Source organism: Primulina eburnea, chromosome 8 (genome assembly GCF_022965805.1).
Source record: "Primulina eburnea isolate SZY01 chromosome 8, ASM2296580v1, whole genome shotgun sequence".
NCBI classification, from domain to species: domain Eukaryota; kingdom Viridiplantae; phylum Streptophyta; class Magnoliopsida; order Lamiales; family Gesneriaceae; genus Primulina; species Primulina eburnea.
Window position 1 is genome coordinate 7,159,437 of NC_133108.1, and position 70,978 is coordinate 7,230,414.

The 70,978-nt window shown below is 35.0% G+C and overlaps 8 protein-coding genes and 1 non-coding gene across 18 annotated transcripts; 3 read left to right on the top strand and 6 right to left on the bottom strand.

Moving 5' to 3' along the window:
• Positions 1 to 3,337: 3,337 nt before the first annotated feature.
• Positions 3,338 to 5,770, bottom strand: LOC140838778 (sphingolipid delta(4)-desaturase DES1-like). The gene is made up of 2 exons (XM_073205322.1): positions 5,466 to 5,770; positions 3,338 to 4,372 (listed from the first exon to the last, which is right to left on the bottom strand). Exons 1-2 carry the CDS (start codon positions 5,631 to 5,633, stop codon positions 3,536 to 3,538), a joined length of 1,005 nt encoding a protein of 334 aa, XP_073061423.1. The 5' UTR covers positions 5,634 to 5,770; the 3' UTR covers positions 3,338 to 3,535.
• A 5,267-nt stretch (positions 5,771 to 11,037) lies between these two features.
• Positions 11,038 to 11,720, top strand: LOC140838779 (uncharacterized). The gene has a single exon (XM_073205323.1). It carries the CDS (start codon positions 11,075 to 11,077, stop codon positions 11,528 to 11,530), a length of 456 nt encoding a protein of 151 aa, XP_073061424.1. The 5' UTR covers positions 11,038 to 11,074; the 3' UTR covers positions 11,531 to 11,720.
• A 3,607-nt stretch (positions 11,721 to 15,327) lies between these two features.
• Positions 15,328 to 21,721, bottom strand: LOC140838780 (uncharacterized). Of its 2 annotated transcripts, XM_073205325.1 has the most exons (16): positions 21,460 to 21,720; positions 20,251 to 20,346; positions 20,067 to 20,174; positions 19,844 to 19,879; positions 19,587 to 19,697; positions 19,374 to 19,457; positions 19,159 to 19,277; positions 18,366 to 18,467; positions 17,985 to 18,101; positions 17,853 to 17,918; positions 17,172 to 17,238; positions 16,734 to 16,787; positions 16,485 to 16,574; positions 16,292 to 16,318; positions 16,133 to 16,162; positions 15,328 to 15,538 (listed from the first exon to the last, which is right to left on the bottom strand). In XM_073205325.1, exons 2-16 carry the CDS (start codon positions 20,308 to 20,310, stop codon positions 15,410 to 15,412), a joined length of 1,200 nt encoding a protein of 399 aa, XP_073061426.1. In that variant the 5' UTR covers positions 20,311 to 20,346; positions 21,460 to 21,720; the 3' UTR covers positions 15,328 to 15,409. The 2 variants fall into 2 exon arrangements, with proteins under 2 accessions (XP_073061426.1, XP_073061427.1); XM_073205326.1 differs by lacking the exon at positions 19,844 to 19,879 and having other exon boundaries at positions 21,460 to 21,721.
• Positions 21,722 to 26,012: 4,291 nt separating this feature from the next.
• LOC140838781 (katanin p80 WD40 repeat-containing subunit B1 homolog KTN80.1-like) lies at positions 26,013 to 34,654 on the bottom strand. Of its 7 annotated transcripts, none has more exons than XM_073205329.1 (19): positions 34,520 to 34,654; positions 34,165 to 34,290; positions 33,459 to 33,589; positions 32,528 to 32,645; positions 32,104 to 32,330; positions 31,913 to 32,015; positions 31,760 to 31,830; positions 31,149 to 31,223; positions 30,923 to 31,066; positions 30,642 to 30,810; positions 30,032 to 30,547; positions 29,439 to 29,504; positions 29,223 to 29,356; positions 28,488 to 28,613; positions 27,805 to 27,879; positions 27,605 to 27,717; positions 26,818 to 26,934; positions 26,662 to 26,730; positions 26,013 to 26,414 (listed from the first exon to the last, which is right to left on the bottom strand). In XM_073205329.1, the coding sequence occupies exons 2-19, from the start codon at positions 34,187 to 34,189 to the stop codon at positions 26,354 to 26,356; spliced, it is 2,340 nt and encodes a 779-aa protein (XP_073061430.1). In that variant the 5' UTR covers positions 34,190 to 34,290; positions 34,520 to 34,654; the 3' UTR covers positions 26,013 to 26,353. The 7 variants fall into 7 exon arrangements, with proteins under 7 accessions (XP_073061430.1, XP_073061429.1, XP_073061428.1 ...); XM_073205328.1 differs by having other exon boundaries at positions 34,471 to 34,618; XM_073205327.1 differs by having other exon boundaries at positions 34,425 to 34,617.
• Positions 34,655 to 44,445: 9,791 nt separating this feature from the next.
• LOC140838944 (uncharacterized) lies at positions 44,446 to 44,937 on the bottom strand. Its single transcript, XM_073205572.1, has one exon. It carries the CDS (start codon positions 44,935 to 44,937, stop codon positions 44,446 to 44,448), a length of 492 nt encoding a protein of 163 aa, XP_073061673.1.
• A 4,062-nt stretch (positions 44,938 to 48,999) lies between these two features.
• Positions 49,000 to 50,235, top strand: LOC140838945 (uncharacterized). Its single transcript, XM_073205573.1, has 3 exons — positions 49,000 to 49,159; positions 49,251 to 49,440; positions 49,500 to 50,235. Exons 1-3 carry the CDS (start codon positions 49,000 to 49,002, stop codon positions 50,233 to 50,235), a joined length of 1,086 nt encoding a protein of 361 aa, XP_073061674.1.
• A 185-nt stretch (positions 50,236 to 50,420) lies between these two features.
• LOC140838946 (uncharacterized) lies at positions 50,421 to 50,816 on the top strand. Its single transcript, XM_073205575.1, has one exon. It carries the CDS (start codon positions 50,421 to 50,423, stop codon positions 50,814 to 50,816), a length of 396 nt encoding a protein of 131 aa, XP_073061676.1.
• A 971-nt stretch (positions 50,817 to 51,787) lies between these two features.
• LOC140838783 (protein STRUBBELIG-RECEPTOR FAMILY 3-like) lies at positions 51,788 to 57,576 on the bottom strand. Of its 3 annotated transcripts, none has more exons than XM_073205335.1 (17): positions 57,434 to 57,576; positions 57,012 to 57,174; positions 56,625 to 56,757; positions 56,471 to 56,542; positions 56,225 to 56,290; positions 56,049 to 56,120; positions 55,876 to 55,947; positions 55,722 to 55,793; positions 55,183 to 55,248; positions 55,013 to 55,078; positions 54,533 to 54,912; positions 54,151 to 54,446; positions 53,322 to 53,593; positions 52,956 to 53,094; positions 52,695 to 52,816; positions 52,428 to 52,584; positions 51,788 to 52,149 (listed from the first exon to the last, which is right to left on the bottom strand). In XM_073205335.1, the coding sequence occupies exons 2-17, from the start codon at positions 57,109 to 57,111 to the stop codon at positions 52,075 to 52,077; spliced, it is 2,160 nt and encodes a 719-aa protein (XP_073061436.1). In that variant the 5' UTR covers positions 57,112 to 57,174; positions 57,434 to 57,576; the 3' UTR covers positions 51,788 to 52,074. The 3 variants fall into 3 exon arrangements, with proteins under 3 accessions (XP_073061436.1, XP_073061437.1, XP_073061438.1); XM_073205336.1 differs by having other exon boundaries at positions 57,337 to 57,501; XM_073205337.1 differs by having other exon boundaries at positions 51,789 to 52,149; positions 54,151 to 54,443; positions 57,434 to 57,575.
• An 8,111-nt stretch (positions 57,577 to 65,687) lies between these two features.
• On the bottom strand, positions 65,688 to 65,794 carry LOC140840338 (small nucleolar RNA R71). Its single transcript, XR_012119924.1, has one exon. It is a non-coding gene; the product is annotated as a small nucleolar RNA R71 (small nucleolar RNA).
• Positions 65,795 to 70,978: the final 5,184 nt, after the last annotated feature.

The window sequence follows — 70,978 nt, forward strand, 5'->3', positions numbered from 1 at the left end:
GGCTTTACTGGTTCACCCATCGGTTTCTTGTTGCTGTCCAGAATTCCCAAGATACCATCGTCCATGCCTAGCACAGCTTGACTTACAGAAACATGATTGTCGCTAGCTGGGCTTTCTTGATCTTCCTCCCCCACATTTGATTGTTCATGGTGCTGGTTCAGATCAGATTTTGGTTCATGTGTAGGCATTCCTTTCCTGCCTCCACTATGAGTCGACGCCCTTAGCCATATTCCGTAACCAAGATTAGTTTTACTTGCTGTATCATCGACACAATCTCTAACAGTATGACCAATTCTTCCACAGGCATAGCAGAAATCAGGCAAACGTTCATACACCAATAAGACAATGATATCTTCTTCTTCACCTCCTGTACTAATACGGATAAATTTTGATAATGGTTGATTCACATTTAATCTTACCCGAATTCGAGCAAACCGTCGCAGATAATTTCCATCATCACCAGCATCTAATTCTTCAACCCCACCAATCTGATTACCAACTTTATTCAGGAGCTCCTTTTGCATCAGGGCCAGTGGCAGATTGTGGCATTGCACCCAAATAGTGGTTTCATCGAACAACATGGATGTTGGATTTTGCCATCCTTGCGGTTTTCTGAAAATCACCAAGCTTCTGAAAAAGTTCCATGGGCCATCCTCGAGGGCTCGCTTCTGATCCCGAGTCGATGAGAATTCACACACAAATTTGTTGTCACCCATAGCCTCAATAGATATCCGACGTGTTGCTTGGATAATACGGGGCATCTGTTGTCGAAATGCTTCTCGGTTTATGGCTTTGGGTGACAGTACTTTTGCCACCAAGATGTTCTCAATCCGAGTGGCACCAAGTTGTGCTTCCGCTGCATTGAGGGTTATCGTGTCGTTTGCTCGTGGGTTAGAAAGTTTCATTTCCTCGACCAAGCGAGATATTTCATCTGGATCCATGTTAAGATGACTGATACCAACACACAAATCAATGAAATTGATTGAGCGAAGCAATCCCGCAGCATGCAGGCGGCCGACCCTCACGAGAGTTTACAAACCCTAGGAGGGAATTTTTGTATTATATTTGTTTTAAATTCTTAGTTTTATTTAACCATCAAATCTTTGATATTTTTAGATATTTTAAAAGAATATTCAACTTTTTACTAACAATTTATTCAAAACATACAAATTAATTTATTATTTAATTTTATTAATTAAACGTATAAACCGAATCCTAATACAAGAAAACTCTAAAATTAAATTGTTCGATTTCGGATTAAACATTTGAAAAACCGAACCGAAATTTGTCAAAACCAAACTAATTGGCAGCACATTTGTGTACTGCTGGATTCTGTTACCACAAAAATTACAATTAAATTTATGGAAGTGTGTTCTTTGCCTTGACGCTAACATTGAATCTGTTAACCATCTGTTCTTTGGCTGCAAATTCTCTGCCACAATATGGAATGCTATTCGATCATGGCTTAGTATGGACAAATTGATGAGGTCTCCCACATCTGTGCTTGCGGCTTTTAGGGGGCCTTACCGTGGGACTTCGGGCTTAAATAAGATGCGGAGTGTGGCATTGGCTGCGACAGTATACCATTTATGGAGCGCAAGAAACAAAGTGATTTTCGAGCAAGAGGACCCGAGCATTGACGGGATAATTTTGAAGATCAAGATTCATGTCCTACGGAGCTTACCGAACTATATCGCCTTGTTGCAATTTTGAATTATGGTTTAGTTTGTAATTTGGTTGATGTTCTGCGTTTTAGCGTTTAGCAATTCTTGTTTTTATGATGTAATATCTGTTCTTCCTCCTGGGTATACCCAGTGTATTTGTATCGAACCACTATTTACCTTATTTTAATGTTTTCATTAAAAAAAAAAACAATGGAGTGTGATCTGTTTCATGCAAACATGTGATTATGTTATAGACGATTGAGCAGAATTTTGCTGATGAATCAGGTCAATAAATTATCAGACAATTTTTTTAAAAAAAAAAATCAGGCAATTTAATTTTGCATTCATATTTTCCTCGTTAAAATATAATGATATGACATTATGATAAAAAAAAAAATTAGAGTTGTCAAATTAACCGCCCCGCCAAGCTTCCGCCTGCAACCAAAAGAGGCAGGTCGGCCTGCGGGTTAAGCGGATCAACCCGCCAAAAACTAAAATGAATAATCATACAAAAAGCATTATAAATAATGACAAAAACGTATGTGAGACGGTTTTATGGGTCGTATTTGGTGAGACGGATCTCTTATTTGGGTTATCCATGAAAAAATATTACCTTTTATACTAAGGGTGTGTTTGGTTGAGTGGATTAAATAAGGATAGATTAATAGTCCAATATTTATCGTTAAAATTTTAAGTTGTTTTAATAATCATTTTGACCCGGTTTAAGATCCAATTTTATTAATCAAATAATTATCCATAAAATTTGATCTTAAACCGGGTCAAAATGATTATTAAAACAACTTAAAATTTTAACGATAAATATTGGACTATTAATCTATCCTTAGTTAATCCACTCAACCAAACACACCCTTAAGAGTATTAGTTTTTATTGTAAATATCGGTAGGGTCGACCCGTCTCACATGTAAAGATTCATGAGATCGTCTCACAAGACACATACTCATAAATAATATTTTTTTTTATCAAAATTTCAACTAATAATCATATATAAACCATTATAAATAATATAAATATTTCAAAATTTATTAAGCATGCATAAATAATTATAAATATTTCCAATTTGATCAAACATACATAAATTATTAAAAATATTTCAAAACACATCAAACATATCTAAATCATTAGAAATAATTCTAATTTAAAAAAAAATTGGCGACCGCCTGGTCCGACCGGCGACCCGAACGAGACGACAAAAAAGATGTGTGCAGTTGAAATGGCATTGTTAAGCTTAGCAATGTATTTTACGCATATCTTGGATGAAATGGCCAACCACTTGATGTTATGGGAGTCATATTCTCGATGTAGACAAATTATTCTGACCAAGTGAGCGGCAGTGCCGACGGTGGTGGAGATTAAGGTGGTTACAATTACGGCCATGGCAGTGATGGCGGTGGCTTTGATGGGGTGGAGGATGCTGGAGTATTGGAAACAGCAATTTTTGAGTTTACTCTGCACTTAACTGGCTATACATCAGCAACAGAAACAGCAAAGACAAAACATGAAGCCACATTATTGGCAACGTTAGGGGATACAGCGAAGGATGTAGAACATGGTTGTTCCACGAATAATCAAGATTGCAATTATGGGCAGTAATAAGGAATCGACATCTGTTCTGAACAAAAAGCTCTACGCTTGAAAGATTGCAATGACTCGCTTCACGAACAATGGCGGTAAGACCATGTTTGAACCATAAATTAACGATATTAATCTTCCAAATCAACTGGCATCAAGAGAAGTGGTTCATTAAAATGGTACAAACAACAAAATTCAAACAGTAAATAAACTATATCTCACATCAAACCTGCAAAAATGAGGTCAAGCGGAAACAAAGAAAAACTTGTATTTACGGAAACTACTCAGATTTCTTCATCGAACTGGTTGATAGTTTTCTCTTCATTCGGCTGAAAGGCCCGACTGTCCTATCCATTATATACATGGCAATGATCTGGCTCCAAGATTTATATGACTCCAGATTTTCGTAGAACTCTGGTGCAATCTCCTTCACCTTGTGAAGTTTGCTTCCCGGTATTCTTGGGAAATCATGGTGCTCATTGTGGTAACCAACACTCCATGTCATCAGATTCAAAGGGCCATAGTAAGAATACGTTTCTTGATCTGTTGGCTTAAAAATGTAGTGTTCTGAGATAAAATGGCCGGCCATTGGGTGCATTCCGCCCCCAACAAAGGTAGAAAGAATCAAATAACCAAGAGACTTCCAGCCCCAGAAATAAACAAAACCGGCATCAAGGCTGAGTTGAATTATAAAATTAATGAATTCCCACATTCCTGGAGGTTTTGGTTTGAGAAAGAGGGGGCGAAGAGCATAAAAGAATAGCTGTAAAACAACCCATATTGATTTTGAAAGGACATTGGTTACAAGATTGGCCTCAGTAAGGCTTGGAATGTCCATATCAATACCGTCTACTCCTTGGAACCGATGGTGCTCAAGATGATACTTTTGGAAGGTGACAGACATGGGAACGCCAATGGGAAGGTTAGCGAAAATACCAAGCCACCTGTTGTAAACTGGGGTTGAGAAGGCTAAGTTGTGACTAAGCTCGTGAATGGCCAAGAACAGGTTGTGGTTGAGAAACGAGCCGAAAAAATATGCCAGCACAAGTATCTTCAGCCAACCTGCGTCACGGAGGAAGATTCCGGTCCATAGCTGAAGTGAAACAGCTGCGGCAATCTGTAATATAGGACAATGGAAAACATAAGCAGCGGTTTGTTACTTTGATGCTTAGCAGTTTTCAAAATTCAAATTTGCTTAGTGGAATCACTATGAATTGAGTACAAATTAAAAAGGGCTTTAAACAAATGACCAGCAGCTCCAACTGCTGCACGATGAAAAAAATACCTATCCAATGTTTTTCAATTAATTTCACCTTCTTAATTACAACCTCACCTAAAATATTAGTTAACAAGGCTACTATATAGAATTAACAGAGCAATAATCTATTATCAAGAAATCACGGAAAAAGAATGCAAAGGCATTGGAGACGGCAACTTCTGTTTCTGCGAACAGAAAATGCAATATTTTATCCACCATAAGCAACATAGCCATCATTTGGCGAATCCACAAATCCATTAGAACTCTATGAATGGTTTTATCTCTCCAAGTCCATTAATCATATGCGAGATTGGAAAAGCTGGTGTTTCATAAAAGAAACATAGAACATTTACCAAATACAACAAGCTGCATCAGTGCAATTTAGCTTAAATTTGATTAAGTCAAAGAATTCAAACCCTTTACAAAAGAAAATATTTAGCCAAACGTAGTTTTCACAATCTAACCATTCAAGTGGAGCAATAATAAAAGAAGCTATTCCCTTCACACAAAAATAAATAAATAAAAGAAGTTATACTATACTGTATTTTTCCTAACGGGCGATTTTTTACAATTGGGAGGAAAGGGATGAATGGATGCAATGTGAGCACACAAGGAGATCCAATCAAATCCATAGCGCAGATCAGTGAAGTTCAATGCACCAAAGGAACACATGCTAAATGAATGGCCTAAAATACGCATAGCAAACTATATCCAGGATGCCATTCAACTGAACACAAACCAAACAACTCAACAAGAAGACAGAGAAACCTAATATTCCTTAAACAAAAGATAGCCCAATCGCAATGGACCGAACAAAATCAATAGAAACAACACTAAATTTACAAAAAGTTTAAATCTTGGACCCCACATCTCATCAGGAAAACCCAATCTCAACTCCGTTAATCCCAACTTCTGCAACCCACATTACAGAAACAAAGACACATAAAAGTACCTTGAGGAAAGCAAAGGGGTCGGGGCCAAAAAGTTGTTTGATCTGCGGGTACTTAGAGAGGATCTGCCTTCTGCGAGAGGCATGAGGCTCATCTGTATAAGACCAGAAAAATTCAGTGGCCATCACACCCTCTTCTTGTTCTACCCTCTCTTTCCCTGCGAACCCCATTTGTATCCTCTTCCTCGCCTGTCTCCGCTTCTTCTAGTTTTCTTTGTTCTGGGACGAGTGGGAGGGAGGGTGGCTACTTTTTCAATTGAATTCCTTTCATGTGTGTCCCTGCAAGAATTACGGGCTGCCCACCGACTTCGTCCAAAAAACAAGGGACCATTCAGGAATTTGAAAGCGATGCGTGTGAATTGTGAATGGAGACCACATGGACCACATGTCTTTTTTATTGGAAGAAAACGTTTGTCCATCAAATTTCTGTTTCCAAAACATAAAATTCCATTTTTAAAATTTTAATAAACGAAAACATTAAATTACCAAAATTATCCAACTCACAAAAATATAAAGATGATCAGTTTAGAAATATCAGAGAAAATTCATATAAGTCTTTATCCAAAACGTTATCATTCGATTGAATTTCAAATAATTTAATTATTTTATGACCTCACCGAAATAATATTAGCTTAAAATATCCAAATAAAAGAAGCGATAACCTCCTCGGGTAGAAATTGGGTATCGATGTCACGCCCCGAGATCCGAATTAGTCGACACCAACTTTGTTTCAAAATCACACAATTTGTAAACAACCAGACTCATAGTAATCAAAATAACAAGTTTATTTCATAATTAACTAATCATCTTTACAATGCGATTAAAACGAAAAACGGAAGCATAAAACATGATAATATAACTAAATGACAGCATAACAAGATCGGTCTTGGATTGAATTGGCTTCATCACAATCCCAAAAATATTCTTGTTCTTCTTCCTCAATTTGTTCTTTGTTCTTATCTGAGTGGAAGAAGTAAGGGATGAGTATTTGGAGAAATAATAAGTAAATAGGGGCCGATCGAACATAGTTGATAACAAATGAGTACATTATTCGAAGACAGATAACATGTTCAAATCATATCAATGCAAACAAATGACATTGATAATCATCTTATTTTACATGGGTAACTGATCAGTTCCCTAAGTTATATCCTCCAAGAGGCGAGGCCATAGTATCGGTTATTATATCCCACCGCATCAGGGTTATATCAATTCAAAGCAAACATCGGAATTTCCTGACAATTTCAATTATGAATCACAACAGTGTCTTCAAAAATATTTTTTTCAAACATGTTTTCATATCATTTAACAAATCGAAGGAATAACATATGTCGATCGAATTTCAAATATACATACTTATTTTTGTACAAACATAGACACACTTATGAAGAACAATCATGTTATTTTACATATAGAAAATAATACACTTATGAAATGCAAGTGCACATAAAAGTATAAAAAACCCACTTACTTGAGAAATTGTTCCGTAAATCTTGAAATGAACAATTTTGAGTTTGACACCAAAAACTAGTCACCTTGAAAAAAAATGTTTGCATCTAATTGAATCGTTGGATCGATATGAAATTTGTATATGTTGCTCACAATACATGTATTCTGCACGGTGGAGATCAGATTCAGATGTCTAAAACGAGGAGCAAAATTTTCTGAATTTGGGCAGAATTTGGCACTCGAAAATTGATAGCAACTTGGAGTGGTTTGTGGTGTGATTTCTCTAGCATTTGGCTATTTATAGGATTGGTAAATCACCCCACCACATGTCATGACCCATGACTGTTCATCCACTAAGCCACAACTCCATGAACCCATGTCCCTTAAGCCATGATATCATGATTATTCATCCGCAAAAATCACATTTTATGCCACTAAGCCATATTGATTTTCAGGATCTTCACAATCGACTAGTCATTGTTCTGATCGCCTGATTCATCTAAACGATTTTTTATATTTTTTTTAGTTCTATAGCTTGTTAACTTTAAGTTTTCTTCTAGTAATTTCTTTTTTTGTTTTTGTCATTTTTTTACTTCAAGTCCCTAAACCATCGAATATTGAGTATTTGTAATCAATATATTCTCGTGTGACTTAAGTAGCGAGAATAAAAAGCTATTATCATATCCATGAAATTAGATTAATTAAACAACATAATTACTTTTTAACTTTGAATAAAAAAAATATAATTAGATTAATTATTCGAAAATGAGAAAAAATGGTTTCTTATAATGAAATAATTTGAAATCCTGATTAAAAATAGGAGTTAAAAAGTCACGTTTTACAGATGGAATGGTAATAAATTCATTTGATCTTTGGGTGGGCGGAACTGAAATTGAATTATTTAATTTTCAAATTCTTTTTATGGTGTAGATAGCTTGGATAATGGTATGATTCTCTCTTTGATACCTAGCCTTAGCTGATTTTTTGTTCCAAGTGCTTGCTTGAGAGGGCCATATTTTGAGAGCTCAGAAAATAAAGACAAAATTTATCCTAAATAATTTCTTATCGGAAAACTTATAAAATATCTTTTTCGTCCAAACACCCCCATCAAATCATCGTATATGTTAGTACTTTAATGCATGCGTTGCATGTTTGTATAATTTAATTTTTTTAGAGAAAAAAAATAAATGGTAACATTGAAAAAATATAACATTATCTTGAACAAATAGTCATCAAAATGCAGTAGATACATCAATTTTATTATTTAACAAAGACGAGTGAAATTTTCGTAAATAAAAAAAACTAAACTGCACAAGAGAAAACATCTAATGTTTAAAAAAAGAAGAGGTCATATAAAATGACTAGTTTGTCTAATAATGTTAGTTTTATTTTATCTCAAATTTCACCAATTAATTGAAAAACAATTAATTAAAAGATATAAGATATAATAAGATAGTAAGACATTAAAAAAAATTGATGTCGAAACTAATATAATATTTCTCTCAAGTTTGACTTTGAAACGAAGAAACATCCCCAAATCTACGCCGCAATGATAGGTTTGGGTTCATACATTACGGGATGGTAACATGTTTTATCATTTCAGTTTCTCGAATTTTTTTGGTAGAAAATAACAATTACATATGGTTGAAATTGTTATATAAATATATGAAATTTGAGTATAAATTTTGATTGAGTATATTATTTATGAATATGTGAGACACGGAAATTAAAACAAGTAAATATGTACATGTAGTTGAAATTATGGTACAACTTTTACAAATTTAAATTAAAAATTGTATCAATTTAGTATGTAATTATAATTTTTAGGTACAAAATGTTACGTTTTTGTGACCGATATATTTACATGTCGTTGAAATTATTTTAGTTATCAAATGACTTAAATCGAGCATGCATTTATAAAAAAATATATTTTATAACAAATGTTGGTATAAAAAATTGAAATCAAAGCACATATTTACCAATCAACTCAAATTTTCGGGTCTCTAGGTTTGATGAGCTAAAATGAAAATACTTGTAGAAAGAGAGTTGAAATCAGGTGATAACTCAGGAATGAGCTCATCAAAATCCGATCCAAATTCTCGGCTCATCCCTAACACGACAGACACATATATTCTCCTATAAATATCAGGTTTGAACATTTGATTCGGGCATTTATTTTTCAACAGCACCCTTAGCTGTTCCCCTTATATCCTCAGTCTCTGACTTGAACGTCGGAGGGGTTATGCCGGATCAACCTCATAGCCCCCTTATATCCTCAGTCTCTGACTTGAACGTCGGAGGGGCTATACCGAGTCAACCTCATAGCCTCCTTCTAACGATCTTATTCGTGATTTCAAGATCAGGACAATTTTGAAACCTACGTCTGGACTAATGACATTTGCTGAAATCGGACCCTAAATTTCTCGTTAGTATCACCAAATTTTTTGATATTCGATGATCGTATCCCGATTATCCCTTGTTCAACATGTGTTCGGTTTTACAGAAAATAATATTGAAAAGAAAGGACATTGGAGTCCGAGCTTTAGCTCTAATTTTCTCCTTATTTCGAGTCCTCTCACGTTCTAGAATACGATTTTTTTTCTTTTTTTTTAAAAAAAAAGGGACATTGGCTAGCTTCCATGTATTGGAAACGGGGTCGGTCGGCCATTAAAACCTCATAAAATAAGCGCGTTGCAAATGATTCATTTGACTTCTGTTTACGAAATAAATGCTCGGGGATAAGTTGTTACATTATTACTCAAAATATATATGATGGGATATGCATGCAGTCCATCCTTTTCGTCGTCGTGTATATATATTATTAAATTAAATGGTCGGTCCCCTGCTTTTAATGGTCTATATAAGTATTATGTTTAGCTTTTTTAAAATAATAATAATAATAATAATTTATATAATACAAAGTTCACGAAGAATGGTCTGTTTTTTTAAAATCAATGTGAGAAAATTGAAATATGGTCCCCAAATAAATATCTCCATGTTAAGGTTACCTATAAATGTACGCGTCCAAAAAGGATATAGCTAGCTACATTTTTTTATATACTATCTACTTATCGTATTCATGTCCATGTTCAACAATGAGTTGATATCCATCTATTGGATGAATAATTTGAATGTGATTCATCACATATAATATATGAGTATCATCTCATTTGTAAGCACAAAAGTTGACACGGTGTATAATTAAGAAGCATATTAAAGAGTATCCGCGGAAAGATATCCATCTATTGGATGAATAAGAAGCATATTAAAGAGTTGATATCCATCTATTGGATGAATAATTTGAATGTGATTCATCACATCTAATATATGAGTATCATCTCATTTGTAAACCCGCTGGTCTAACTAATTATCTACTATTTCCAAGTGTAATTTCTATGCTATGTATGGTCATGCCTAAGGACATATAGGTTGAAATAGATTCCTCTTTTTTAATCAATCAAAACCACTTCCCAAATTTTTGGATGTGGATAATAATATCTAGACAGGTGAATCATATATATATATATATATATATATATATATATATATATATATATATATATATATATATATATATGTCACAATGAAGTGTCACATGGGTGCATCTTTCATCTTTTCAGTCATATCGATTTAAAAAACAACATATATTAAGAAAATCTCCATAATAAAATGTTACGAGAAATTAGATTTTTATCCCTAAAAAAGAAGCTCGGTGAACACAAAAATGTGCGCAGTTAGTGGACGATATAACAAAATTATATATCACACACACAAACACACCATACCAAACATCACAAGTGCTATTTGATGCCCAACTCAAACTTTATCCAGCTACTTAGAATGCCAGCTCAAAATTTTTAAAGTAAAACCATCTGATGCAACTTCAGCATAAATTTTTCTACTTTATTTATGGACATGTATAAAATATGATCAGATTTCGAAATTTCTTCTAATCGTTCTTAATGTTTATATAATTTAAATATTTCACCAAAATCTTCAAGAGGATTGCTAAATTAAAATATTTTAAAATTTGATCAGATTGAGTCGAATTGAAAACAGACCAGCAGTGTGACTTTGGCGTGAGAATGCAATAATTAGTGCATTCCCTAACCTACCGAATCACCACAACTGCCATCTACTTCTTGATTCCGACATACTAATAAATGCATTTTCACCGTCATTTCTTGTTCATATACTATGTTTATCTTCCTCTTTTCATAACAAACTCAAATATGAAGATCGCATTTTTCTTGCTCGTTTCAGCCACCATCTCCCTCGCCATCCGCCCCGCCGCCAAGACAGGCGGCGACAACGACGACAACGGGATGGGGGGCTTCTTCGGCCCGGGAGGCGGGTTCAACATACCTGGGTTCCCGCCCGGGTTTTCCGGCGGAGGCTACGGTGGCGGGTTCGGAGGACCCAAGGGAGGGTACGCAAAAGGTGGCGTGATAAGGCCGACTGTTGTGTGTAAAGACAAAGGGCCGTGTTACAAGAAGAAGTTGACGTGCCCGACAAAGTGTTTCACCTCGTACAGCCACGCCGGGAAGGGGTACGGCGGCGGAGGAGGTGGAGGTGGCTGCACTATTGATTGCAAGGATAACTGTGTAGCTTATTGCTGATCAGCTGATCAATGGATCGAGTGTTTTGTGTATCGTTTCTACGTATAATAAATACACATATAGTATGTGAAGTGTACGTGATTCCACGGTAACACTGTTGCTTTGTCCTTTGCTTCTCTGAATGAACTTTATGTAGCATGCAGCATTCAGATTAACATTTCTATATGCTAATGGATTGATTTGAAGATTATTGTGCGGCTTGTTTTGCTTCTTGTTTTCCCATTTTTTAGGACAAGACGAGGATCCAAGTTAGCAGCAGTGAGCAAAAAGGTGTACTTTGAAGGTTTAAGGTGAAGACATTGATTATGTTACAGTTGTGCATCATAAAAGTTGGCCTAACTTGCGACAATGATCATGTGATCATCCAAATTAATGCACGTACGTACGATTTCGTTTATTAAAATGTTGATGTAGAATTATTGCATTATCGTCTTTGTAAAAAATGATGTGATCTAGGAGATATGCCACTCTAAGTGATGTTGGAACTCAAATACATAAAGGGGTCATGGTTGTAGGTAGTGGCTTTGTCAGGATATGGCTCTACTCGAACTAAAATTTTAAACTCTAAAATCTTTTAATATTTTAAATTGATCTATCATGATACGAGTGTCAATTAATGTGGCTTGGTTCTAGGTAACCGATGAAGTCATTCTATACGATATCTCATCAATAGATGTTAGAGAGTTGGAAAAAATTTAAAGGGCTCTTAAAGCAAATCATGTTGATCTGGAAATGTCAAAACCACACAAATCTACATGAATATCAATTATTATGGATTCAGGCATATTTCCACTTATTGATCTAGATTTCTTGATGATTTAACATGTATTCTCAAGATTCGGATGATCATTTTCATGATTATACTTGCTGCACGTATACGAGAACCAACCGTCAACATAACAACCACGCATCGGCAGAATCTCTCGGTGTAAACTTTTGGATCTCTGTGTTAGAAAATATAATGCGGGAGAAAAAAATGGTCAGATCTGAATAACCCAGAGGCTAACAACCGACTCGAGGCATAATAGTCCGTGTCCAGTGAGCCATGTTAACCTAAACAAAACAGCGTTGTGGTTTGAGGTTTATTGACTCTTATATTAAAAATAAATATTATTTTAATAATATTTAATGTTTTATTCAATAATGACATTTACTTTATTTCTATACACATACAAGCTACGTATATAAAATCCTTGAATATGCAAAATGTATAATGAGGTATGCCTCTCAACATAAGATCATGAAACTCATTAGGAAGTGTACCGTATATTCTAAACAGGTTTTTAGTCAGGGCTGTGCGTAGGCCTGCCCACGAGGACCGCTACCCGAACGGTTCGGGCAATGTGAAAAGAGGCGCACGGGCAAGGTTGCCTGAGATCCCGACAGGGACTCTTTTTGGGAGTCTCAGGGCGTTTTCTTATTTTCGAACTTTTTTGATCTAAATCGGTATTTTATGAATTAATCAAATTAGCAATCGAAAATAAATTTTAATTAAATTATGGAATTTTCTCACGAAATAAATAATTAGAATTTGATTTTAATTATTTATGGTAAAAAGTATTTTACATGAAATTTAATTAATTAATGGAAGTTAAATAAAAGTGTTTATTTAACTTATTAATTATGGTGGTTAGTGATAATTTACAAGATACATGATTTGTTGATAATATGTTTTATTATGGATTTAATATAATATTTGATATTATATGATAAATGACCAATTTCATAGGTGTATGTTAGAAGGATATTTTACATGTTAAGTTTAATTATTCGATAATTATTTAAAGTGAGTCTGATTTATGGCATGTTCTCACCTCTAAATTTGTATTCTAATGTGCCATTGAAATTTAATTTAACGTTAGAGTTAGTGGAAGTTCAAGATTTGAAAATGGTGAACTCAGTTCCTCAAGGGTTTTGAAGATGACACATAAAATATTGGAAACTTATATAATATTGCATTACATCCATGCATTCACCTAAGTTTTGGACAGACATCCATAAATGGCTCATATGGATCAATTAACTTTCGGTTACCGATAATCTTCTATTATTTATAAAACATGTGATATAGCATAAATAATCAATATGATCGTTATTATTAATATCATAACAAAATTCACATGAATCCGATAAGCATACAAACAAATCTGACACAAGATTTTAAAAATAATGATGAAATAAATTTTCAAAATTAAAATATCTCATTTTGGATACGATTCAAAATTCAAATCATGCTCATTAAAAATAAAATTAAAAGAAAGTTTAACATTTTCTTGTCTTACATCAACGGTAGTTGCATGATGATCGCTACCCGCGCTCAGACTTTGTCCTAGATTATTGGGAAGGTCTGGACATCGAAAAGCTGTTATTTTCACCGACATACTCGATGTGAATTACGTGAAACTCCCATAAATTTGACATAGATAATTGAGGATATCAGGCGATCGCCCACTATAATTCAATCAAATCCCAGTCCATTGCAATGGAAATACGTGAATGGTATTCTTAAGTACATGAGAATAATTAATAATTTGTTTTTGGTTTACGGGAAAAAAAATTTAAAATTGTAAGGTTATAATGATTCTAGATTCCAGTAAAATGTATCAAATAAACATACGCTATAAACTTTGATTGCCCGCCTTCTTTACCTCTAGCCCCTCCATCCTCTATTTATATAAGTATCTACTCTAATTGGTACAAAAGCATTCAGATTCCATAAAAATGCCAAAACACTTAAACCAACAGCTTAAAGCCAGTGGGTTTACTTCATTGGACTCCAAACAAAATTTATTTTCAAAACAATAAAATCATCGAAAAACCCAAACCCCTCGATTCTTTTACTGGAATTTATTCTTCACTTGAACTAGCATGATCAACTCCGTTTCGACGCAATTAAAGGAACAAAATGTGTTGAACTCACAGCAAAGGGATTACCTTTGTCTTCATCAAACGGGTTGGGATCATAGCGGCAGGCCATGTTCTTGGTCAATTATACATCTATATTATCTAGTTTCATCCAAATATTTATCATCATCTATTGGAATTTATAAGTTGGAATTTGAATGTAAATGATTCGAAATTCGAACTTACAAAGTGCAGATGAAATAAACATTAGTGATTCTTGTTTTATTGTTTTCCCTTGGGATGATTAACCGAATCCAATATATATGACTTAGCCATGTCACAAGGGATCAGTTTCCATGTTAACGAGATGCTACAAATCCAATATATATGACTTAGCCATGTCATAAGAGTATTAACGTCGCTACAAATTCAAATGCTATCATTGCGCCAAAGATTGTGATGTTCGATCTTATATTTTTAAAAAAAAAAAATTGTGGAAATAATGATTATTTGATTTACCACGATATAATATACTCAGATATATTAAAATCAACCAAAGTTATCATAATCCTTAAATTATGGAATAGAAAAAACAAATTAATCAAACTTGGGAAGCCACATGATGGTTTGGGCAAAAACTTGTTGTCCAAACCCGTGAGACGGACATCTTATTTAGGTCATTCATTGAAAAATATGACTTTTTATACTAAGAGTATTACTTTTTATTGTGAAAATCAATAAGATTGATCCGTCTCACAGATAAAGATTCGTGAGATGATCGTCTCACAAGATATCTACTCGATGGTTTACCTTGTAAGAAAAAACAATCTTAAAAAGGAAAATGCAATTTATCGAGTAAAAAAATAAGAGAACCGTGCTGGAGCTGAACGTGTTGTCATGGAACAATAAATCCAATTTATTGAGTAAAAAATGTTTTTTTTCATTTGCCAAGCGGCCTCGTAAAAAGGAAAAATTATGTATATGGGTTTAAAAGGCACCCCAAGAGAAGTTGCAACTCTAGGTTAAAACATTTGGTCATTCGTTGCGCCTATGATTAGGTCTCGGCGACGAAGGAAATGGGTCGACCCAGTTCTCATCTTCTCTAATAGCTTCTTCCCATCGCTCCTTAAATTTTTGAAGTTCTATCGTTGATTGCCTCCGAATCTGTTCAATTCAATTCAATGTTTAACTTTAATGATAATAAAGCTAAAATGATCGTTAGCTAACATGATTTGACATTATCTTTGACAAATTATGTACCCAATTTATACAAGTAAGCTGCTTGAATCATCATGTCATGTCTATACATTTATTATGGCACCGAAGAAGATTGGTAAAAATTTGTGTGAGACAGTCTTACGGATTGTATTTTGTAAAACAGATCTTTTATTTGGGTAATCCATGAAAAAATATTAATTTTTTTGTTAAGAATATTACTTTTTATTGTGAATAATTCGATAGAGTTGACCAGTCTCACAGATAAAGATTTATGAGACCGTCTCAACCTACTCAAGAAAATTTTGGGTGGATAGATTTCCAATACACTTTTTTTATGTAAATAGATATAATATAATATTTCATATTAATTAAAATGAATTTCAAAATTCCTCGATAAGAGTGTCATTTAAAATTTATTATACTTTGTGTAGCTAAAATATGAATTTAATATTTGATTTATTATCACATAGTTAACCATAAAACTATAATCGAATACCTTTGAAATCCATTTCCCATAATTAAAATTCTCAAATGCCTCACCTCTAATCTCATGTCGATCCCGTGCCGCCTCTAGACAAAGGAGAAAAATAAGGCAGGACATAAAGTTCAGCATCAGTGAAATTTGTGTTGGTGAAGTACACTGACAAAGGAAATGAGAAGATAAATTACAATACATGGTGTAAGAGGTGGAAGCCATACCTTTGAGATCTCCTCAGGATTTGAAACCTGAATGGATATCAAGAAATGCAAAAGTCAATCGCCATGGCTATAATGAAAAGTATCAAGGATTCATAGGCGCCAAGTGCTTCAGTATATGAGATAAAACAAGATTAGGTACCAGACCATGTACGAGCTTATGAAATGGATAACTGAGAAAAATGAAGTTAATCACCTTTGTTGCAGGTTGACCACCCAATGTTTGTATGCTTTGATGAACTATGTATTCACTATCAACTATTCCCACATTTCTTGTACGATCTCCCTAACAGTTCACAATTAATACAAAGAAAGTAATTAAACTCTAACAAGGAGCAAAACTGTTGAGGGTGAAAAAACAAAATTGTAGTTGTTTGTTTCGCTAGTAGAAAATAGCGCGTACGAAAAAACCAACCAAACACGTTCCCTACAAAAGTAGTTTTACCTGTGCACAATAGCCGAGTCTCATGTCCATTCCCCATCCATGAACAAGATCATTCTGACAAAACAAAATAATCCATAAGAAATGGTACACAAGAATAGAGGTATTGAAGATTAGGATGAGAAATATAAACTAGAGTGACCATAATTTCGATCAAACACTATACACCTAAGGTCTTAAAGCTCATCAGCAGCTCAGCGCAAGTTTAATGGCAGGAAAACAATTGCCAAGGCCACCATGCCACTGTCAGAAGGTTTTCATCGCAGCAAATAATAAACAGTCTATATAGAGGATGTATCCAAAAGATCTCTCCTCGTGTTTTTTTCTTGTGGCCCTCAGTTTTGAAAACATTACAATAGATTTTGCATGTTCAAGTCCACAAGTTTTACATTTGAAACTCAGCATGAAAGGAAATGTTTCTTATAAAAACTGCAATATTACCTGTATCAAATGCCAGGCACAGTGCCAAGCCAATCTTGAAAACACAGGAGCCATTCCTTCCACAAACCTGAAATTGAGCGATGTGCTTCACTAAAAATGGGGAAAACAACAAAACTACATAATTACATGAGATGGTATGGACACGTACAAAGGCGACCAATAGCGGCTGTAGTTAGGAGATGTGAGATCATGATTTGCTCCCATATAATAGACGAAGAGGGAGACCAAGAAATATTTGAATAATAACAATTAAGCATGATATGCATTATTTAAATATAGATAGGAATATAATAAAAGACATAGCATAACGACATATGAGGATCCATATTGCTGACTCCACTGAGTGGGATAAAGGTTTATGTGTCGTTGTCACGAACTATTTATATTTACCTTTAAAGCATGTCAAAATGTTGCAGAAAAATTTTAAAACAAATGCAACCTCAAGTCCATCAAGTATTCGTATGACAAAACAAATAATTGTAAAGAACAAGGTAAACAAAAACAAAACTAGAAAGAGTGATGTAGAAACTGGCTACAAGTAAATATTTAGTATGCAGTCAGAGCAAGATGGCTCAAAGGTCAAAAATAAAATTGAGATATGACACAATGAAACAAGTTTCTTGGAAAAAAAAAAACTTAACAGAATAAAGAAGGCAGTAAGACAAAATGATGGTAACTTACCCAGTGCATGGTGGACCCTCGCTTTCTTCTGAACAGTTGATACTACCTCTTACATCATAGACTCTTCTGCTCAAATCAGAATGAATATACTCATATGAAACTAAGAATTCGAAAGGTACACAAGTGACTCACCTGTGAAATTGATTCATTCTGTTTCTTACTGTGATCCTGTGATGTATACCAGTAGAATTTGGGTCCAAAGCTGGCTGGGATATCTCAAGACCTTCTGATTTTACTATTTCCAGATATCTAACAAAAAAGAAATAATAATCAACCAAAAAAAGATTCCACTAGGACAGAAAAAAACAATAGCTAGTATTACAAAGAGGTAACCAGAAGTTTCAGAATAATAAATTGAGACAGGATACTTTTGTTGAGTAAGAAGGAAAGGTTTATCAAAATTGAGATGATGAAGTGCTCCACCGAGATTCATTGGCGTTAAAAACAAATTTCTTGGGATAGAGTAAAAAGTCGATGAGTAGAAAATGAAGGTCATAATGCCTGCAAGTTTACCTTCCAGGGTGGAAATTGTCCACCCCTAAATCTTCATCCCAGAGGAATAAGTAATCATAGACAGAAACAATAGCAGGATGTAGAAAACGTTTTGCAAACCACCTGAAATTGGTAAAGAGACAGTTGATGACATGCCACATCATGTAAGTAGAGAAAAATAATTCCGTTTCTTTATCTGTATAAAAATTTGAGATGAAATCTGCATACGTTAAAATAAAAAAAAAAGCATAAAATCCCTCATCTGCAGCAACCAGAGGGAGACATAACACATTGTACTCTAGTACACGTAAGTGTATCAAATACGCCAGAAAGAGTCGGCTGCAAAACTATACCTGTGCAATTTTAAAAAAAAACATAGAACAAAAAATGCATGGTCCTACATGTAGTAGGACGTGTTTTAAATGAGGTGAGGAATGATTTTTTTAAAAAAAAATTACAGATCTATTTGTGCAAATCATCCAGGCAGAAACATATAGCCTGGTATTTTAGTACTAAGTTACTGTGAGCTGAGCAACAGCTGCTAGTCACAACAAAAAGAGATGTGCACCTGGAGAAATCTTCACTTAGACGTAACCACTTTCTCTGGGAACAAAGATAAACTAAATAGAATTTGCCAACTTTTGGTATGTAATAGAAGTCCTTAACAATTGATAGATGGTTTAGTCACATTTCACATACTTAAAAGACAAAAAAAGTTAAATTTGCACGATAAAGAGACAAGAAAATAGGCAATTAAGTACACACACACACACACACAGACACACACATATATATATATATATATATATATTACCATTTTGTTTGGTTATGGGCAACGATATGTGTGGCTTCACTGCTCCACTTCAGGTCCCACCATCCATCCAAGTTACCATCATAGTGGAACAAAATAATTGTAAAATTTTCTGAAAGAAACTGAGTTCAAAAAATCAAGTAATGAATGAGGACATCTACTTTAGTAATATAGCATTAAAATAATTATTGCTTCTAAATAGTGGTAGACTGTTGCACCTTTTGAACAATGGTATCAACATTCTCCTTCTGTTTAATCCCAACAGGTATTGCCAGCAAATATTTAGAGCTCCGGCTATTGACCTGAACATTCAGAAGAATCCGTACGTGGAGTTGATAATTGATTCAGATCCGACATATACAATTCATCAAACTGCATTGGGAAAATCACAGTGAAAATAATAAAATCGTCCATCAAAACTTGGTCATTACCTTTGACCTCGAGCTGCTTGTCGTCCACAGTGGCTTTAATTCCAGGTCTGACCTGTCTTCAATGATACCTCGAGGCAAACTATTCAAACCTGAAATGGCTGAACCTGCGTCCTGGAATGATACATCAATGGTATTGGCAGTTGCAATGAGTCGAAGGCCTTTCAATATAATCAACTATCCATGACATTATGGAAACTTAATTTGATTGAAATGAGTAAGTGGTTTTACAAAAAGAGAAACCTCAGTAAGATAATCACCTGTGATGCGTAAAAACTATGCAATTTTGACTCCATCTAACAAAAGTGAGAAGAAGGTAATTAGGTTGTCGTCATATGTCAAGTCAACTCCGTTGAACAAACAAACTTAGGATATCCTAAAAACTTTCATCTATAGCAAACGTCCTATCGATAGCATTTCACATATCAATTCACATTCATAGCAAAACAACCAATTTTTTAATAAGATTATCAGTTAACATACCTCTGTCTGTTGATACTGATAATTAGTGGTCCTATATATGATGAACAGTGTTAATATGCACACAACTACCATCAATGGCATCTGTGTCATCTTTGCTCCATATGATCCCTGCAATACCATTTACAAATAATCACGAGAGATGTTACTCCTACTTAAATAATTAGAAGAGTTTTAGGCAACATACCCGGTCAAATAAAAAATGCTGTTTCTTCAACAGCCATCTCGATGATTTGGATGCCTTCATAGGCAACTATGGATTTTGATTCTTTCTCATCACAATCTGCAATTAAAGCATGTATATTAAGTGGCATCAACAATTAACATATGACTGACATTTAAATAACACGTGCTCAAATATGATTATGCATGATTGATTTTTACAGCTATATATTTTGGCAAAAAATTTAAATAACAATTCTAAAAGAGAAAGAAAAAGAGGCCGTTACAAACTTTAAAACACAGTCAGGAAGAACTCATTAAAGAGTTAAAAGTGAGTCCAAACCCAGCATCTGGTCACCTCCCCTATCCTATGACCCAAACAGAGCACTTTTCTTAATTGACATTAAGAGTGAATGAGAGTTGAATAGCGACGTCCAGGCCTTGTTAGGTGCTCAGTATGCCGTTGCCTTGTATGCATAATAGTCCATGTGGACTAAAGGAGGTAAAAATATATCCAATATGTTCCAACGAGTCCATGTAGAAGTTTCAAGCCAATGAATTGACAAGCGACTTTGTCATTCCAACCCTTCCAGAGAGTAAGGATGAAAAATGAAAGCGTTAAAAATGCATGCTGATTTCTTGTCTTTGATATCCAGTTGTCATTTCGGCCAAGATACAAGTTTTCAGATCAATCAAAAATCTGAATTGTGTAATAATACCAAACAGCCCGCCCAGAACCAGAATTTTCAATTTCTTTGACACATTCTCAAAAACGACAGGCTTGACAACATCGCCATAGAAACAGACAAGTAGAATTAAAATAAGAAAAATTTAGCCATTAAGCTCCCAGTCAGAAATGGCCATTACTTTTCCTCAGTGACTTTTGATATAATAAACAACTAAAATTTTATCAGCACAAGGAAATGGAGATGAATAAAAAATATTAAGCACTTGCGTCACCACGAAAAACAAAAAAGATTTTTGCTTCCCAAAACAAAAAAAAAAAAAACAAAAACATTTCCCAATCTTGAAATCAAACAACGAAAAACAAACAAGAAATTCTCATTGACGCTTCGAATGAGAATAAAAGACTTCATCCACCGAGAACAAAGAACAAGAAACACTTCAAAACACTAGTTACCCCGAAACACCAAAACGGAAAGGTGAAATATCAGAACTGAGAAAGAAAAACGGCAATCAAACCATCAAGCACGTCGCAAAACAAAACACATACATTGAAACACCGATTGGATCAAAACCGAGGCAAACGCGATCAAAATTCCAGCAGAAATCAAGCTCCAGGGATCTCTCACAGCGGTTTCAAATCTCCGTGCTATACAAAACTAGGGAAAAAAAACCCACATACATGTGCGTATACGTGTGTGACTCCGTGCGAAAAAAGTGTGAGGAATAGAGAGAAAAGAGAGATTGTAGGAAGCGAAAGCGTCTCCAGCGGACGACGAGTGTTTGCATAAAATGGTAAAGAGGTGCATTTGTCATCTTCTACGCACACTTCAATTATTTTTAGCCGAAATAATAAGTAATTAAGAAAAAGCATGCAATTAATTACTGCTGAAAAATGTGTTTAGATACATTAATTGATGAGTGGGTCTCATGACCCTACTATATTCACGATAAAAAATAATATTCTTAGCATAAACAGTAATATTTTTTCATTGATGATTCAAATTAAGATATATGTCTCACAAATACAACCCATGAGACCGTCTCACACAAATTTTTATCTTAATGGATTGATTCTTATAAAAGTTAATAATTGGAAAACCATAAATCAGATCTTGCATTATCTTTATCTTATTTCCTAAATATATAAATAAAAGATTTATTTTTTCAAAAGTAAAACTATGTTATCTTTTCTAAAATAATGTGGAAAATTTGCAAATTGAACTTCATATTTCAATCACTTTAAAATATTATAATTTATTTTTTTACTTTTATGAATCAAACATGTCTATATTTTTAATTTTTTCCAAATAAAAACCTTCTTGTAAAAGTTTAGTTATAACAATTTCCTGCAAATGGAAACTTTTGGCCAAAATTTAAATTTTTTATTCAATATTTTAAGTTACGAAGGTTACTTGGATTGGACGATTTCAAATATATGGATGGATTTCAATATATTTAAAATTATTTTTGTTATTTAGATCATTAAGATTATAAAATTCAAATTCACTTTTTATATATGTTTATATAATATTTTATGTTAATAAGGATGGATTTCAAATTCACTCAATAACAATGTCATACTAATATGTAAATCAATAAGATGTATATTTAAGATTTAATTTATTATTTTATTATAAACAATAAAACTAATCGAAATGTACATGAATTCAAATATATATCTCCAATTACACTCTAAAAATTTGTGTACAAAACATATGGTATTTAGTATACATAAAATGTGTATGTCACGAGTGTGTGTGTATATATATTCATGGGTGTCGTAAGATATTCGTGGAAGCATTTTGTGAAACGTCACATTGGTTGTCCTCTGACACAGTCATACTGTTGTGTTAAATGTTTCGACAATGTTCTCAAAAGTCGATAAAAGCGAATGATATATATACACACACTCATGTGTCGAACAAAAAACAAGGCTCCGTGGAAAATTAATTACACCAAAGCAAAACCATTAGTCTACTATAAACTATTAATGGCGTCTCAGGACTTTTTGGTAGCATTCTAGCATTAATGTAGCTATATTAATTTTGAATAGATTGAATGACTTAGCCACCTTCACCAAAATGATCACTTTCAAATCAATTATCAATCTACTAATAAAATAAAAAGCTTACTAAAAATCAACAAAAAAATTTATAGTCATTATTTGTTCAGCTCTAACGATCGAAGCAGATTGATTGGTTTAAGGGTAACGTGCCTATCTGCTCTCTCAAGTCTAATACACCTCGACCTTATGCCCAACCTGAGAACGGACAGCTAATGTGTTCCACTTATTGAACTGGTCAGTTCGTGACCCCTGGATGACGAAAAAGTCCTTGAGGTGATCTCGTGGTTCCTTCGGTGTGAATGTATTTAGCTATGACAACCTAGAGCAGAGAAATCGAATATTACTCTTTTACTTATAATTGAAATGTTAATTCTTCTCATGAAGAAATCTAATATTTTGAAGCTCGTGAATAACCATGAATGATACCAGTTCTTATGTGAGATGACATGCTTTGAAAGCTCTCCTATCTTGCATAAGCGCACTAGCACATTTATTTCAATCTGTTTTCATCTACTCATGGGTCTAGTTCGAAACTGTTTGAACTTGAAATGAAGCATGAGCGTACTGGAGTTTTCGGGGCTTGGCTTTGAAGCCGTAGCTTGCTGTTACCTTTGGATTTAGCTCAGCTTGATAATTTCGTACTGACAAATCGTAATCAATTTATCTTTTTTAAATATTTGTTGGAATTGATATTGTGTTTGCAGATAGTCGGGCTTGCATGTGTCTCCGTAGATGGCCGCAGAGAATATATCAAATTCATCTGCCTAAAGGTCCATTAATAATTCAGTGGTGGGAAGAATTTTTGTTTAATATCTTTCTATTTAATGATAAATCTTAATGTTTAATAATTCACGAGTATCCTAGAAAAATTGTTTTCGTAATTTAAATGAAGAGACAAAAATGTCTTACTATCATTAATTAAAACTAAAGCTGTAAAAACGGATTAACGAATGGGTCAAGGTGCAACCCGTCACAACCCACCATTAGGTGGGCCGGCCACTCACCATTAAGCGGATTGAGAATTTCCCGACCCACCTTGACTGCCGGTTAGACATGCTGGCCTGCCCATATATATAAAAACTAAAAACCATAAAAGAAAAAACATTAATTAAATAGTTCAATGTTAATTAGGGGTGGGCATAAAACCCGAAAAACCGAAAAAACCGACCGAACCGAATAATTCGGTTTAAATGGTTCGGTTTTATCGGTTTTTCGGTCGGTTATGGTTTCAAAATTTATGAAATTCGGTTTTTTCGGTTCGGTTTTCGGTTTTCATCCCCGAAAAAACCGAAAAACCGAACCGGCCATATTATTGTTAAGTATAAGGTTTTATGTATAATGGGTCATATTATTGTTTAGTATAAGACTTTTTATGTATAATGGGCCTATTAAGATTTAAAAACTTAGTATCATTAACACTCAATTTTCAATCCGATTGTTTTTTCTTCTTTCTCACCACTCACCAGTCGATGTTTTCTTTTCTTTTCTGTATATATTTCTGTAATTTTTTATATAAAAAATTAAGTCCCACAAATTAAATGTTTGAAAAATACTATGATTTAGATTTTAAAGACATAAAGTGACGTATAATTTTATTTCGTAACAAATTTTAGCTAACCGTATATCACCGGCCGTATAAACCGAACCGAACTACAAAAAAACCGAACCGAACCGTAATAAAATGGTTCGGTTTTGGACTAGAGATATTCAAAACCGAAAACCGAAAAATCGAACCATTATAGAGTAAAACCGGACCGAACCTGCCGTTGCCCACCCCTAATGTTAATAGTATTACAATAAGAAATTAAGAGTGCATAAAACATAATTTGGAAAAATTAAACAAATTTATAATCATTACAATTCAATATTCATCAATCATTAAATTATATCACTTTTCAATTATTGTCTATTCATATTCGATAGTTATTTCAATAACATTTTATCTTTCACGGGTATGAGGATGTGTGCTGTTTTTTGTGTGTTGTTATTTGTGGTGTATAAAAACATATATTCATTCCTAAATTGATAAATTAAATAAACCAATAAAAATCATGTTGTGTCTCAGACGTCCCAACCCGTCTCAACCCGCAACCCATTTTGATAGCTTAGTTAAAACGAAAACTAAGAAGTCACGTTGGGCAAAATAAATATTTCAGTTTTTAATTTCATACCCCCACATTCACTTTCCCGTCTTCTTTTTACAACATTTTTCCTAACCAATAGCCAACTTTTTTCAATAAATTTATTGGTTTAATTTTTATTTAGAGCTATTTGGGGACAAATAAATTGATGACGCATGCATGACATTTATGGAATTAACTCCTAAAAAATTTATTCACTGAACAGACCGTTAACGATATTATAATTTTTTTTAATTATTTTAGAACACAATCGATTGTGCAAATTTTCAAACTTTTGGAGTCACCTCCCAGTACATTTTCAAACTTTATTTGTATATTTTTTGAAAACTTTTGGAGTCACCTCACAATACATTTTCCCACCTGTGCTATTCCCTTTTAAAAAACACATAATTTTCGGTGAGACGGTCTCATATGTCAATTATAGGAGATAAATATTCTATTTGGATTACTCATGAAAAAATATTACTCTTTATTATAAATATGAACATAATTAACTCGTCTCACGAATATCTTTAGAAAATACATTGGCATAGATATAATATAATTTTTTTCCATAACTGTCATTATAAAATCATCATAATATTTACGAGGAGTCACCAAAAATACTTGATTATCTATTTAATCTAAAAATTAAAACCAATATTTTCAAACTCTGTGAGTTTTGGTTCTTTCCTTCCTTCAAACAAAAATTATTACTTAACTCAGTAGTAGATTTTAAATTAACTAGATATATAATAAAATTTTCGGAAAATCATTTAAATAAACGATTCATTTTATTAAATTATAATAAAGTTTGGAACTTTTAGCATGAAAATATAATAAAATCATAACGTACATGGCAACAATTTTAATACAAAATTTGGCTTTTACCATTTGAATTCTAGTTTTATAAACATTAATTTGTTTAATTTATCCCAACAATTACTAAATTAGAAACATATTGATTTACACAGTACGTTTTCATGTTACCCATACACAGAATTGGCGCCCAAAATAGAATCGAATGGCCGCTGTATCAAAAGATGCTGCGCAGCTGAAAGAACGCAGCGAGGAGCACTGCACTGCACTTAGCATGGCTTCTCAAAGCATCAAACTGGCAGCGAAAAAAGAAATCGATCGGGGCAAAATCGCATACTTTCTCCTTGGGGGAGAGACAGATTTCTGGTAAACATTCTTGTCGTTTCATCAATGTAGCCTACGAATGTTGGAGAAGCAGATTTATTTGTCGCGCGCGTTTACGACTGTTGGAGAACCAGATTTAGTTGTTGCGCGCATTTTGCTACGACGCCTCCCCTCCTGCAGCAGATAAAGAAAAGGTTCGGGAATTTATATCAGGCAATTGACACGATATATTCGAAATTATATGACATGGCTGGACATGGGATTCATATGACGGGAGGCAGGTGGGTCGAGTCGAAACTTGGGTAGTGTTTATTTATGTTTTCAGGAAATATTTTCATTCCCTGGGAGCATAACCCAACAAATACACATTTTGCTAATTATGACTTGTTAATCTGTTTAGAATTCAAGAAAAGATACTTACTTCACAAGTTCTGGAATAATTGTCTGTACGTCTTGCAGATGGGCAAAGCACTTTTTGCAACATTGAAGTCTGCCAGTAAAATGAAGTAAGATTGTTGTGCAGTAAGATCCTTTTGGCCACACTAAGTGTTGCCAGAAGGGAAGTCGGCTACATTACCTCTCCTCTGCGTGAAGATCTATTCCAACTGCTGGAGGTGCCGAAACTGTTGAACGAATCATCGTACCAAAGACTGCTACTAACTTTAGAAGTATCTCTAATGAAACGCTAGAGTGTCTACACATTAAGCGCGATTGGACATTGCAAAATTGTGAGAACATACTACATGGCATATCGGTTTATATGATGAAAACAGCAAAATTAAAATCGGATAAAAAGAGAGCAGGCAGACAGCAAAAAGATGTTTCATCTTCCATTGCCAAGCAAAAAACAGTTTTCATAATTGGCAATGATAGTACACAGATGAACAGAGATCTGAACTCAGACAGGTTCACAGTCAAATCGGGAGAAATTCAACCCACAATCATGATGGTTAAGATATTTATATTAGAAAGCCAGTAGTTACTGTTCACAGAGGCACTACAGTTAGCGTGGACCTTTCAAGATGAAATCAGATACCATAAACAGGTGGATCAATGACAAGATCGACTAAAAGGTAAAAGACACAATCAACGAGCCTCCATCACTAGTGAAACATGGATACTAGATTTCTGTTTTATTCAAAATAATATAATTATTACTGTTACTATTAGAACATAATATATAAAAAAATAAAGAAGAATGTCTTAAATGGCAACTAGCATCCATGGAGCTGTCTAATAAACCTATACATGGTAGTTAAAAGGGTGAAAGATCTCGCAATCTTCACAAGTTGTTTGACTAATCACACACCTCTAGATCCATGTCCTTAAAACTGCTCATATGTAAAGTTTGATAAGTTAATTACCTTTCTACTTTGCTTTCCAATAATCCCAAAAGTATTGGAAGCAAGCAAGAAAATAAGTCTAACGTAATAACCTCCGTCCTTTCAAGGAAAACACCAACTACATCTGCCTGTACCTGCACCAGCATAATACTTTAAGAAAACACAATGCGTGGAATTGTTAATAGGCTAAAATATAAAAAATTACTGCAAGAAATACCCACAGAATGGTCTGGAAATTTTGTCACGGCATTTATGGCACCCTTCACATCATTCCTCTCCCAAAAATGTCGTACCATCTGCATATAATGGAACTTCCAATGTCAGAAAAACCAAACCAAAAAGAACAAGAAAAAATTCAAACTTCCAACAACGCATCGGCAAGCAACGAGTTCATCTTTCCCTTTTGTGAATGTATATGTGGCACAACTATTGAGCATGGCCCGCCAAGTATAATAAGATTTAAAATTTTGATTTGTATTGTTATTATTGAATATACTTTATAATATATGACAAGTGTTAAGTCCGACAATCAGACTTACAATCATGAGCTCAACTCCCTATGAAGCACTATAGTTGATGCAATTGTCGAGAGAAGCAACAATTGTGACGCATATCAACCTAAACAATGCGCTTAAGCTGTCGTATAATTCAAAAACTTCAAAATGTACCTTTACCATCAGCCGTAACTTTTGACACAATTAGTTATACATGCATCGATATTATTGGACATCATATATTGCCAGATACCCTCTACGTAAAGTAAAATGATTTATACTGCTATAGAAAATTTTGGTTCGGTAAATTGCTACAGCTCAATATTGTCCACCAGAACCTTTTAACACATGTCGAAGACTTACTGACAACAATTCATTGCACTTAGTTTGAACAATCTCCTTCAATTTACCTGTAACTTTGTCAGTCGGGATCGAAATGAACTCAACAGGGAATCGTGATTCTGCATCAGATTTTCTATAAAACTAACATCAGTCACAGTTGTCTCCTCCCTTGTAACAACTTTCAGGTCAGTATTCTGAAAAACAGCAGATAAAGCCAATTGATATTTCATTAGAAGATAATGCAAGCAGAGGTTGGGACAGAAATGTGGAGCATCAAGTGTAAAGGACCTGTATGTCTCAATGTTTTCATTAATTATGAACATATAACTACCAAAGTAACTTGCTCAATTATTGAAGATTCAACTTACAAGAAAATGCACATATTTTGAAATCAGAGTAATAAGATGGAAGGTGAAAAATCAAAAGTAGACCGTGATCATTGACAGGAAAAAAACAGTAAGCTACACCAATAATTAGTGATTCACGTAACTCATTCCAATAAGGGCTCGTCTTCTGAAACAAAACTGCTGGTTTAGGAAATGAAATAATATCTGGGAGTGTCAGACATAGAACAGCAATACTCAATGAGGGAAAGGGAACTAAAATAAACAAGAAACCACGTGGTAAAGATAGTCCCAGCAAAGTCAACAAGAAACATGGCTATTTCATCCTATCAAATGGGCTAAAATTCGATGGGTTCAAATTATCTAGAAATACCTGACAGCTCATTGAAAAGTAACTGAAAATATATAGGCTCACGCCAAGACAGATAAAGAATTAGATTAAAAGGATAATATTTCTACCTGAGCGGAAGGTGTTTCCACAGCCTCGGTGGTCACACCAGAAGCCTTATTGGGCATGCAAATTTCATCATCACAATTTTCCTTTTTTTCAAACCTCTCTACCAAACTACGAGTCCTTCCATGTACAACTGCCACTGCCAAAATCAAGCATAAGAATAATTAAAAGTAACATAGTCAATCCGTCATCACTGACTAATAATCATGTTAAACAGCAACCTCCATTGACAACTTTGATGGGGTTCGCCGCTTTACTGATATTCAATGTCTGACCACCTGATACAACTGAAATGATAAAACATTTTGGGAAGATCAGATACACATGGCATTGACAAAATTCTATAATGTATGCGAAAAATCTAGCAGTCGATTGAAAGGAAAATAAGCATAATAGAAATAACATATCTATACTACCGTTACCAAAACAGAACTAGAAAATGAATTCCACAATGTTGGAAAATTGTGCATTATTGCAAAGCTTGTCAACAAACAACTACTTGAAACGACATACTTGAAATTTAAACATATAGATTTTGTTGGGTACAGTAGGTAGGCGGCAAGTCTAGCATCAGAATTCTAGATTCATTGTTACCATGCTGTGAAATTGACAACACGTAAGCACTTGAAACAGGAATCAGCTTCTAAATAAAATCAGAATTTCCCAATGCACCTAAAAATCTTGAAAATCAATAGTCTCCAAACTAGTTGTGCTGCACTCGATGCAACTAGGTGGTTGTTTGCTATTTCCTAGTGTTTCATCTTGAATGACAAAAGAGATTTTAGAAGGACTGAAGGAGAAACTAAACAACTACCCGTGCTTAATGTAGTTGCTGGCGATGAAGTTCTGTCGAGCTTTTCCACAACAGTCTTGATACTTGAATGTTTTCCCTCAGACGAATCCTTAGCATTTTCATCAGTCACGAGTCTAGTGTGGACGTTTGTTTCTCTCTTGCTGCCAAACGGGCTTTTCACATTGTCAGAAGGCATGGAGTTGAGGGACACCGACAATCTTTCCACATCAAATCTACAGTTGGATAGCCTCCGAGTATGAGGTTTAGCGGAAACAACACTACTTGCTTTATTAGAAGCAATAGTTTCCTTCCTAGATCCAACTGAATCTTTTCCATCAGAAGCATCACGAGGTACAATGTTAGGCATAACAAGAGACCTATTACTGGCTGGTGCATTATTTTTGGCTGGCAAGCTACTAGCAGGAGCCCGCTTTTGAATTCCAACAGTATTTATTTCCTTTGAATCTGATGAAGTTACAACCTTAGGGGCATCAAGGGAAGCAGCTGCCTTTGAAATGATGGGATTCACTCCTGAAACTTCAAATGGGACAAAATTAATCAATTGTTCACAAATGTCACACTGCCCTGGCTAAAATTGAGGGGAAGTAGAGAAAAGCATGATAAAACATACGGTCCACATATATAGTTTTGATTTCCTTTGCATCACTCTCAGGTGTTGTAGAGCGCGTATTTGGCTTGGACTTTAAATGACTTTCTTCTTTCTTCACCTGATCTCCAGGTTTCTGCTCCGACTGGTTATGTTGATCAGGTGCCACCCTTGTGCCATATGGCTCTATAAGCTAACACAGAAACAGTACTTAATCAAAGGGAAGTAAGCAAGTGGAATTATTTAAAGTGAAAACCAAACGGAAGTGATTGATGACCAGACATAGCAAAGGAACAGACAAATACCGAAATATCAGCCACCCAAACTGCGACTGAGTTTTCATAATATGCTCCACCCAAAAGTTTTCCATCTTGAATGCAAAGATCACCAAGCGTAGACCACCCCATATCAACAGAGTCATGGCATATTACAGGTTCCCATGAGTAAACCTACATTTGAAGTTAAATGGACAACATAAAAAATGTTCCTCTTTTAGAGAGAGAAACATGATTCAAAATTACAAAGCCATACCTTTAAACTATCATCAAATCCGCAAAACAGACTTTTTCCATCAGGATGGAAGGTGAGTGACCGTACCCCTGCAGCCTATAGGGTGAGACAACCAAATTGATTAAAGCATAAATCTTGAGAAGTCTAACCAAATAAGCCCAAAAAATGATAACAATAATACATAATATGAAAATACGAACAGCAATGGTGGCAAACATGCAAAAGTGACTAATTTAATGATTTTGGGTTTGGATTATTTCCAAATGCTTTTGGTAAATTCAATAAAAATCTTGGATCTTGAGTTCTAAAGGGTGAATGGGCTGGGAGAGCCCAACATTATCATAAAATACAAAAAACACTAATAATATTGTAATAAGCACAATAAAAGAATATAAAAATATCACATTTATCAAAAGTTATCGAGAGAGAATAGATGAAGTGCGCCTCTTCATTAATTATCACGACATAGGAGACTGTTTTAGAAATATTAAAAAGAAATCATAAAAATATAATTTCCTATTCGAAGTTCATTGAAGAATGAAGCCCACTACACTTCAACATAAATATTAAATATTCAACTGCAAAGAATACACAAATACAAGCATAGAGTTCCAACGGGTAAGTTTAAACACCTCACGTCTGGCAGATCCTATCATTTCAAATGTCTCCAAATCCCAAAATTTCACGGTTTTGTCAGCTGAACCTGGACCAAAAATTTAAAACAATACAATCAGCATACCACGAGGACGGAGAATAACAACAGCAGTAAACCCAATTTTACATACCAGTCGCTAAAAGGAACTCAAGTGGATGAAATTCGATGGACCGAACATGTCCTTCATGAAACTTAAAATCATTCAAAAGCTTTCCAGCTGTCAGGTCCCAAACCTGTGCAACAAATATGTAGTTCATTGCAAAGTAAAATATGCAAGAGCCATTCATTAGTTAATACTTTTTAAAAATGTCAGAGCAATACCTTAACAACATTATCAAATCCACCCGAAACTACCCACCGGCCATCAGGTGTGAATCTTATGGTACTTATTCCTCGAGTGTGACTTTTATATGTATGGATGCATCCTTTCTTTCTAATATCCCATATCTTTAGATTGGTGTCCATAGAACCAGATGCAAAAAACTCACCAAATGGATGAAATTCAACAGCGTTGCAATAGGATCTGTGTCCAGTAAGAGTGCGAACCACTATACTTCAAGGACATTAATGAGGTCAGAGAAAAGTCTCCCATATGTGATAAATAGATTTAATTAATTGCGATCCAATTTCATTGCTTGCAGTTAAAAAAGACATATAACAAGCTCGTATTTTGAACTAATTCAAATCCATGATCATTACTGACATTCAAATCAGTATATCATAAATCATGATGAAATTAACCTACTTTTTGTTTCTTCCAAATCCCACAGCTTTATGGCACCAGAAGAAGATCCAGCTACTACTAGAATTTCTGCTGAATCAAAAGCCACAGACTCAACTGGAGTAGTGTGGCCACATAGGCTCTGCATAATAACCAAAAGTTCATCATCCTTTGCCAGTATAAGGTGACAAAAACTATACAAAGTACGATTAAGAAGATGTCTATAACTGGCAGTATCAAAGGTCAGAGCGATCAAAACTATTCCCAAAAATAACACTATTATACATTTAGCAACAGTTATAATGGTTAAACAGTCCAAAAAATATGTGTGTGCTCTAATTGCAATATCTCGCAGAAAATGTAGCATGCTAACGCAATTAGAAAGAAGGAAATAAATCAAGTCGGAACAAGCAACAACTTAATGATGTTCAATTTTTTATGTCATCCGGATGTCATTTGAAAAATAACAGCAAGTGCCAAACTAGAAGGTGTTATCTTAACCTCACTGGTAGGGGAAAAAACAGCAGACACAACTGGGTCCAAATTGCAAAAAATTACATGATGAAAAAAAAATCAGCAAAATGATCTTGGGAATTTAAAGCCAGTTGAAATGTAAAAGCTGAAGAAAACTTAGGAGGCAATTGATGTTTAACAGAAGTCAATCATATGATAAATGTTGAAAAAAAGAAACACTAATCACTTGAGATATCTGTATAGGTGCCATGTATAAATCGCGAAGTTCTAATGTACGGTCCAATGGTGGTTAATTCCTTTTAATATGATGCAAAATAATAATAAAACCCCAACTCGAAAAAAAAAACAAATCATCAAATCCATTGCATTAAGTTAAATTGTTCTAATTTATGGACGCGACATGTCATTAAGCATGCTGTTCAGAGCAGATGCAGTGTGTGCCAGAGAAAAGCCACGGGTCGGATATTATTTCTATACTAACCATCAACGATGTCGGTTTCCCAACGGACCAGAGATTCACTTTCTGATCATCCCCACCGGTAATAAATACTCGGCAATTTTTTTTCCCAAACCTCAAACAATTTACATTCCCAGCATGCGCAACAAATTCCTCTTTAGAAGATTAGTCAAGAACAAACAATTCAAACTGCAGCAACGCAATGACAAATAATTACAGAAGTAAGCTAAAGGAAAAATCATCAATTTGCTATACACAGATCCACCCAAATCTACCAACAAGAGACAAAATTTGCAAAAACTGAAAATTTCAAAACTTGTAGCCACTCAGGATACTTGAAACATCTGCATAGGATAAAAATTATGTTTTTACACTCGCTTCAACTCCAATACAATAAAAGCCAGAAATAAATTTTCTGCGAAATCAACTACACCTGATGAACTCAACTACTTCAGTCAATAACTAATTGATCAAGAAAAACAGATAAAGACAGGCATGTGAAAATCTTTTTCCAGCAATTTCAACAATTACTAACCAGCATCTACTTCCCTGAACCAAGAAAATAAAATAAAATTTCAAGAAAACCTATTTTGGAACATCTTAGACCACGCAAACAAAGACAAACCTAAAATAGATTTGTGGGCTACCCACTCAAACTCACCGACATCCACATTACATACACACATGGATAAGCATATACATAAACAGACAGCAGAAATCAAGAGGATACGCAATTTATAGCCGCGCTTCGCCATTATTTGAAACCGTTGCCTACAATCAGAGCCCCGACACGAGGCCCTCGTCGGTGCCCCGGCCAAAAAACGAACTGTTGTGCCCAGAGAGAAAGGGTATAAATCTGTAGATACAAGCAACGGTGACTCAAAATCCAGAGACAAAAGTTAGGAATAGATTCTCCACAAGAAACCCAAAAAGAAAATGGTGGGAAAAAAAATTCAGAGCAGATTTCTACAGGGGATGGGAGAAACTAACCTATAGAAATAGAAATTATGATAATAATAATAATAAAGTTAACAACTTTGTGTGTATAATAGCAGCCGCTTATAGATTTACTGCCGCTTATTAACTTCGAAGATGAAGATTAACCGACAAGATTAGCTGATAAACAAGTATTGAGTTTTCTTTTCCCTGGGCTTTTGAATTCGCTGTTGATGTTTTCCTGTACAAGAAGCAGCTTGGGACCAAACAAAATCTTTTATACTAGTAAGTATGGAGTTACTCGAGGGGTAGATATCAAACACCGACTTCGTAACATACTTCACAAAAGATTTTAACGAGAAATATGATCTATAAGAGAATTGATCTTGTTATGTCAAATAATATAAACATACATCATTTCAAATTTACCAACTCGCTTATGTCACGAGGGTTAAGATTTGCTCATGCATATATAGGACCCATTTTTTTTTTTAAATTGTATGTGACCAACTTTTTTTTTAAAATTATATGTATAACAAAATCTTACCCGTTGGTTAACTATTTTTTTAAAAAATAACTTCTTTTACATTTGAAACGTAAAAAAAACATATAACCCACTTGGTAAAATTAAAGATCTTGAAAGCTTTGTATTTTAAAAATCATAAGGTTTTATGTCTGGTTTTAAAAAAAAAACACATAGGATTTAAAGCATAGTTAATTTTATAGATCGTCACATGTTTTTCGGGTTTTCACCAGGAGTCTAAATGTTTTACGTCCCAAAAAATTGATAGGATGAAGTATTTTGTATATTTTACACAAAAAGTGTATATATTGAATAAAAATTAATATGGTTAAGCATAAACTCTTTTGTGTGACCATCTCACGAGACAATTTTGTCATACAGATCTACTTTTATATCATAAAAAAATTATTTTTTATAGTAGAAATGAGTCTAATCGAACTGTATAATGAATATGAATTCATGAGACAATCTCAAACAATTGATTAAGATGTATAGTAATATGTGATAGAATAATTACCCATTATCTTTACATAATTATTCTATTATTAGGAGACACGATTAGTTATGGTATAAAATTTTAAATATAACCACATAAATCATTGAACTCAAGAGCTAACATATTTTTTAAAAAGTAAAAAATAGAAATTATTTTTTTTCTACGATCCTACTTCTGCCAGAGGTCCAGAGTTACAAAACAAAATGTAAATACATTCCGACCACTAAATTGGAAGGAAACAAAAGGTTTAGCTGTCGTGATCAATATTTGTTTGTTGCTTTCTCTGTTCTTTTATTTATTTATTTATTTACTTGTTATTATTTATTTTTAATTATGTTATCATCATTTTTTAAATGTGAGGGTTAATCAATTTTATTTCGTATGACTCATCAAGAATCATGAAGTTTTATTTATATAAACTTAATAAAATGTACTACTCTTATCATTCTACATAAAGAGTATGCTTTTTATGAGACGATCTTTTATTATATTTTTTCGTGAAACTGATCAATTTGGTTCACATCTATAATAAAAATTAATATTTTTTAGAAAAAAGTAATAATTTTCTCCCTTTCCTCCCTATGCTATGCTCCCCCGGCGCAGGCCTACCACGCTTCGCGCCCTTCGTTTCGCCAACAACGAAGTCATCCTTGACAATTTCCCATTCCTTCCCTGCCGAGCCACCTCTCTTCGCTATTCGATGCCTCTGCCTTCCCTTTCTATAACATACCCAGGCGCCCCCCTTTCCAATCACTAAGAAAAAATCAATACCAATCTTAGCCATGTCTAAGTAAAGCTTCGTCTGTTATTATTCCGACCCCAGGGGAGTTTACTCGACCCATTCCCTAGTCTCCCGCACTGCCTCTTTCGAGAGCCGTGCTAGGGATAAGAAGATTCTCGCCATCTATTTAGAGGGGAACTTCTTATGAAACAACGCAGCTCCTAGTCCGACAGTTCGCTCTGCGCCTTAAGAGAAAGAGACGAGTCGGATTTAATATTCATTTAACAAAATTTATATATACGACGGTTATATAAGAGTTTTGTTATAAAAAATTATTTTCCGTTGATTTATCTTTGCATCATTCTTATCTAAAACACGAAGCGCATAAATTTCTAATATAATTTTATATGTGATATAATATAGATATTCAATTATTTAATATTTTAGGAATATATCTCTTGTGAGATGGTCTCACAAATCTTTATCTCAACCCTACAGATATTCACAATAAAAAATAATACCATTAACATAAAAATAATATTTTTCATATATGAGCAAAATAAGAGATTTGTCTCACAAAATACGATCCATGAAATCATCTCACACATTTACCATATTTTAGTTATGAAACAATCGATTATAAAGTTTGAATGTGATGGTGAACATAAAAAAAAATGAAGTTTCTCGTTTCTTTTTCTCATTTTTTTGGGTCCACCTTTTGTTTATTTTTCCTTTTTTATAGAAATATTTTTTTCCTTAAAGTGTGTTTTATTTATATGGATAGAATTCAACAACCTCGACAAATAATGATTGAATAAGTTTTTTGTAAGACGATTTCAATGATTTTTTTCGATGTTTAAAATAGAAAAGTAACATTTTTAGCATAAAAAATTGATTTTTTCATGGATAACTCAAATAGGAGATATATCTCACGAAATTGACTCGTGAGACCGTCTTATCGGAGTTTTCGTGATAATAATTTGATACTAAATAGTTTCTTTTTAGGTTTTTTTTTTAAAATTTAATTTCCTTTTGTTGGTCTTTAAAAGTGTTTTAATTTCAACTGAGTACAATAACTTGGCATTAACCCACCCCTCGAGAATTAAAAATTGTCCAATTCATAATTACTTAATATATATTTTTTCAATAATGATGACTTGGAATTTATATATAATAATTCTGTGTTAGGAATGAATCAGTCTGTTGAATACATGCATCGAAATTTCGTAGCCTACTTGATCGACCATCTTTCTTATCTATAAAACACATGCGGAGAACAACGAATAAAGTAGGGTACACTTTTGTGAAATCTTATGATTATATAATTTAATAAGGCAAAAATTTGTGTGAGACGGTCTCACGGATCTTATTTGTGAGACAGATCTCTTATTTGGGTCACCCATGAAAAAGTATCACTTTTTATACTAAGAGTATTATTTTTTATTGTGAATATGGGTAGGGTTGACCCGTCTCACAGATTATGATCCGTGAGACGGTCTCACATGAGACTCACTCATTTAATAAATATTTTGTTTCACGTCGATGAGAGGGAGAATATATTCAAGTTTAAATCAAGGTTACTATCCTCTAATTTTATACTTAAGGTCAAATTATCACTTAAATCTGAAGTCTACTTCCATGTGAGTATAAGATAATTTTTTGCATATCGGAGGCTGCGAGACTTCAAGTATTCGGTCTTTGATAATACTTTTTCAACAGTTGGTTTTTTAATTTTTTGTTGATTCCGTTTACTTGAATTTTAAAAATCAATTCGGATTTTCATATTAAATAATATTTAATAAATAATTATATAAAATAATAATATGTATATAATACGAGTGAGATATTAGTATATAAAAAATCTATAAAAATATTAGTATTCAGTCTGCTGAATACATGCATCGAATCAGTCTGTGTTATCAAATCAATGTTTTCCTCTCTCTGAAGTCTTTGCCGAATTATTGGTTAAATTTCGAACCTTTTTTTCTAGAGAAATTTCGAACATTTTTATACTATATTGATTGGTTAATTGTTATCATGGAATATTATGTAAACAAGAAAACTGTATTTATTATTATTTAGTAAAATTATTGGACAATAGAAATTATTTTAAAAAAATATATATATCATCAGACAAAAACTTGTGTGAGACGATCTCACGGGTCGTATTTGTGAGACGGATATCTTATTTGGTTATCCATGAAAAAGTATTACTTTTTATGCTAAGAGTATTACTTTTTATTGTGAATATTCGTAGGGTTGACCCGTCTCACAGACTAAGATCCTTGAGACAGTCTCACATAAGACTCACTCATATCATCACGTGATCCATGGGCCTTAATTATTATCATGGAATAATATAAAAACAAGAAAGATGTATTTATTATTATTTTTATGAAACAACTATGATATCTAATAGTCAATTTAATTATACTAATTAAACTTTAATTTCTCTGTACGATGATGGGACTGCTGCCTTAAAAGTTATTTATTTTCTTGCAATCTAACTACTTTATGGTTGATGATTTAAGGTTAACGACACAACGATGCATTAAGTTTTTGACAACCGAAGAGCTTAACAGGTAAATTGGATTAATGTCGAGGATAAAGGAGAAGTTTTGTGTCACTGTCACATCCCCATTCTAAGTCATGAATCTCAAATACAACTTTCTTGTTAATTTATATAAATATAACATGTCTTTTAAATTTTTCGTTACATATGTTATATTAATATTAGGGCCAAATAGAGCTACGATCCCCCAAATTTTTTAATTTTTTTAGTTTATATAAATTTTTGAAAATTTGAGATGTCCATAGAAGAATATCTATATTTGTATATTTGTTTCATTTTTGTATTAGAGATGTTTCTAAACTTATTTCCCGAAAACTAAAATTTATTGAGCTTAAATAATGACTTGATCAATACAAATTTTAGCATTATGAGTATATTATGAAACTGAAATCTTGGATTTTTGTAGAAAATCGAGAACTTGAGGTCAGAAAAATAGATAACTGTTGCGTGTTTTCTTTAATGCTCGCAAGTGCACGACGTCAAGTTATAGTAAAATGTAATTTCGAGTACAAGTGTCGATCCCACGAGGAATGTATTTCTAAATTTATATTAATGCTTGTAATTAAAATAGTCTCGATTTTATTTAGTATATTCACTTAACAGAGTTGATTATACCAATGACTAGAATTGAAAATAAATTTAATTGTAGCAACAAACAGATTTGAACAATAGAATAAAAGATCTAGAGGTTTGACTTCACGCAACTATCCACCATGTGATATGTTTGTGTAGCTATATTATAATTGTCCTTCTTATTCATTAGCCAAGAATTCTATAATTATCTGCTCCCTCTCTCGAGTGCTAAGTAGATACTAATTATCTAACAAAGGATTGCAACGTCTCCGTCAACAATCGATAATTAAATAACAAAACAAGCACTAAATTCTTTTAATGGCTTCCATAGCAATATATGTCCTCTCGAACTATATAAATACCATCGATGTATTTTTCCCTTTCTTGATTATAAATTTCCTTTTTCAAGTGATAATTTATAACATACAAATCATTCAAGATATGGCCAGTAAAATGAAAGCATTAAGATTGGAAAAACACAAATAAACAATAAAGACAACTTATATAGCATAAATCATGAATCTCAACACATGGTTTCTAGTTTTGTTCCATCATTCCTCTAGAATTAAGATTTAGTTCATAATAATGAAAATAAAACAACAACACATAAATCTTAAACAAGACATATCAAAATAAAAGTAAAAATAAAGAAAGAAAGAACTTAGAACAAGAGTTTTGGAGTGTATGAAGTTTTTGTCCAAAGATGTGCAAGAACTTGTTGAAGATGATGATTTTGATCTTCAACTCTTTTCTTTGTAGCCTCCACCCTTTTCCTAGCTTCTCTCCCTATACCCTAGATGATGAAAAAGAGACCCTTTTATAGTCTAGACAAGATATCCCACGTAGCACACTATTTTCCCCTTCTTTTCTTCAAAGTCCACAAAGTTTCACAATTTCCGGAATGGTGTTTGTGCATGACCGCAGGTGCGGTGGTATAAGGACCGCGGGTGCGGTGCCCTTTCGACTAAAACTCCTCCTGCTCTTCAGGTGAGACCGCGGGTGCGGTGCTAGCATGACCGCGGGTGCGGTCATGCCTCGGAGAACAGCGCGGGTGCGCTCTTGTGAACACCGCGGGTGCGGTGTTGCTTCGTGTATCTTTGTCCTTTGCACCTTCTAGTTCATCACTATATCACTCCAAACTCTCATTTCTACTCTTCCAAACTACAATAACAAAAACAACAACATATCAAATAAAACATGCTCAAGAATCACAAAATTCCAAGTTAAAAACAAGTAATAAAAGTACAATAAATTGCACTTATCAAACTCCCCCAAACTTAAGATTTTGCTAGTCCCGAGCAAAACAAAACAACAAAAACAAACAAACAAACAAGTCATGAAATATTTTAAAGAACTTGGCCTCAATATAAATTCAAAATCCATCATGCATTTACAATTCAAATCAATTAAATCACTTGTTCATCTGGATAAAATCATGTGATGGGTTCATTCTCTAACTTCAAATCTCTTCAACCATGTTTCAAATCATTATCAATTGATTTCAAATTTTTACAAACACATATCACAAGGTCTTTTTCGGTAAAAATTGGGTTCAAAGCAATATTTATTCAAGAAATGGATACCCAATAAATATTTGATGCAATGAGGTGTGTGTAAAATTGATCAAGATTCTTATTCAATGACAGTGTTTATCGATTGTCCATAGGCTAGATCCTCCCAATCACTCTCCACTAGTATATTGGACAACTATGACTAGGTTAATAGGATTTTCAATGGTTGTAATGTTAGACCTTGGTTCATGGCTACAAATAAAGATTAGGAGTTCAAATAAGGGGGTAAATTGAATTTCATCTCTTTTTCTAACTCCACTATTTCTTTTGATCTCCAATTTTTTTTTTTTTTATTCATTTCATCTCTTTTTTTTTTCTCCCCTTTTTCTCCAACTTCAACAATGTATCATTATTCATTTTTCTTTTGTAGGAGAAAATAACTTTCTTTAATCTTTCGAATTCTTACTCCTTTGAGAAGGTAGGAATTAATTGTATAAGATATTCAAAAGGTTGGTAATTGTGGGATACTTGAAAAAAAAAATTTGAATGAGGGTCTTTTACACATATTTACGTGTGTCATTCAAATTCATATAAGCTCAAAGAGGTGACAAATGATACATTAATTTATTTGGTAGCTTGAAAGGCTCAATCGATCCAAAAATCACCTAAATCATTCCTAAATCATAATTTGTCCGTATTTCGCCTCAAGTGATGTTTGGATAGTTCTAGACAAAATCTCAATTCACCATCAAAGAGTAGAATCTAATCATCGTGAAAATGGTGGCTCAATGCATCAACCAAATATATATATATTCAAAAAGAAATGTGCTTGGCTTCCAAGGAATTTCAAAAACACAACTCTTTCTTTGTATAGGCTCAAAAGGGCATCAAATGAATGTTTATGAACAAAATAAATGGCCCAAATAAAATCAAAGATTGCCTCAATCATCTATGTGTTTGCAAAAATTTTATTTCAATATCCAATAAAAAATCACAAAGTTTTATAGAAATTGTAAGTCTCAAACTCACCAAATCTCATGACTATTCTCTAAATTTTTCAAAATGATCAATTAACATGAATTTGATGCATGACCTTTCTTTTCCATACTAAAAATATTTTCATCATTGGCCAATTCATTAAAAATTTCATGACAAAAATACTATAAACACACAAAATAAACCAAAAATTAAACACAGAAAAATACACAAAATAAATAAACACACAAAATCAACTAAACAAATAAACACTCCAAATAAATTAAAACAAAGCACACAAAGTAAAATAAAATAAAATAAATAAATCTCCCCCAAACTTAAACATGTGCATCGTCCTCGATGTGAATAAGTATGATAAATAGGAGAATGCACATACACTGGGCAACGACCGTCAGTGGTCATTGCCATCATCCTCATCATCATCATCGTGGTGGGGTGGTTGGAACTCTGGCGGGTGGTAGACAGGTGGCCACTGTGGAGGAGGTGGAAACGGATGACCAGAAGTGGAAGCAGATGGAAATTGCTGAGCCAACACCGAAGTGAAATCCATCATGTAATCCATGAATGTATCGGCCCTATACCTCAACGCATCCATCTCTTGGCGTTGAGCTCGCATGTCCCCTTCCAACATAGTCAATCTGTTTCTCCTGTGCCTGTGCTGCGGTGGTTGTTCTTGGGCTTGGGCTTGGGCTTGGTCACGTCTCTCTGCAGCTCTTCTATTAAATTCCCTTTCAGCTCTACGTGCTGCAGCTTGGTCATTTCTGATGCCTCCATGTGGTTGAATTACCACAATATCATTCTTTGGCTTCAACAACTCTTCATTCGGTGCCCAAGTAACCCCCGCATGTTGGCATAAAACAGTGATGAGAGAGGGGTGGAGAAGTCTACTCGGAGAGTTACCTCTTGCATAGTCGAGAATCGAATTCTGAAGCAATTGACCTAAATCAATTGCCTTCCCTGTCATAATGCAAAATGTGAGGATAGCCCTCTCCTTGATGACGGTAGTGGTGTGTTCGGTAGGCTTGATCCTAGCAGAAATGAATGAATACCAATGTTTCGCAACAGTCTTCAGATCAGACTTCGCTAGGCTCAAGTGCACATCGTCCCTCATTCGCCATTCGGCTCCCTGTATACATATTGTTTGAAGAATACTGTTATAATCAACATGCTCATTTCTGTATTCTTCATACTCGTCGTGCATGATTTGAGGGAAGCCATATATCGTGTTAATCGTATGTGCATCAAATGCTACCCATTTTCTCCGCACAAACACCGTCAACCGATCATACCTAACCTTGAGGTTAGCATAGAACTCTCTCACCAATGAAATGACAGCATCTTGTGGCTGCCTGCCAAATTCTTCCCACTGTCGAGCCATAAGCATTTCTCCAATTTCAGTATGAGGGGCACTAAGATCAAATCCCCTTTCCTTTATAATGCTTCTATTCAAAATCTTGCCATATTGCTCCTCCGCCTTCTCATCATAAAACCGACTCGCATCATAATTTACCGTTGATGAGGATGAAGCACCCTTTGATTGTTTTCTTCTTGATGGCATTTTGTCGAACACCTTCTAAATACAACTTCAATTCAACCCCACTTCTCAAAATACAAGATTCTTGCAATCCACCAAACTGCTACTTCACAATATTCACACTTCAACAATATACACAATAATCAATCAACAATATTTCCAAAATCAACAAGATGCTTCACCAAATGAATAATTTCCTTCCTTAGCAACAAACCCAACAAATTTCGAATTTATCCATAAATTTGCTATGAATTTGCTCACCTTTGGTGTGTTGAATTGTTTCTTGAAGAACAAAACAAAGTTTTGTTCAAATTCTTGAAGAAATTTTGAAGCCCCTTTTTTCAACCCTAGGTTTGATTTTGAATTTGATGGAAAGAAATGAGGTATTTGATGGAATGAGTGAAGATTTGTAGGTTGTAGTGATGAATTTGTTGAAAGAAGAACAAAAATTTGGCGTGTGAATTGTGTTTGGAGTAGGGATTTCGAAAATGGAGATGGGTGCTCTTGAGAGTGGTGTTTTTTCGAGTGTGGAAGAGAATGCCCGATTGTGTCTTTAAACGGTGCGACCGCGGGTGCGGTAATGTAAGCACCGCGGGTGCGGTGAGACTTCGCTGGTGCAGCGCGGGTGCGGTATTCCACGTACCCCGGTGCGGTACCCTCTCGGCAGCTTATCACGGGCGCGACATGCATAAGCAGTGCGGGTGCGGTGCATGTTCGGCACTTCATGTATTTCTCCATACTGCACGACCGCGGGTGCGGTAATGTAAGCACCGCAGGTGCGGTTGTGCTTCGGCACACCAAGCGCGGGTGCGCTGTCTTTGTGCTGCGGGTGCACTTTTGCATCGAATTTTCTTGTTTTTTTTTTTTTGAATGCACCTCAAGCATAGGTGCAGTGCACATGAGACTGTAGGGGCACTCCTGTTTCGTCAAAATATTTTCTTCTCAAATATTCAGTCCTGAAAAGAATACAAATGAGATTCATTAAATTTTTGGAAGATTTAAGCACACACTATATTAAAAATACACAACCAAAAATAACATGATACAAAAATAAAATCAACACAGAAATCAAAATGCAATAAAAACAAAAATTTGGGTTGCCTCCCAATAAGCGCTTGGTTTAATGTCATCAGCCCGACTTTCATCAGTCTACTTTGGTTCTCGCAGTGGGATGTTGTCCATGTGTCGCACTTCATTGCCAAAGTAATGCTTGACCCTCTGACCATTGACTTTGAATGTCTCGCCATTTTTGCATTTTAGTTCAATTGCACCATGTGGGTACACTGTTTCTACTGTGAATGGGCCAGACCATCTGGATTTTAACTTACCAGGAAACAACCTCAGTCGAGAATTGAATAATAACACCTGTTGCCCTGGTTCAAAGTCTCGTTGAAAAATTTGCTTGTCGTGCCATCTCTTGGTCTTTTCTTTGTATATCTTTGCATTCTCATATGCTTCATTCCTGAATTCTTCCATCTCATTCAACTGCAACATTCGTTGCTCGCCCGATGCTCCCATATCAAAATTGAGCTTTTTTATAGCCCAAAATGCCTTGTGCTCCAGTTCCAAAGGTAAATGACAAGCTTTCCCAAAGACCAACCTATAAGGTGACATCCCGATAGGTGTCTTGTATGCAGTCATGTATGCCCATAACGCGTCATCTAGCTTGATCGCCCAATCCTTCCGGTTTGTCTTCACTGTCTTTTCTAATATTTGCTTTATCTCCCGGTTGGATATCTCTGCTTGCCCATTAGCTTGCGGGTGGTATGCCAGTGTCACCCTGTGCTTCACATCATACTTGGTCAATAGTGAGTTAAAAATTTTGTTACAGAAATGTGTACCTTCATCACTGATAATGGCTCTAGGCGTTCCAAATCTCGTGAAGATGTTCCTGTGGACAAACTTAACAACAACTCGAGCATCATTAGTTACGGTGGCAATTGCTTCCACCCATTTTGACACATAATCGACAGCAAGTAAAATATATGATTGACCAAACGAAGATGAGAAGGGACCCATAAAATCAATACCCCAGACATCAAAGAGTTCCACCTCCAAAATATTTGTTAGTGGTAATTTATGTCGTCTAGAAATATTGCCAACTCTTTGGCATTTATCACATGACTTGACTAAAGTATAACTGTCTTTAAATAAATTAGGCCAATAGAAACCTGACTGTAATACCTTCGCTGATGTTCTAGATGCCCCAAAGTGTCCACCGTAGGGTGAGGAATGACACTGCTCTAGAATAATACCCGCTTCTTCCTCAGCTACACATCGTCTGATTATCTGATCAGCGCATCTCTTGAACAAGAATGGATCATCCCACAGGTAAAACTTGGCATCATGAAGAAATTTCTTCTTTTGATGATACGTTGAATCTGAAGGCAATTCTCCTGCAGCAAGGAAATTAGCTATATCTGCAAACCACGGATATGTAACACTTACCTTGAAAAGTTGCTCATCTGGGAACGACTCGTTGATAGCTCCACCTTCAGTTCTTCCTTCCAACTCTAGTCGTGACAGGTGATCAGCCACCTGGTTCTCACAACCTTTCTTGTCTTTGACCTCAAAGTCAAATTCTTGAAGTAAGAGTATCCATCGTATCAACCTGGGCTTTGCATCCTTTTTGGCAAACAGGTAACGAAGAGCTGCATGGTCAGTAAAAACGGTTACCTTGGTGCCAATGAGATATGTTCTGAATTTGTCGAATGCAAACACCACTGCTAGCATCTCTTTTTCAGTAGTTGTGTAATTTTGTTGGGCTGCATTGAGTGTACGACTTGCATAGTAGATGGCTTTAAACATCTTGTCTCGCCTTTGTCCCAATGCTGCTCCCACAGCATAGTCGCTAGCATCGCACATGAGCTCAAAGGGCTCCTTCCAATCAGGTACTATCATGATGGGTGCTGAAATCAGTGCTGCCTTGATTTTGTTAAATGCCTGCAAACAGTCATCGTCAAAAATAAATGTAGAATCTTTCTCTAATAAATTACATAAAGGTCTAGTAATTTTAGAGAAATCTTTAATATAACGACGATAAAACCCGGCATGTCCCAAGAAGCTTCTTATTCCTTTCACATTCTTCGGCGGTGGAAGATTTTCAATTGCCACAACTTTGGCCCTGTCAACTTCTATTCCTTTAGCTGAAATTTTGTGGCCAAGCACAATACCTTCTGAAACCATGAAGTGACATTTTTCCCAATTCAGAACTAGATTCTTATCCTGACATCTCTGCAAAACAAGCATTAAATTTTGCAAACAATGATCAAAAGATGTACCAAATACAGAAATGTCATCCATAAAAACCTCCATTATTTCCTCAACCATGTCAGAAAATATGGCCATCATACACCTTTGAAAAGTAGCAGGTGCATTGCATAGTCCAAATGGCATTCTCCTGAAAACAAATGTACCGTAAGGGCAAGTGAAGGTAGTCTTCTCCTGATCCTCCGGTGCTATGACAATCTGATTGTAACCTGAATAGCCATCTAGAAAGCAATAATAATGATAACCACCAACTCTATCAAGCATCTGGTCAATAAATGGAAGTGAGAAGTGATATTTCCTAGTAGCATCATTCAATTTCCTGTAGTCTATGCATACTCGCCAACCAGTCACTGGACGAGTTGAAATCAATTCATTGTTCTCATTTTTCACTACAGTTATTCCTCCCTTCTTAGGCACTACTTGTACTGGTGAAACCCATGAGCTATCAGATATAGCATAAATAACACCAGCATTTAACAATTTTAATACCTCAGCCCTCACAACCTCTTTCATTGCAGGATTAAGCCTTCTCTGATGATCAACATAAGGTGAATATGACTCCTGCATCAAAATTTTATGCATACAAACAGTAGGGCTAATTCCCCTTATATCAGCAATTGTCCATCCCAGAGCAGATTTAAATTCTCTCAACACCCTCAACAATTTTTCTTTTTCAGTACAAGTAAGAAAAGAAGAGATGATTACTGGATATGTTGAATTTTCACCTAAAAATGCATAACAGAGGTGACTTGGAAGTTCCTTCAATTCAGGGGATACTTTTGGTACCTCTATACTTGCATCTTCAAGTAGTTCTACATTATGCACATCAATCTTTTCTTTAGGCAATGTATCGAGAACAAGTAACTCCTCTTGCACGTCCCAATCATCTTCATCCAGTATAGACGCTGATTCCAACAAGCATCTCTCCAAAGAATCTTTCGTCAATCTACCTGCACCAACATGAGATATACATGAATCAATTACATCAATACTATTACAAGTACTAACCTCATTTGGTTCTTTGATTGTGTTGTAGATGTTGAACATGACTTCTTCTCCACCTACTCTCAATGTAAGCTCACCCTTGTGCACATCAATCAAAGCTTTTCTCTCCCTATACCCTAGATGATGAAAAAGAGACCTTTTTATAGTCTAGACAAGATATCCCACGTAGCACACCATTTTCCCCTTCTTTTCTTCAAAGTCCACAAAGTTTCACAATTTCCGGAATGGTGTTTGTGCATGACCGCAGGTGCGGTGGTATAAGGACCGCGGGTGCGGTGCCCTTTCGACTAAAACTCCTCCTGCTCTTCTGGTGAGACCGCGGGTGCGGTCATGCCTCGGAGAACAGCGCGGGTGCGCTCTTGTGAACACCACGGGTGCGGTGTTGCTTCGTGTATCTTTGTCCTTTGCACTTTCTAATTCATCACTATATCACTCCAAACTCTCATTTCTACTCTTCCAAACTACAATAACAAAAACAACAACATATCAAATAAAACCTGCTCAAGAATCACAAAATTCCAAGTTAAAAACAAGTAATAAAAGTACAATAAATTGCACTTATCAATAACATAAATAAATGAAGAAGCTATGATTTCAAAAGTTCTTAACGCATTATCTATCTTTGATGCTTGTTTATGAGTTTTTTGTTGCTTAAAACTCAACCAGTATTTAGGTGTATTTATTGCTTATAAATTGTAAGTCTAGACCATCGGGTATATGCTTCTTAATATTTAGCATAGACATATATCATATAAAACATAAAAGTGTTAATTGTTTTATTTAGCAGTGAATATTGATAATATATTATGGTAGATAGTTTTATTTATGGTGTTAGTATATTTAAATGACTAGATTTTATCTATTGTGTCAGGTGTGATTTTATTCATTAATGAGAAAATCTGTTATAATTGATAAATTCTTTCAGAGAAAGATATCAAATCAATCAGATCCTCCCATTTCTACAGCCTCATCGATACCATCAGATGATAATCTTCCACCTGAGGTCATTCTCAAAAGTTAAGAAAGGTTGAAAGTGCAGGGGTTGGTCTTAACTTCTTAGAGCGTGATCCAGGATTACGTCGACAAATATAGGAATACTCTCCGGACGAGCATGAAGAAATTCGTCGGGCTTATCTAAATCTGAAAGCATATCAGCCTATACTTTCAGAATATCCACTAAATAAAAACAATCTTCATACTCGCAGGTCCCAATCATCCTGGTTTGAGCTTCTTCCTTGGTTGGAGTATTTCCCAGCAAAAGATAAAGATTTCTGTTTTCCTTGCTTTATCTTTAACAAGCCATCGGGATGTCTTAAGCAAACTGCATTTACTGTTGTTGGATTTGATAATTGGAAGAAGGCTCGAAGTGGAAAAACATGTTATTTCCAATGTCATATCGGGAAAAATAATGTATCATCACCCCATCGTATGGCTGAAAAGGCATGTGAGGTTTTAATGAACCAACCTCGACATATACCAAGATTTTTCAACAAAATTAGCTCAGAAGCAGTTGAAAGGAATCGCCTTCAGTTGAAAGTTGGTCTACATGTAACTCGGTTGCTTGCGCTTCAGGGCGTTCCTTTTAGAGGTCATGATGAGAGCTCTAATTCATCCAATCTAATCGTGGAAACTTTCTTGAATTTCTTGATGTGATGGCCTTGTATAACAACGAGCTTCAGATGCAATACAGAGAGCTCCGAAAAATGCCAAGTATGCATGCCATGATATTCAAAAGCAAATACTTCACATGTTCTCAGTGAGAGTGAAAAATGTAATTCGTGAAGAAATTGCAGCCAGCAAGTATTGCCTAGTCATCGATGAAGCCCGAGATGAGTCAAAAAAACAAAAACAAATGTCTATAGTGTTGAGGTTCGTGGACAAAAATGGATGCATACAAGAACGTTTTTTTGGGCTTGTTCATGTGTTAGATACGACAACTTTGAAATTAAAGATGCTATATATTCTTATTTGAGTCATTACAATTTGGATATCCAAAATATTAGAGGTCAAAGTTACGATGGTGTTAGCAATATGAGAGGTAAGTTCAATGGACTGCAAGCTTTGATTCTGAAAGCATGTAAGAGTGATTTTTATGTTTATTGCTTTGCTCATCGATTGCAGTTGGCTCTTGTTGCGGCAGCAAAAAATGTAACTCGTATTCATCAGTTATTTGGTAAATTAACTTTCATAGTTAATATGGTTGGTGCTTCGTGCAAGAATAATGATGAATTGAAGGAAGCTCACGCATATGACATTGCTTATTTGATTTCTATCAATGAACTCGAGACAGGGCGTGGACTTAATCAGATAAGTAATTTACAACAAGCAGCTGATATGCGTTGGAGTTCTCATTTTAGATCATTATCGAGTTTGATCAAGATGTTTAGTGCAACATGTACTTTATTGCTCGAAGTTATGGAGGATGGACTTCCTTCCCAAAGAGCAGATGCAACGTCTATTTATGATGAAATGAATTCATTTGATTTTGTATTCATATTACATCTAATGAACGAGATTATGGAGATCACATATATACTTTGTCAAACATTACAAAGCAAGTCTCAAGATATTTTGAGTGCAATGGAGCTAGTTTCATCTACAAAAAAATTAATTCAAGAGCTAAGGGATGCAAATGGGGATGATTTGCTTGGCTTGAAAAAGTGAAGTCTTTTTGTGTGGCTCGTAATATTGATGTTCCTGATTTTAGTGCTCAATATGTTGATAGGCGAGGTCGAGCCCTTCGTCATCTAGGCAATTTCACCATTGAGCATCATTATAGGGTAAACTTTTTTAATGCCACAATAGATTCACAAATGCAAGAAATTAATGTGTGTTTTAGTGAAAATGCGATGGAGTTACTCATGCTTACTTCTGCTTTAAATCCTCAAAATGCAAGTGATTCATTGAAATATCTGGATATATGCAAATTGGTTGAAAAGTTTTATCCACGAGATTTTACTAGTAAAGAAAGAGAATGGTTAGATATGCAGTTGAAGCACTATGAGCATAATGTAGTCAAAGTCAAAGGGTCATACTACAAAAGTCTTTCCACCATTTCTGAGTTGTGCCAATGGCTGGTGAAGACTAAAAAAGATGCTACATATGACCTTGTTTTTAGAGTGATCGTGCTTGTGCTGACTCTTCCATTTTCTACCGCTACTACAGAACGGTCATTCTCAGCTATGAAATCGTCAGAACTAGGCTTCGAAGCAAAATGGAGGATGATTTTCTCTCGAATGTATTGATGATATTTATTGAAAGAGAAATTGCTAAAATATTTGTATATATACTATTATTGAAGACTTTCAAAATTTTAAGGAGCGTCGAATTCTTTTTAGATAGAAATTTTCTTGTTAAAAACGTACTGTTTATGTTTAGTTGAATATAACAGATGAAATTTTTTTTTTCCTCTCTTAATATTTTGTCCGTATTTTATAAGCGACCTCCACAAAGTAGAAAACCTAGATCCGTACCCGGATATATATACTGAGTGATAAATATGATCATTTATTTATAAATGAGGATTGGATCAAATTTTTTCATCCGAACCAAAAAAAAATGTGAAAGCTCTACCAACAAACAAGTTAAATTTAATTGGACGCAGGATACTTTATCCAAACATACATTTTAAAGTGCATTATGCAACGAGCACCACGTGGAATTCAATGATCGCAAAGAATGGTCCGAACCAAACTCATAAAGAATAACGACGCAGGTACAACAAATATATCGTGTAACAATATTTATAATAATAATATCGTAAAATTTTGTTATTACAAAATGAGATTTTAAATTGAATTTGTAAATGAAATTTTTGTATTTAATTTTTTTGTGTGGTAATAAATATTATATAAATTTAGCTGTACACCTAACATCTATTTGTCACAAGTTTATTCAGAGATTAAAATTTTGTAAAAAAATTCTCAAGTACGGTAAATAAAAGGCAAAAATGAGATTGGACACCGTTTTATCTTACAAAACAAGGGGACACCAGCTACAGGACAGAATCCGCAAGCCAGATTCGACAAGATATCTGTAATGGACCCGCAGTGTACCGCTAGTCATTTGGCTAACTGGCTGCAGTGTTGAGATTCTATTTTTTCCTGCTATATAAATTCTCTTCACCAGCCAGCAGCAATGCAATTGTTTTTTTACACGTGATATAGAGGAAAAAAAGTTCAATAAATGATAATAATGAAACAAAAGTTCAATTCATGATAATAATGTAATAATTACTGAAGACAGATGAGATGGGAAAATAGAGTGTCTGATTTCTCTCGCACCAAAAAGAAAACAAAGGATTTGTCATGCAATGCCATTTTACAGACAACATATATGATACATAATCACCACCATTTGAAGCAGAGAAACTTAAGACGGTTTACATGCATGTACCCAGAAAAGTAACAGGAAAAGGACGATTTACATGAAAAAAACAACACAGAATGTAAGTGCCAACAGTTGAGATCCCAGATTCTTGTCATCTCAACACGTGCGCGCTGCTCAGCGATCACTCGATATCAAATGTGATAGCTTTTGAACGATCTCAGACATAGGTGGCCTGAATTCTGGCTCAGGCTGTGTAAAAGATAGAAAACAAGTAAATACACTATCATCACCATAATCGAACGTCAAAAAATACAATCCCGAGTTTGTTAGGTCATTTGGATCTGGATCCTGGCATCTACGATTTTAAAAGGCTGCTTAGTTTAGACATCAGGTCCTAATAATGAATACAATGACACAAGACAAAAAGTATATCTGGACCAATAATTTTCTTTCTCGAGTCCCCATTATAAAGTAATACCACTCAAAAACAATCCATGGAATATAAGAAAAGGAAATTGGAGATGTACCTGAATACATAACGTGATTATATCAGCAAGTCGAGAGAGAGATTTAGATGGATAAGCACCCTTTAGTGAAGGCTCGACTATTCTTGACAATGCATCTATATCATAAAGGTGAGGCAATGCCCATCTAGCCAAATATTGCGATCCTCGAGGACGGAACCTGTTTTGGGTAGAAGTTGATTTATAAGCCTATCCTCGTTGAAGGTAGAATTTAACGTAGCAATAATCAGAATATCTAATTTCTAGCTATCAGTATAAGGATTTTATAACCTGTCATAAGATTTTCGACCCGTAAGAAGTTCTAACATCACAACTCCAAAGCAGTAAACATCACTCTGCTGAGAATAGCTTCCTGTCTCGAGTTCAGGAGCACCGTAACCGTAACCTTGCAACTGATCAAAAAACACTAGCATCGATTAAAATTCAAGTAGATGAAGTTGCCAACATCTGAAATGATTAATGAGCGTGCCGTTCTAACATCAGACTTCGGTTAACATTTTAAACAGTATGAAAATACCTGCAAGATATTACCTGAGTCATGTGATCAGATGATAACAAAGGAGCCAAGCCACAGTCAGAAACTCGTACAGAGAGATCATCAGTTAGTAACACATTAGTGGACTTGAAATTCCGGTGCACAACAGGTGGCTGACACACCTCATGCAAATATCTTCATCAATAACACAGCACCACTAAGTCTCCATATAATAATGGGTGAAAAATGGGCAGTGGAAAATTTATTTCGAGAAACAGCGCAAGAACAAAGAAATTAAAGCAAGCAGGACTGAAATGGGTACTTCAAGAACGGGTGAACCAGGAAATTTATCTCTTTACAGAAATCATGTAACCTAGTTTTCTTCTCAAAACCATACTCAGTTTTGGTTAAAATGAACTTACTCTAGAGCCTTCGCAGCTTCAATCGCCAGAAGCATACGGGTATTCCACGAAAGCTTTCTCTTCATTTCGTCATCCAGGTGTAATGCCTCATTAAGTGTCCCATGACGGCAATAATCGTGAACAAATAAGCGTTGTCCATGCTCCAGGCAGTAACCAACAAGTTTAACTATATTTGGATGTTGAAGTTTTGAGATACTTGTCACGAGCTCAAGGAATTCATTGTCACTCAGATGCCCTGACGCCGACTGCTCCAGTTTCTTGACTGCCAGCACCTAGAGATGCGTTGACAACCTCATGAGAAGGCATCATGGACACAAAAAATACAGGATGCTTTTCCCTCGGAATCCATTGAAGATGAATGGAAACAGAGTCATGAAGGACTTTGTGTCACATGACATAAAAAAATCTAGTCTAGGATGGGCAGCTACAAGTACTGTTACAGAACTGACCCCGCTGTCCCTAGACCGAAGGGTGGAAAAAAATCTAGAATAACACATCCTTGTCACATGACATAAAAAAATCCAGTCTAGGATGGGCAGCTACAAGTACAGTTACAAAACTGACCCAGTTGTCTCTAGACTGAAGGGTGGAAAAAAAATCTAGAATAACATATCCTTGCAACAATCAAACGAGAGACAATGTACTTTCAACAGCGCATCGCCATTTTTTGTAGAAAGTAGACTTTTGCGAATTCAACAGGTCACTTAAAATAACAACATATTGCACCTCATTGAATCAAAGAAAAGAAACAAACACAATCATGAAAAAACAAGAGTTTGATTCGCATGTAGTGGAATCAGTGGATAGCAAAAAGTCCAAGATTGTGTACCTTCCCATCAGGAAATTGAGCTCTATAAACTGTGCCTAGCATGCCTTTGCCGATAAGATTTTCTTGAGAAAAGCTGTTTGTATATTGTTGAAGAGATGCAACTGTGAAGAAATTAACAGAGCCTAAACTTTTAGAAGCATTTTGCCTTGGGCTCAAAGCGGTGAAAATTGGATCAGCGGGAATCTTTTCGGCAGGCACAAGTGGAAATGGAGGGGGCCTGGTTGACAGCTGAGAACTATCCAATCCTGTCATATCTACACTGTGATCCTTCCCCCGAAAGGTGTCCTTTGGCACTGCTTTAAACTATAAAATTTATTTGATTGAAGGGAAATGGGGAAAAAAGTGACAGTACAAAAGAGAAAGTATGGGGAAGGTTAATTACCTTTCTCGACTTGATACAAAGGCTTTTGCGAAGATTGGTCATGTTTATGAGTCTGGGTCATATCACTATGTTTCTCCATCTCTTGATTCTTGACTATCTTCTCACTAAATTTCCTTCTACAGCATCTGAACAAGAAGAAACATACGCCCAAAGCAAGTACCAGAACTACAAACAACCCAACAATAGGTATCCATGTGATTTTGCTAGCAGTGTTGTTGGGCTTCATTTTCCTACCAGATTCTGGCAATCGAGACGCTGATGGCCCATTTACAATAACTGAAGGAGCTGACCATGGAGAGGGTGCCTCCAAAGGGTATAATAAAGGAGATGGAGATGGTGGGGAAGGTATTATCGTAGTGTTAAAGGGATTACCGGTGCTTCTGCACCATAAAAGGGACATCTTATTAAATCATAAGGTCAATATTCGAGCTCGACTGCAAAAAAAGGCCAAATGACAGAGAAATCAACTCAAATTTTCACCTGAAATTCGGAATAGTAATCAGTTTTGGTGGTATAGGTCCAGAGAAAAGGTTATTCTCTATGTTTCTGGAGTGTGAAAAAAGGGAAAAAACAGTTAAATGTTGTTACTCCAGCAAAGAAAAGTGGATTATTAAAATAATAAACTATCACATGGTGAAGAACTGCAGTACAAATCTATGAGAGGAAGATTTTGAAGAACATCCAGCATTCCAGAGAGCTGATTGTTCTGCAAATGCCTATAAACAACAAGAAGACAGTGAAAAAAGAAAATTTTAATTTTACAATGCCAAAAGAATGCAAATGAGTATGTGAAGATTTTACTAGGATAAAGTCATTTTATTCGAGACAAAGAAGGTTTCTATAACGGACTGTTCCATGTTAGTAGCAAACTTTCATTTAAAATTCTACTAACTGAACTTTCATTTTACTAGTACAACCTGCCCCCCTCATTGAAATTCACCAAATATGAACAAGCAGGCTAGACAAAGCATTTGAGTGGTTCATAACATGGGTCACAGATACTCAGGTCGATATGGTCGAAATAAGTATACACAGTCAGATATTTATATTTTTCCTCTTAATCGATTCACTCTCCACAAGAAATTATGGCATGAAGAGAACTCTTGTTATCCAATACAGTTCGGTCAATGTTAGCATAGGAAAAGACAATATCATGACCACATTTACGCTTGAGAGACTACATACTTACAAGGTAGTCAGAGATGACAAATTCCCCATTGAAGAGGGCAGCTGGCCAACGAAACTATTCCCTGACAAATCCCTGCATGGTCAACATGATTTAAATCAAATATCTACTAAGTACGTATAATATGAGCTTCCGCTCCAATTACATAAATTCTTACATGTTAATCAACTCCTTGAGTTGTTCAAAGGCATCAGGAATCGATCCACTTAATTGATTGTTGTTCAGAGACCTGGAAAATTATGGGGCTTTAAGTTAAACTAGAAATAGATACAGAGGCAGTGAAAAGAAAAGAAGTGAAAAAAGTAGGACTAGAGAGAGAATAGAACTTACAAATCTGTCAACTGCCCCAAGATTGATAACGTATCTGGAACATTTCCTGTAATCTGATTATCTGAAAGAAAACTAGAGTTCGTGGTGTTTTATGTTGGGGGGAGGGTATTATCAGCCATTATTTACAGAAGGAGTTGCGACATAATACACTAAGCAGTTCGAGATCAGAAACATACAAACTTTTAAGAGTGATCGGCAAGTTCGGTGGTATACTGCCCCCAATGTGATTATTGCTTAAATCTCTGCTTTATAGGAAAATCAATATCTTTAATCTCCGTCATATTGATTGAATGATGTAAAAGTAATATAAATTAACCAAGAAAACAATGTGAAGACTCGTCAGTCTATAAAGAAACTGCATGCAAATAGCATGATCAAAGAATAAGGCAAAAAACAAGCAAAGCCATTAGAAATTAACTCACATCACCATGATTGAGGCAAACGATCCCAAATCATTGCCCAATTCTCCGCCCAAATTCGCACCAGGTAGTTTTCTACCAATCAAAGACAATAATTTTAATTCACACAAAAGTTAAATTATCACACATCGTGATAAAAAATACGGACACAACTTACATTGAAGATATATTCGCATTCACACACTCCACGCCTTGCCAGATTGGTTGTCCACATGGATCTCCTCCAGCGAAGATCCATCCTTGAAGTTGTGGGGATCCCAGAGAAGTATACAAACTATTTATTGCATAAACTGACATGAAGCATTCCAAGACAAAACAAATAACGTAAGAATATATGCTATTTACAGCACAACCGACACATAATTCCAAATATACGAGGAAAAATTCCATAAGCACTCGGTGTTGAATTAATTAGCCATCGAAATTATTGGTGTTTTTTTTTTAAAAAAAAAAGTGCAAACAAAAAACATTCAAACTCAGAAGAAAGATTCATTTTACACATAGTGAAACCAGTGAATACGGAAAATTTGAACCAATAGCTTACTATCACGAGGGTCGGTGACTCCCAATGCAAATTGCAACGCAGAAAAAACAACCGAAAATAGAAGAACCCATGAACGAATCTCCGCGCCAAAACAAGCCATCTCCAGTTAAGAGTCACCCCACTGTTGAAGGAGTAGAACCTTCCGCAGAAACACCCCGAGAATCTGAAGTACAAAGCCAATTACCGAACAACAAAGAACTTCAAAAAAAAAACCACTTCTTTAATCATGGAATGGCAAACGGTGGTGGCATACACACAACCCTCATAAATGCATACGCACACAAAAAAAACATACAGTAATTAAAGCAAGTTAAGAAGCACAAACCCTCAAGTTTCAGCACCAATGGGTTCAGGGACACACCATAAACCACAAAAAACAATAAAAAGATTTCGTTGCTGAGATGATGAAGCCAGAAACAAACCTTTTCAGAGTGAAATGTCGTGCCGACAATTATAATATGTTTCTTGCCTTTTTTCTTTCGTGAGTCGGCAAAGACAAAACACCCTAATTATGCATTTTGCCAATAAAGATTACAGACAGCTATATGATTACATACACATATTTAGATTGGCTTTGTAAAAGCGCGATTATCTGTTATTGGTGGTATGTTTCTTCCATTTTTAAAGTTTAATTTGAAAAACAACCTATTGTACCGTTGGGTCATGAGTCAAATTTTAATTTCGGGCTTCTTGAAAATCAGGCCCACGTGCATCCAATGCTGAAGGTTGACTAACAAATATTTTCTTTCAAATTTAATCATTTTAGGTAGGTTCATCATATTCATTCCTGCGATTACAGGTGAACATAGTGTTAGAAAAAATGACTTTTGTATCTATTTAAAATAGATAAAAAACTTCGAATGAGCTATGTAGCCAAGAAAATTATTTTATCTATTTTAAATAAATACAAAACGCAGCGAACAGAATTATTTTATCGATTTTAAGGCAAAAACTTGTGTGAGACGGTCTCACAAGTCGTATTTGTGAGACGGATCTCTTATTTGGGTCATCCATGAAAAAATATTATTTTTTATGCTAAAAGTACTACTTTTTATTGTGAATATGGGTTGGTTTGACCCGCACATGAGATTCACTCCGATTTTAAATGACGTAGCGACCAGAATTATTTTTCGATTACCAATATATATATTTCATAGATTAGCCTGAATGACATACTAAATTATTTGTGTAAAATCATTATCTTACAATGACATGATCTATATTTATTTTTAACTTGAAACTTTAATGAAATAATAAAAGATTTATTTGAATTTTGGAATTTCGATTTAATATAAAGACTTTTTGGTTAAAAATAAGCTAAAATATAAACCAGGAATTGATAAACACAAGGTTCGAGTTTAATCAGAAAATAATAAATTTATATTTTATCCCTTCAGCCTGCTTATCCGAGAGATGAGCGTTTAAGGGGTTTATGAGTGATTTTTTTATGAATTTATGTTTTTAAAGTGGACCTCGATAAAATCCTTTGTTGGTTAATTTTTTTGGTATTTTTTTTTATAAATCCTTTTATGTTTTATAAAAGTTCGACATATGAACCTTGTATTAATCATTATTCTTAGATTTAAATACCTGATTTTCTTATCTTAACTCATGGTTAAAGATAAACATAAAGGGTGTGTTTGGTTGATGTGATTAAATAAGGATAGATGAATAATCACATACTTATGTAATGTTTGGTTAAAATATTAATATATATTAATAATCATTTTGACCTGGTTTAACACTTAATTTTATTATTAATTATTTGATTATTAATCTAACAAATTAAGTGAGATAAGTTATCAACACACCACAAATTACATTTTTATCATCTTATCTCTTATGAAAATAAATATTTATTAAATTTTAATTTATTGTGTTTAATGATTACGTTAATATTTTCAAATATATTTCTAATAATTATATTTAAATTAATTTTAATACACATAAATTATAATTATAAATATTTAATTATCTATTTAATTATTTTAAGAATATTTATCATTATTTTAAAAAACAATAATTTTATAATATCACTAAACTTTATTTAACATTAAAATTAATATTCAAAATATTACTATTATTTTAATTATTAATTATAAATAGTTAATTATCTATCAAATTATTTTAAGAATATTTATAATTATTTTAAGAAAAAACAATAATATTGTAATTATTACTAAAATTTTATTTAACATCAACATTCAAAATATTATTGCTATTTTAATAATTAAAATAAATACATATTTACAAATTTATTTCTAATAAATATATTTAAATTAATTTTGATAAATGTAAATTATAATTAAATATTTAATTATCTATCCAATTATTTTAAGAATATATATTTAATTAGCATTTGAGACATTTTGGTCATTACAATAAAATTTACAAAATTAATCCATCATTTTAAAATAATACCAAACACTATGTTATTTATCTCACAATACTATTAATCATATATCTAATTTTTTAATCACTCTAATTATTAATCATTTACTTATCCTATCACACGTATCAAATGGAGCCAAAAAGTATATTAATAAAAAAAATAAAAATCACATGCATGTGATTTTTGGAAACTTGGCCGAAAGGCCATGTGATTCAAGAAGCGCAACTTTTCAACCAAGTCTATTGGCAATGGATATAGTTAAATGATGCATCTTTTCATCCAAAGCTTTCCATCTTTTATAAATAAGACCTCCATTCATTTGAATTCAATACACCAATTTTTTTTACTCTCATTTCTCTCTAAATTTAGTTTTATATGCGAATTTTTAAGCATTAACGCTTAAAAATCAAATTTTCAAGATATAAAATCTTGAGTTTGGATTTTTTAAGCTTATACGCTTAAATTCAAACTTTAGAATTAAATTCGAGAGTTCTTATATTTTGAGTTTTTTAAGCATTTGTGCTTAAATACAAGTTTTGTAAGATTTAAAATCTCGAAGTTGGATTTTTAAATTTAACGTTTATAATTCGATATTAGAAAGTTTGCATACCATCTTAATAGTGTGTTAAACATTTCAAGTTCTCGTGACTTTAAAATTTGTAGTGCTACTATTTTGAAGCCGCGTAGTCATTGTTTATTGGGAAACAAATTGCATTGACAACCATGAGCATCAGGGCGTGGCAATATCGCTTTAAGAAAAAAGAGTCAAACTCTTGTTTCAACTAAGAAAAATAAAATAATACGTACCAACACATAGATCGAGTTTTTGGGTTTCGGATAGTTCAAGTCGGACCAATATTTACCCAAATAATGCTATCGATCGAGTAGTGTCCGGAATTGATTGCTCCTCCCCTATCTCCAGTGATGATCTTTGGACATTCTGCCAATACATTCGATTATCTTATGGTTAAGAGCTTAAGATCGCTTGGCTACGTGAGATCGCTTGCCTTTTTGTTCTGGACAAACATAAGGGTGGAGATCATTGAAGTACTTTAAAGTGGTTAAAAAAGCCTAGCATGGCAAATCTAGAATTTTGAAAGCTAGAGCCCTAGCATTTTCTGGCACAATGTATCATATTTGGAGTATACTTGCATACATCTTGATAATTTTTTTTCTATAATTTATTTAATTATCTTTAGATTAAGTTGGCAGAATATCGAAACAAGTTCACGCAGATAAACAAAGTGATCCAATCAAGTGATAAAATTAGTGCAGGTAGAATATTTAGTATGAAATTTTTAGATTCTTTTGTACATGTAATGAATTATTATTATTATCATTAATCATTTGTAAAAATGTTAAATTTTAATTTTTTTGAAAACACTATTAGTAAAGAAAATGGTAATTTATAATACATTTTTTGTGTCTTTGGCTTCGTCAATTGAATATATCTTGAGGTTAAATTGTTTTCGAAATTATCCTACCACTTACTTACTAGTTTTTTGTTAGAAATCGGATCACCAAAGCTGAAGGATTCGTTTTCATTATCACACAGTTGGAAATCATAAGCAGTAATACTCTGTATCTTCCATTCTCAGATTTTCAAACATGGTGGTTAGCGTTCTCAGTTTGGTTCTTCGCACACATTCATATCATTCGTTATGTTTTTGAAGGATTTCGCATGCATCCTTGGCAGAGATAAATTAGTGATTAGACTGAACATATTAATGCCAATTGACATGAATATGGCACTGAGTGTCTTTGAGTCGAAGTTTGAAATCTAGACTTCATCAGTCGTCCAGGGCCGGATCTTTTATAAGGCCAAGGAGGCCACCGCCACAGGACCGTCCTTGAGGGGGCCCTACATATATATTTTGAGTTGATGACGTACTGAAATAATTTTTTCTGGCCAAATATTAAATAAAAAGAAGAGTAATTTGAATATTTTTGTTTATAGTTAATCAAACTCGATATTTCTTTCAAGTTCGGTTTGAACAATTTATATAATATCAAGAGACTTTATGGCATTTGTTGAGTTTGGAGAAATTAACGAGTTAGTTGTTAACTACCTTAATGAAATATTCTATAGAATTTTAACAATTTTTTAAAATGCTACAGTGTTTTTCAAAACCGAATGATTTATTCTCAAATACTTATATTGCCTATACGATTTCGTTAACTATGTTAGTAACAATTACATAAACAGAAAGAAGCTTATCGAAGTTTAAGTTAAAAACACTTATCTATGATCAATAATACCACAAAATAGACTAAATGAGCTAGTCGTGTCGTTGATTGACAAAGAAATGATCCGAGAACTGGATTATACAAATTTGATATATGTTTTTCTTTTAAAATAGCTAGACGATTATTATTTATGTAATCATTTCAAATATTTATTGAGTTTTTTTTTATGAAATATATTTTTTCTTGTGTATTTATGTATTATTTATCATATTTATTATTTGCTAACGGAATTTTAGTATTATTTATAGTAACAAGAGAATCCATTTTTAAATTCTCGCTTCAGATCACATCGAACACAGGTATGACTTTTTCAAATTTTCACTTAAGGCCCCATCGGATACAGGTACAGCTCTGTAGTCGTCTATGCACTTTCTGTTTAAATCAAACTATCATTATCTTCATCAACAGTCTTTAGTGGAGTCCAACCATTTATAACACGTTGTCATGCTCTTTCTTCAATAGATTTTATATAAACCATCACACTACAAGAATTTTGGCATACAACAACTAACGACATCGGTTTTTCACTAAAATCGTTGTCGCAAAACCGTTGTCGTATACTTTTTAACAACGGTTTTAGTGAAAACCGTTGTCTTAGGTGTGTCTTTTTAAGCAAAAAACAACGCTAATCAACAACGGTTGTCTATAGCGTGTTTTTTTGGACAAACAACAATGATTTTTGTAAACTGTTGCAATATATAGCGACAGTTTTTGTTAGACCGTCGCTAATTTAAACATGCGACGGTTTAACTATAAACTGTCGCTAATTTAAACATGCGACGGTTTAACTATAAACTGTCACTAATAGCGACGGTTTAATAAAAAATCGTCGCAAATAATCTATAAATATCTGCACCATCGGTATATTTTCTTCGCACCATAAATTTTTCTCTCTTAGACGTTTTTAAATTCGAAATAGGATAAGTTTTTTCATCAAATCTTGGTAAATTTAAAATTTCTAAGTGTTAGTTAAGATAATGAATATTATTAGTTTAGCCAGATTGTAATTTTTTTAATAGATTTATTAAATTATAAAAGTAATTTTTTTATTTACGAAAAAAATCGCGACGGATTTAGTTAAAAACCGTCACTAATTAGCGATGATTTAATAAAACTCGTCACAAATTAGCGACGGTTTTGTCAAAACCCGTCGCTACAAAAACACTCGCTAATTTGCGACGATTTTTTATTAAGCCGTCGCTAATTAGCGACTGAACTATATCACAAGTCAAAACCTGTCGCTAATTAACGATGATTTTTTTCAAAAAACAGTCGCTAATTTGCGACGGCTTAATCATAAATTAGCAATGGTTTTTTATTAGGCCGTCGCTCATTAGCGACTGAACCATATCACAAACCGTCGCTGATAAACCATCACAATATGATAGCGCTACGACATCAGTTTAAAAACTGTTGTCTTTGAACGCACTTTCCACAACGCCCTCATTTACAACAGTTTTTAAATGACCTATGACAAATCTGTTGTCGTTTAGCGTTTTTTTTGTAGTGTGATCTTGACTTTCCAAATAGCGTAGTTGGATCCATCAAAAACTGATGGTCGAAGTGCGGTGTTGACAGTTGACACGTCCACATTACTTTTTCTCGTTCAAACAAATTAACGAGAATCTCGCTTAGTAAACATCAAGTGTCGCTCTTGATACCGACCAATTGAAGCAATTGTTTGACATAAAAAAGTACTATATAAATGGAAATTGTGTGAATCAGATATATGTGTTGTGTGCAGTATTGTAGCACCTTAATACAATATACAATGGAATAGTATAATTTATAGCACAATAAAACTTGGTGAATAAAATAAGACATAATTAATCATGCATAAGTGTGTACACTTATGCATTGACTTAGAGCAAAAGATTCACTTCGAAAACTGATAGGACTCGTTTTTACGTGTTTTTAGTGTTGGTTTCGAGTCGCATTCATACATCATATTAGCTTGTTCTAGTTTATTCTTGCATTTTGTTTGCATTATTTAGCATATGACTGATTTCGTGTGTTTTGTGGTATTTTGTAGGAATGGAACCAAATATAGCAGAAAATGGGCACAACAACGAAGAAGCCTCGCTAGGGCGGTCAAAACTGACCGCCCCAGCGAGCATTCTAGTCTTACCGAGGATATCGAACAGAAGACCTCTCGCTAGGGCGGTTAAAACTGACCGCCCCAGCGAGACTGCTAGCCTGGACAAGAGAATTTAACAGAAGATCTCTCGCTCGGGCGGTCAAAAGTGGCCGCCCCAGCGAGACTAGAGAGAAGGCTCAAAGTTTTTATTCGAGAGTCACTCGCCCCAGCGGTCAAAACCTACCGCCCTAGCGAGTTACGCGACCCAGCAAGATTCTGCGAGATTTGTTTCTATTTTCATGGACTCTATCCAAGACCACTAACCTAATACACGAGATTGGGCGCCGTTTTTCAGACTTACACATCATATTTTCATCATTTTTTCGGGGAGAGAAGGCTAGGAGTAAGGAAGACTTTCGAAGAACTCGAGAATTCCAAGCGTCGCAGCCATCTTCCATCGTCATATTTAGTATTTTATTATTCAGTATTTTATTCTCTTGCATAGATTGTTGATTTTTAGTATGAATTTGGTTGGCTAAACTCTAAATTTGTTGGGATTTGAGGGGATCCTACCCATACTCGTTGTTTAACATTATTTCTTGACATTTTTACAAGTGATTTGTTTATGCTATTGTTATTTCTTGTTTCAAGCGAAGCATAGCTATCTTCCTTTGATTATTGCATGTTGTTAACGAGTTCGACAGACTAATTAACAATAGGATCGCATAGTATAAACCACGGACTTACAATTTTAGTAGACATACGGAATTGGGTACGTGTCGATAGTAATAGTTCACCCGGATGAAAGCTAGTGGATTCCATAGAACGTAATGCAATCGTGAACTGTTAAATAATTGAGGACACTTGATTACTGCATGTTTATGATTAGTATTAATATAGCTCGACAGAGTATATTGATTAGTCTAGGGAATTCCGTCGAATGCACGAGTAAAAGTCGAGTCTAATTATCTGAACACGAGTGGTAGGTGAACTGATAATTCCCAACAAATTCGTTTCTCATTTGATTTTCATCCAATTTAATCATTGATTTCTTGATTATTTGTTCTTGCATTTTAATCATTTTAGTATTAAATTCACTTTAGTTTAATCACCAACTCCATCTATCGTTGCTAGAGAAATTTAAGTGAAAATAAGAATAGTGTAACGCAGTCCTTGTGGATCGATACTCGTATTCACGTACGTTTATTATAACTTGACTATCGTGCACTTGCGATATTTTAAATCGAGCTTTCATTTATAAAACAAATTTTGGGACTATTCACTGTGCAAGTTTTGCTCGATCAAGTTTTTGGCGCCGTTGCCGGGGACTGTTGATTCACAATTTTTTTTATTTTTCATTTAAATTCTTTAGTATTATTTATTTTATTGTTAGTTGATACTCCTATTCTGTTGCAGATTTTTCTTGTGGTGCATGCGAAGATCACTCGACGTTGAGCTTGAATTTGACCCTGAAATCGAAAGAACTTTCCGCAGACGAAGACAGCAACAAAGACTCAAAGAACTGATGGAAAGACACGAGCAAGAACGTGGAGAGGAACAGCGTGACAATAGACAAGTTGAGATACCACGTCGCATTCCGATGATGGATTATGCACAACCGTCTCTTGAGGGAGCACGTCCAAGCATCGTGAGACCAGTCATCCGAGCTAACCAGTTTGAGATCAAGCCAGCTATCATTCAGATGATTCAAAACACTGTTCAATTTGGGGGAAGTGCACTTGACGACCCTAATTCTCATATAGCTGATTTTCTTGAAATTTGCGATACTTTTAAGTTTAATGCTGTGTCTGATGATGCTGTTCGTTTGCGTTTATTTCCATTTTCACTAAGAGATAAAGCTAAGGCGTGGTTAAACTGTTTGCCTGTAGGGTCTATCACTACATGGGAGGATATGGCGAAGGCATTCCTGACCAAGTACTTTCCTCCGTCGAAGACTATGAAGCTGAGAGCCGACATTACTACTTTTGCTCAATATGAGCTTGAGTCACTTTACGAGGCGTGGGAGCGATACAAGGATTTATTGAGGAGATGTCCACACCATGAGCTACCTCTTGGGTTAGTTGTTCAAACTTTTTACTACGGTCTGCTTACTTCTAACCGTACCATGATAGATGCTGCTGCCTGTGGTAACTTGCTGAGAAAAACGGCTGAGGAAGGATATGAATTATTGGAGGAGATGGCTGCTAGCAGCTATCATCCTCATTCTGATAGGCAGAAACGAGGTGCGGGGGTTAATCAAGTTACTGATTTGTCTGCGGTGTCAGCACAGTTGGAGGCTTTGAACAGAAAGATTGATGGGATGAGTGCGAGTGGATCGGTTATGCGTCTGCAAGAGATTTTCTGTGATAAGTGTGGAGGTGAGCATGACGTGCAGGATTTCCAAGATGGCAATCCATTCTATGTGCCTGAGGGAGCAAAACACGTGGGATTCCAGAACCGTCCTAGAAATGACCCTTATTCAAACTCCTATAATCCGGGATGGAGGAATCACCCAAACTTTTCGTGGGGAGGTCAAAACAACCAAAACCGCCAACAAAGAGGGCCACCACATGGGATGCACCAAGGATTCAAGCCAGAACCGCCTAGGGAGGAGAAGTCAAATTTAGAGCAAATGATGACTAAATTTATTTCTGCAACCGAGACGAGATTTCAGAATCAGGATGCATCCATAAAAGGGTTAGAGAATCAAATTGGACAATTGGCTAAGTTAATTGCTAATAGGGAGCAAGGAACTTTGCCAAGCAACACGGAGACTAACCCGAGAGAGCATGTGAAAGCTGTGGAATTGCGCAGTGGAAAGGCACTTGAGTCTAAGGAGGAAAAGAACAAGCAAGGTGAGGATGAGGTGGAACAGCAAGGAGGTAAGTCTTCTAACTCTACTTTTACACCTATTGCACCGAGTAAAATTGTTATCCCCCCACCTTTTCCTGCAGCACTGAAAAAAGCTAAGTTAGATACACAATTGGTAAATTTCTTGAGATATTCAAAAAACTGCATATTAACATTCCTTTTGCTGATGCTTTACTGAATATGCCAAGTTATGCAAAATTCTTGAAAGATATCTTAGCAAACAAGCGGAAGCTAGAAGATCATATGACTGTGAACTTGACTGAAAATTGCTCCGCTTTAGTTCAAAACAGGATGCCTCCTAAGCAAAAAGATCCAGGGAGTTTCTCTATACCTTGCATTATTGGTGATATTAATTTTCATAAAGCTCTATGTGATCTTGGTGCGAGTATTAATTTGATGCCGTATTCTGTGTTTAGGAGACTGGGATTGGGTGAACCCAAGCCAACTAGGATGTCATTGCAGCTGGCTGACAGATCTGTCAAGTATCCACGTGGGATTATCGAAGATGTCTTGGTGAAAGTGGATAAGTTTATTTTTCCTGCAGATTTTGTAGTACTTGATATGGAGGAAGATTTGGAGATGCCTTTAATCCTAGGGAGACCATTTCTGGCTACAGGGAAAGCACTGATCGATGTTGACGAGGGAAAATTGAGACTGAGAGTTGGAGAAGAAGAAATTATTTTTGATGTCTTTAATACTCTCAAGCACACAATGCACGATGATAGTTGTTTTCGCGTTGATGTCTTAGATTCTCTTGTTTGTGATTTTGTGCAGGATGGATTGCAAGAGCCATTGGAGGCTACTCTCACTACTGAAAAACAGGAGGACGAGCTGGACAAGGAAAGGATGGAGATGGTAGCTCATTTGAATGCCATTCCACCTTGGAGAAAGCAAGTGAGGCTTCGACTAGAGGAATTGGGGGATAGAAAAGATTTAGTGCCTCAAAAGTCAAGCCTAGAGGAGCCACCCACTTTGGAGCTCAAACCACTACCTCCACATCTCAAGTACGTATATTTAGGAGAAAATAATAAACTGCCTGTTATTATTTCCTCTTCTTTGACAGACGATATGGAGAGTAAGCTCTTGGGAGTCCTTAAGGAGCATAGAGGAGCATTCGCTTGGAAAGTTTCGGACATCAAGGGGATAAGTCCTTCGATCTGCATGCACAAAATCCTAATGGAAGATAAGTACTCACCTCTAGCACAACCACAAAGGAGACTCAATCCAAAGATGCAAGAGGTAGTAAAAGCTGAAACGATCAAACTTCTGGACGCAGGTATTATCTATCCTATCTCTGATAGTGCGTGGGTAAGTCCTGTACAATGTGTGCCTAAAAAGGGTGGGATTACTGTTATTACCAATGAAAAAAATGAGTTGATTCCCACTAGAATCGTTACGGGTTGGCGTGTGTGCATGGATTATAGGAAATTAAATGATGCAACCCGTAAAGATCACTTCCCCTTGCCATTTATTGATCAAATGATTGAACGATTAGCCGGTCATGAATTTTACTGTTTTTTGGATGGATATTCGGGATACAACCAAATCACAATTGCACCCGAGGACCAAGAGAAAACTACTTTCACTTGCCCTTATGGTACTTTTGCGTTTAGGCGTATGCCCTTTGGTCTATGCAATGCACCTGCTACATTTCAAAGATGCATGACCGCTATTTTTCATGACATGATTGAGAATTTTCTTGAAGTTTTTATGGATGATTTCTCTATTTTTGGCTCTTCATTTGATGAATGTTTAAAAAATTTGAATTTGGTGCTCATTAGATGTGAAGAGAGCAATTTGGTGTTAGATTGGGAGAAATGTCACTTCATGGTGCAAGAGGGGATTGTGTTAGGACACAAAGTATCGGAGAATGGAATCGAGGTCGACAAGGCCAAGGTGGAAGTGATCAAAAATCTACCACCACCTTCATCGATAAAGGGAGTTCGAAGTTTCCTAGGCCATGCGGGTTTTTATAGGCGTTTTATTAAGGATTTTTCTAAAATTGCTAAACCTTTATCCTCTTTGTTGATGAAAGATGTTGAGTTTAATTTTGATTCTACTTGTCTGCAGGCATTCGAAGTACTCAAGAAGAGCTTGGTGACAGCACCTGTGCTGACTGCCCCTGATTGGGAGTTACCGTTTGAGGTAATGTGCGATGCTAGTGATACAGCTGTTGGTGCGGTGCTGGGTCAAAGGAAGAACAAGGTATTTCATACCATCTACTATGCAAGTAAGACCTTAAATGATGCTCAATTGAATTATGCTACTACTGAAAAGGAACTACTTGCTATAGTATTTGCTTTTGAGAAATTTCATTCATACCTTGTTCTGTCTAAAGTGATTGTGTATACAGATCATTCTGCCTTAAAATACTTGCTTGCTAAGAAAGATGCGAAACCTAGGTTAATTAGGTGGATTTTACTATTGCAAGAATTTGATCTCGAGATTCGAGATAAAAAGGGTGTAGAAAATGTGGTTGCTGATCATCTGTCTAGGCTTGAGGATGTTAGAATTAATGGCTTTAACACTGATATAGATGACTGGTTCCCTGATGAGCAATTGTTTGAGGTAAATGCGTGCCCTTGGTATGCCAATTTCGCAAATTTTCTTGTCACTGGCACACCTCCCCCAAATTTATCGTTTCACCAAAGAAAGAAATTCTTTTCTGACGTGAAATATTATTTTTGGGAGGAACCGTTTTTGTTTAAAATCTGTGCAGATGCCATGATAAGGAGATGTGTAGCGGAGGAGGAAACCAGTCAAATTCTGAACCACTGCCATGACCGTGAGGTAGGTGGTCACTTTGGACCCATACGGACGGCATCTAAGGTACTCGAATGTGGCTTCTATTGGCCAACTCTTTTTAAGGATGCTCGTTTGTATGTTCTCAATTGTGATAGATGCCAACGCACAGGTAATATTTCTAACCGTCATGAGATGCCTTTGAATAACATTATTGAGTGTGAAATATTTGATGTGTGGGGGATTGATTTTATGGGTCCTTTCCCTGCGTCTTTTACAAAGAAATTTATTTTGGTGGCAGTAGAGTATGTATCTAAATGGGTGGAGGCGGAGGCTTGTGCCACGAATGATGCACAAGTGGTGTTAAAATTTTTGAAAAAACACATTTTTAATCGATTCGGTACACCACGTGCAATCATAAGTGATGGTGGCACCCATTTTTGCAACAAAATTTTTGATAAACTGATGGGCAAATATGGTGTCACCCACAAAGTTTCCACTCCATACCACCCTCAGACTAGTGGACAAGTTGAAGTGTCCAATCGAGAGATTAAGAGGATTTTAGAAAAGACGGTTAATGTGAATCGAAAGGACTGGTCCATTCGGTTAGATGATGCTTTGTGGGCTTATCGTACTGCGTTCAAAACACCTATAGGCACTACACCATATAGGTTACTTTTTGGTAAAGCATGTCATCTACCCGTAGAATTAGAGCATAGAGCATATTGGGCGACCAAGGCACTGAACTTTGATTTTGCTCTTGCAGGTGAAAAACGACTGTTGCAGTTGAGTCAGTTGGATGAGTTCCGAGGTACAGCGTATGATCTTGCCCTATCTTACAAGGAACGCACCAAAAGAGCCCATGATAAACACATTGTAAGAAGAGAATTCAAAGTGGGTGAAGCGGTGTTGTTATACAACTCTCGCTTACGACTCTTTCCGGGCAAGCTGAAGTCAAGATGGTCAGGACCATTCGTTATAGCCGAGGTGTTCCCATCAGGTGCAGTGGTGTTGCATGACGGCAAGGAAGGGACGTTTACTGTGAACGCCCAAAGATTAAAGCACTATATTGGTGGCACGATTGAGCCACAAATTGGAGTCACTCGGCTCCAAGACAGTCGTTAAGGACATGGGTGAAAAATCGAGCTCTAGACGATAAATTGAGAACTACTTCTACTCCTTATTTTATTCTTTTCGTTAGTTAATTAATTGCATCATTTGCATTTAGATAATTGCATGGCATTTGCATTAAAATTTTTTTCAAAATGATTTCGAAAATACCTCGCTAGGGCGGTTCATTTTAACCGCCCCAGCGAGAGGTTGTAATTTGTAATGGATTTTTGGCCGAGCATGCATCGCTAGGGCGGACACTTTTGTCCGCCCCAGCGAGGAATCGAAATTTTCAAAAACATTTTTTCCCGAAAATCCCTCGCTAGGGCGGTTAAACTTGACCGCCCCCGCGAGTGTTACAACTTTTCAAAATAATTTTAGTCGAGGATGTCTCGCTCGGGCGGTCTAAACTGACCGCCCTAACGAACACTCGCGTCTTTTTAAAATTTTTAAAACCGAGGTTCTCCCGCTAGTGTCCGCCCCAGCGAGCACTCGTAATTTTCGGGCAGACAGACTCTCGCTAGGGCG

Excerpts from the sequence above, each read along its gene's own strand:
- LOC140838780 (XM_073205325.1), bottom strand. The coding sequence starts at position 20,310 with ATGAAGGCATCCAAATCATCGAGATGGCTGTTGAAGAAACAGCATTTT. Across the intron at positions 19,278-19,373 it reads TTGATACCATTGTTCAAAAG|TTTCTTTCAGAAAATTTTAC; the intron begins GTGCAACAGTCT and ends TTTTGAACTCAG. Across the intron at positions 16,788-17,171 it reads GTGCCTGGCATTTGATACAG|AATGATCTTGTTCATGGATG; the intron begins GTAATATTGCAG and ends TTGTTTTGTCAG.
- LOC140838778 (XM_073205322.1), bottom strand. The coding sequence starts at position 5,633 with ATGGGGTTCGCAGGGAAAGAGAGGGTAGAACAAGAAGAGGGTGTGATG. Across the intron at positions 4,373-5,465 it reads ACCCCTTTGCTTTCCTCAAG|ATTGCCGCAGCTGTTTCACT; the intron begins GTACTTTTATGT and ends CCTATATTACAG.
- LOC140838945 (XM_073205573.1), top strand. The coding sequence starts at position 49,000 with ATGGCTGAAAAGGCATGTGAGGTTTTAATGAACCAACCTCGACATATA. Across the intron at positions 49,160-49,250 it reads TCAGGGCGTTCCTTTTAGAG|ATGCAATACAGAGAGCTCCG; the intron begins GTCATGATGAGA and ends AACGAGCTTCAG. Across the intron at positions 49,441-49,499 it reads CAAATGTCTATAGTGTTGAG|ATACGACAACTTTGAAATTA; the intron begins GTTCGTGGACAA and ends TTCATGTGTTAG.
- LOC140838944 (XM_073205572.1), bottom strand. The coding sequence starts at position 44,937 with ATGACTGCATACAAGACACCTATCGGGATGTCACCTTATAGGTTGGTC.
- LOC140838779 (XM_073205323.1), top strand. The coding sequence starts at position 11,075 with ATGCATTTTCACCGTCATTTCTTGTTCATATACTATGTTTATCTTCCT.
- LOC140838783 (XM_073205335.1), bottom strand. The coding sequence starts at position 57,111 with ATGGCTTGTTTTGGCGCGGAGATTCGTTCATGGGTTCTTCTATTTTCG. Across the intron at positions 56,291-56,470 it reads TTTGCCTCAATCATGGTGAT|AGATTTAAGCAATAATCACA; the intron begins GTGAGTTAATTT and ends CCTATAAAGCAG. Across the intron at positions 53,095-53,321 it reads GAAGCTGCGAAGGCTCTAGA|ATATTTGCATGAGGTGTGTC; the intron begins GTAAGTTCATTT and ends TTATTGATGAAG.
- LOC140838781 (XM_073205329.1), bottom strand. The coding sequence starts at position 34,189 with ATGGCGAAGCGCGGCTATAAATTGC. Across the intron at positions 32,646-33,458 it reads GGAAACCGACATCGTTGATG|AGCCTATGTGGCCACACTAC; the intron begins GTTAGTATAGAA and ends GTTATTATGCAG. Across the intron at positions 31,224-31,759 it reads TAGGATCTGCCAGACGTGAG|GCTGCAGGGGTACGGTCACT; the intron begins GTGTTTAAACTT and ends CTCACCCTATAG.
- LOC140838946 (XM_073205575.1), top strand. The coding sequence starts at position 50,421 with ATGGAGTTACTCATGCTTACTTCTGCTTTAAATCCTCAAAATGCAAGT.